The 54,544-nt window shown below is 31.3% G+C and overlaps 2 protein-coding genes across 3 annotated transcripts; both read right to left on the bottom strand.

Annotated features, from left to right (window-relative positions):
* Window positions 1-569: 569 nt before the first annotated feature.
* LOC148305582 (Golgi to ER traffic protein 4 homolog) lies at window positions 570-6,016 on the bottom strand. Its single transcript, XM_088266533.1, has 4 exons — window positions 5,897-6,016; window positions 5,534-5,816; window positions 3,799-4,106; window positions 570-2,490 (listed from the first exon to the last, which is right to left on the bottom strand). Exons 1-4 carry the CDS (start codon window positions 6,007-6,009, stop codon window positions 2,223-2,225), a joined length of 972 nt encoding a protein of 323 aa, XP_088122659.1. The 5' UTR covers window positions 6,010-6,016; the 3' UTR covers window positions 570-2,222.
* A 1,218-nt stretch (window positions 6,017-7,234) lies between these two features.
* Window positions 7,235-43,744, bottom strand: T48 (FU domain-containing protein T48). Of its 2 annotated transcripts, none has more exons than XM_088266422.1 (7): window positions 43,507-43,744; window positions 25,754-26,032; window positions 13,677-13,798; window positions 12,784-12,939; window positions 11,749-11,846; window positions 9,950-10,051; window positions 7,235-9,056 (listed from the first exon to the last, which is right to left on the bottom strand). In XM_088266422.1, the coding sequence occupies exons 2-7, from the start codon at window positions 25,839-25,841 to the stop codon at window positions 8,675-8,677; spliced, it is 948 nt and encodes a 315-aa protein (XP_088122548.1). In that variant the 5' UTR covers window positions 25,842-26,032; window positions 43,507-43,744; the 3' UTR covers window positions 7,235-8,674. The 2 variants fall into 2 exon arrangements, with proteins under 2 accessions (XP_088122548.1, XP_088122547.1); XM_088266421.1 differs by having other exon boundaries at window positions 43,435-43,723.
* Between the last annotated feature and the right edge of the window lie 10,800 nt (window positions 43,745-54,544).

Below are 54,544 nucleotides of genomic sequence, written 5' to 3'. Positions count from 1 at the left end.
AAATAGAGTATACCACGACTAGACTAACCTAAGGAGACCATAAATAATTTTCATTTGACAATGTTGCCGAATACTCACAATTTCACAATAGGAAAAATATGCAATACCAAACTCGTTTTGTGTACATAAAATTTTATTATTGTTAATTTATAATAATTTTTACATTTACTAATCCAATATATATTATTATATTACAGGTGTTAATAATCACATATATTAAACACTAGAAGTAAAAAATTATACAAATTCAAATACAACTATTCAAAGAAAAGTGATACATATTATTAAATGCAAAAAGTATTTTAACTGAATATTTACTATTGTTGATGTCTCTATAACTGACTTTTACTGTTGTACATGTAAATTGAAGATTAACACATAGAGATTCGTTAGTTGGATTATTTGAATCATACAATGAAGGACGCTTCATGGTTGGAAGTTCCAATGTACTTTTTATCATTCAGATCCTTGAGTACGTATATACATACTCAAGGATTCAAACCTTTTTTAGTTTAGAATCTTTGAGTACATATTTGTGGGATCTAAAGCAAGCAAGCCAATTAAAACTCTTTTTGGAATAATGTCCTTTATTAAGTACAATATAAATTAACTTTCACGACGGAATGTTCAGAGTGATATATGTATATAACATGCATGTAGTTCGAAGATGTCTGTTAATGGGTGAATGAGCTAATCGGTTAAATTAACAAGTCAAAGTGTACAGAACATTTTTAATTTTACTATATCAACGGTAAAATGAAGGTTATCATTAACCACTCGCCAGTTTATCCCGAGCGTGACTCGGGCAAGGAGTTTGTGTTGCATCGATAAGTCCGAGTGCTACTCGGGCAAATCCTATTCCAACTTGGTGGTATTGATTTGCCCGAGCCAAATATATTTATGTATTTGTTTTTATTGAAATCATCACCAAACAATTTGAATACTGCTTAGGTTAGTCAGAGCAGTATTTGGGTAGTCTTGTTTCGAGTTGTTTGGTGATGATTTCCTGCACCGATGAATTTTGTCGCCAAAATTTGACTGTTAAGTGGTTAAGTGATGTAGCGTTCGTTTGCACTTCTATTGTGACATCTCGATTCATTTGATGATTTTTAAAAGACAAATTAAAAATGTAATAACCTGTAGAGATTGTCAATGACATTATCTATTAAGATTGTTTCATTTGTTAAAAAGAAAATTTGATGACGTTGATGTCTTGCAAAATTTTGTCAAATGGAGGTGTCACAATAATAGCACAGATGCTTTTTAAAACAGGTTCCTAGACATTATTATTTTCAAAATACAGATCAAACTAGGAGCATTGAAATTGACATACAAGCCACATGTGGATAACAAGAACTTCCTTGAAACTTTACAAATAAATTATATTTTTGGTAATATTTTCTTGAAACTCTATAACAATTTGAGTGCGTAATTTACATTATTAGTTTTCAATTGTTTTGTAAGAATGAGAGCGTAAATGTTAATGTGAAATTCTAAAACGAAGATTAATTAAGATTTTATTTAATTTTAGAGTTCCAACCCAAGAAATAAATTAAGTCACAAAAAGCGCGACAGTACCAAAGTAACTTAGTATTAAAACAATGTTTATTTTCAAAAGTGTGAGGAGATTTAGAGGTTGGATGTTTTCCTATAAAATGTTGAAATGTGCAAAAGTGTGTATTTTTTTCCCATTAAATTGGAGTAAAGTAAAAAATACCATTGCATAACGGGTGCATTGAAAGGGTTCCATAATTTGATTAATTAATTCGGCAGACACTTTGTGGTAAAATCTATCCATTTTTAATTTAAGTTTTACTTAGTAAATACCATTATTTCTTAAAATCTATTGTAACACATTTTTCGAAGCATTCAGCATCATTTTCATGCGTACGGTGTTTAAAAATGATGCTGAATGCATGAAAACACGTGTTACAATAGATTTTAAGAATTAGTGGTATTTGCTTAGTAAAATTTGAATTAAAAATGTGTTCCATAATGAATCCGCACCATCCGAATGCTTTTGACAAAAAGTGATATACTCGATATAAACAAAACCTCCAGTATACATTTGCACCGCATTGACATTTTGGTGTGATGCGGTTAAGAACAACATTTAAACGACAGAAGTGTGATTTTCAATTTCAGTTCACAACATTCCGTCTACATCTGTGCTTAATTCATTTTTGTGATTTCCACATAAATACGCCCAAACATCCCTTAGTTCATTCCAGTTCTGCTTGGTGCAGAGATCTCGGACCAGATCTCGCATTGGAGCACTCCTCGTCTGATGAACTCTCTACCATGTTCATGTTGCCTATAAACGAATCCAGAATGCTCCCCATAAGGCCGTTCATCTGACGCTTGTGTTTGATGGGTATTCCAAAGTAGATAACTCCGATCGTTTGCAAGTACTCCATGTACGCCGGATCCCGTGCGTTGATATGCTTTTTATATTCGCCTACGGTTTCCAAATATTTCTCTGGTAATTTTCTGTAATACAAAAATTAACTATTTTATTTTGCGTTTCACAATACATAATCATAACACAAGTTTATTATGTATAATTTATGTTTTACATCATAAATAGTGGTATTTACCGAGTAAAACATAAATTAAAAATGGATAGATTTTACCACAAAGTACTGGCAAATCAAAAAAAAATAATCTCTTGCAGTCCCACTTTTGAGATTGGTAAAATATCTTTGTGTTTCATTTTCAATTTGAACAGAATAAATAACTGATTTCTGTAAAAACAGACACATTTAAAAATAATTTCGCAATACAATCCTTATTTGCACAACTGTGTAAAATAAATATGTATAGTGCATTCCTTCCACATGAACTGCACCATTTTATGGATATTGTATAAATTCACTTCTTCAAATGAATTATAAAAAAAATTAAGCATTCAAAGAATAATTTGTACCATGGATATAACGATTCACAAAAGCAATATGAAAATATCAATGGCAGACTATCTGAGCATAATGAGGGTCGGGGTTGATGAAAAAACTGCCTGACAACAATGTGTTAAAATAGTCAAAACAACAATAATTTGAATTAGGTTTTTATAACTTTTTTAAAGTAATCAGTGAAAACTAAAATTTTATTTTAACATATTTCCGACGGGTGTTTTTTACGCCTGCAGACCGCTGGCGACGGGATTATTTGATTATTATGTTCACATAGTTAAGACCTCGGTTAGTACATAATATTCTCATAAAAACATAATTCCCTCATTACTGACATTGAAATGAGGACTGAGATGCGCAGAAGGTAAAAATACACTTCCCGTCCTTAAGCATAAATCGACCTAACGGGTAGAAATACCTTTCTTATTTTAAGTGTGTTAATTTGAATTGATAAAAAAGATGTTTAAAAATACAAATGTTTCCATCCCTTCAATTTTGAATTAACCAACTTTTACGCAATCTACATTAGAATGATCACCATGCCATATCCACACGAAAACAACGCTATGAAGTGGATTAGTAGTCGATGCTAAGTAATATACCTTCCCTATCCTTACTATCCTACCTGCAGACAAGCATCTAAAATAGACGCTTTGAGGGTTATTCTTTTAAAACAAAATTAATAAAATGAAAAAGTAGTTCAGGCGAATTGTAAATAATTTCATTGATTCGGCAGTTACTTTGAGGTAAAATCTATCCATTTTTAATTGCATGCATTCCGCATCATTTTCGAACACCGTCACACGTGTCACAGTAGATTTGAAGAAATAGATATTTTATAGGTAAAACTATAATTAAAAATGAATTGTAAGTAGTTTAGACTTACAATTCTATGCATTGGAAAATGAAGTACACAAAGTTCAGCAGCGGCTGGTCGTACGGCAGCTCTGTCTTCCTGATAGCGGGGTGGTTGGCCGTATAGTAGCGGAAGGTGTCCATGGCGAGCTCCTTGCGGCGCAGGGTGAGGGCGTGCAGCACGGCCTGCACCAGGAAGATGTCCACCTCCGACTTGTAGCCGCGCTCCGTGTGCATCTCCACCAGCATGGCTCCCAGGGCCTCGCCGTCCGAGGAGCGGAGGAAGTGCCGACGGGCCGATATCGTATTCTTCTGCTCCCAATATATTTTGGCCACTTGCTAAAAAGAACTAAGTACTTTAGAAACATCGACTAACTTCTGAGGGCTTTTGTTTTACTACAGACGGAGGTCGATGTACTAGGCCAGGGATGGTGAACAAGGGACCCACGTGAGAAATCATCTTACATGCTTGAACATACAGATAAAATTCTTTTTATTTAAAGCTTTTATTTAACAAAAAATAATAAGCGGCTAAAAGATATATGATGTATTGACTCGGCATTAACTTTGTGGAATGACATGTTAATATTTATTTTTTAAATTAAGCACTTGTATAATATTACTTAACCCATTGCAACACAATGCCGGCGAAACGCCAGCCAAGGTCAATTCGTCACTGATTCACAAAGCTGTCGATTTGCCGGTTTGTCTTTGAAGTGATTTATTTGACTGAACGACAATAACTTTCACAACTCTGAACTGAATACACTCTTCCAAAACTACCTGCGGATGAGCCATAATGATCTAGCTTATGAACCACAGTAAAATTATGCTTTTATATTTTACCATTTTTATTTTGTGCGTAATTTAGTCTTAATGTTATTGTAATAAAAAAATGTGTCAAATTTAAATAGCGTGTTTTATAAACAAATCATATCATCTTTATTAGTGGTGCAATGGGTTAATGAGTTTTCATTACGCACGACTAGTTTCGAAACCTACAGATGTTTTCAAAACTATTCATTGTGTAATGAAATACAACTCATTAAGTGATATTAGACAAGTGTTTATTTTTTTTTAAATTATTAAAATATAAGCTAACGCTTTTAACTATGTTTGGATTGACATATATACGTCCGAGGAGCTATTTTCCTCATTGAATCCTCGGCCTACCTCAAACAAAAACTATTGATAACTACCATTCTGGGTCCAATGAACCCGTATGCTAAATATGGTACTTTCTTTGCTTGCAAACCTCGTGTATGTTATATATTGTTATCTCCATATAATTTACAAATTATATTGAAAGTTTTAATAGTTAATAAATCTAACACTAACTTCAGAACGGGTCCTTTGAACCTGCTTGGTAGAAAGAGGGTACGAAATTGACTAGTGAAGAAATGACTGCTGCACATGTAAATACCACCAACTATTTATATGTATATATATACACATAAATAGTCAGTGGTATTAAATGGACCCGTGACATGGATATTTTTTTTAAAAGTCAAATTTGACCCATTTGCGAAAAAGGTTCGCAATCCCTGGAGTAGATCTCAACCAAAAACCTATATTTTTGTAAATTCACTAGCAATTAATAGCATGTAAAATGCGAGTTACAGTCGCCACGAAAATGTTGCGAATACCAGAAACCGGGAATATCAAAGAAGGAAGGGACGATTCATAAAATATAGTACAATATGGCAATTTAGTACTTGGATAGAAACGTTTTGTAAGGACAGAAGATATAAAAATAAATAACTTACCGCGTGCAACAGAGGATGTCCACATGAACCTTTTCCTACCGACCATTTCGTCGCATTGGCTACGAAGGTCTCCCTTTCTGGCATCGATGGATTCATAAGAGAAAACAGCTTAGTTATTTTTCCAATCCATTCTTCAGTCACTTCTAATTTTGACTTTACCAGCACATCTATCAGTTGAATGGCCAAGTCAGAACCGCTCTCCATTTGATTCTTCTCCAATAAAAGTCTAGCTCCATTTTCTAATAAATCTATCAATTCAGTAAATTTATTTTGAGCTATTAATCTGAAAAAAATAAGGTTACGAATGACGACTATGTTTTTTTTTTAGCTACGATAATACGATAAAAAAAAGTATTTATTTACCTGAAGTATAAAGTCTTATAAAGTTGATGAGCTTCATAATATTGTTCGGAAGATATAGCGAGTTTTAATTTTTCTTGTATTTTGCTAATACCTCGCTCCTTGCCCGCCGCCATGTTTACTGACCTGACAAACACTGCAAAGACTAATTGACTGAATTTGACGTTAGTGATGTGAAGGACAAATGCGATCATAGATTTATCGATGTTCTGGAAACATCGATACCTCATCTACATTTAGTGATGTGAAACGATAATATCAATCTCACAAGATCAATACTTCGATTAAAAAATCAAAAACGCTTGAATTTATTTAAATTATAAACTCTCAACTGAAGATTGATATTAACTTTGACAAAATATCGACATGTCGCAAAAAACATTTGAAAACAACATCCATATTTAAAAAGAATATGTACTCACTCTCTCCCTCCGTCTGTAAATAGAAATAAGGTCCGTTTTCAATGAATTGATTTTACGCATGCACGCACACACACCTATATGGACTCTGTTTAAATCGCTTAAATATAAAAATCGATCTAAATGCGTTGGGATACTCACATCCCTATCGGACATTTGTGGGTTTTGTGGCTACATGTTTACTCATATTCAGCCAGCTAAAAGTGTTTCTAATCACTTCATTTAGCTAAAAAATTCAGGGCCTTTTACTTGCTTCGAATACTTTATTTATACAGACATCATTTTACTTAATTTAGTTTAATTTTCTTATTGCTTGATAAAGTAAAGGTTACTTTTAAATATTTGTGCCGTTTTAAGCCGCATGCTCACTACGATATGAAGAACTTCTCTTTTGCAAGTAATAGATAGATAGTTCTCACTCCAATCCTCAATGGAGTGAAGTACAGAATTAAGTTATGCAAGCATATATTTGGTAGTCTGTAGTTGCCAGCATAACATTCTCATTTAAGATGTAATTTTTATATTTTTTTTATACATTGGAACATCTCATAGCATGTAATTTGCAAATGTAATGTAATGTAATTTAACAAAAAAATGTCAAAAAGTTGCTTCCTTATAGGTGGGGACTGACCAGAATCATTTCGTCGTAACGTAACACGTTATGATGCGAGCATTCGTACAGCAAGCCGAGCTGCTTGCTGCTCATTCTGAGTACTCCATCCGAAGTCGGATGCTCACTGCGAATGTTACTTTACGACAAAATGCTCTGGTCAGTCCCCACCTTAACGAGTGACATTTAGCATGAGTTACAGAAAAGATCCTTTTCATATATATACTTGTGAGCCGGGACTCTGCGCCAGTCAAAACAATTTTTTTTAAATGGAATCAAGCTGACTGAAAATAATAATATAAAAATAAAACATTTTTTTTTACATAAACAGTTTTTATTCTCCCATTAAATTTACAGGTGTGAAATATTTAAAAAAAATACACATTAATAAAAATAAAAATTACATTGACTAGATTAAATTATTTGGTGTTCTGTGCACAGTATCATGAAACTATAATCTAAGAGGAAGTGTGTTAGTGGGTGATTTATTACTATTATTTTACTAACAAAACCATAGGATGGCCTATTCTTAATACATCAGGTTTATGAATTTATCATAAATTGAAAACTAATTAGAATGTTTGAAATTTAACATCATTTTGGTAAATACCACTAATTATTATACTTAATAAAGTTAACAATAGTTATATGTATTTCGATCCATTTAATATCGTATTACAGTGTTTAATAATGATGTTGGGTGCATCAAAGCATGTATCACAATCTAATATAATAATCAGCGATATTTACCAAGTAAATTTTATAATTGATAGATATTATCACAAAGTGACTGCGGAACCAATAAATGAAACTAATTATTATACTTTGAAAAAACTTTAAACTAAATTGTGGTATTTATTTTTATGTATTGTGCTTGTTAAATTTTAATAAAAAAATATTTCTAGACATCGGATATTATAATTTATATATTTCTTACAAATATTTGCCGACAATGAAACTATCTACAAAAAACATTTAAAAAATATATTACAACCACTCATCACTTAATGACTGCTTACATTTAGAATATTTTTAAAACCCCCTGTATGAATGACAGTAAAATGTCTTAAAAAACTTCCATCATCTCTAGGTAAAATGATGTAATATGATGTGCAGAGCTACAATTGAACTATTGTGTACTGATATTAAGGAGTATGACATAAGTAAAGAGTTCATTTATCAACCAATTTACTTTATATCTAGTTTGGTGGAATGTAGAATGGACTTTAAGGTGTAATTATGAATACTTTATGCATATCAATAAATAATGTGTTAACTTATTAATTCTCTGTACATCATCAATATAGATAATGTGTATAATACGCCATCAGGCATTCCTGACCATTGTGTTACAAATAAAAAATAAAGTTAGCAACTAGTTGCTAATAATGACTTTTACAAGTTAAATCAAATTTCTCTACACTACATGTTCATGGGTTTGGAATGCCTTAGTCACTAAGCACGAGGTCTGTCTATATTATAAAACATCTCTCAGAGATAAGTTTTTTATTATTATTATCTTTATCTTATTGTAAATTATAACTCTGACAAACTTATGTGTAGATTATAACTCTGACAAACTTATGTGTAGAACAGTCAAAAGTGGGCGATCTTTTCAATACTTTCATCTAAATTCTTATATATTTAAAAACTAAATAAAAAATAGCATCAATAACATCCTCGCCAATTCTACAGATAAGTTTGTAGAAGTGCATCTTCTTATTTGCATACATTGAAAGGTAAAAGTAGACATTATAAAACAGTAACAATCTCATCTTGTGGTCTGTAACCGATGAGGAAGAAATCTTCATCAGGCCACAGACTAGCTCTTCGATTTTCTTGTCTGTTTTGCCAAGCGTTGGCGTGTTGGATGCTCGGCCTGTCCTGTGTAGACTCTTGGGGTAATTCCCACTGCTGACTCCAGTCTGGTTTGAAAGAAAAGTCCCCAAACGCCGGGCTGTCTTGAGTTTGTATCGAAAGCTCGTAAGCCGGAGGTTTCAACGTTGACATGGGGGTGGATTGAGTGGGGTCTATAGAAGATTGGGGCTTCTGCGTTGGGGTCTGCAGGAATTGTATCAGCTGGGCAACTTGTGGTTGGGGTGGAGGAATAACTAGACTGCGTCGCTCCAAAAGTCTGAAATTAATATAAAATTATAATTAATTTTTACTATCCGTTTCCTTTTATTGGGACATCAGACAAAACCCAGGAATTTGTACATGACTATAATTTATAAATACTAATTTGATTATTTCTTTAAATATTTTTTATAAATATTTCTACTGAATAAAAAAAAAATACGAATTTCAATCATAGATCGTCACATCATAGAATTTCAATTGAAGAAATAACATATGTTGTCACTTCTTATATATATATACAACTTTAAGTAATGTGGTTATCAATCATGGGTAATATGATGTATTAAGTGATCAGCTTGAACCAGCTTATGACAAGATGTAAGCCATCTTAAATACCCAGACTTCTTTATTCCTATCTCAATAAGTCGCAACTTAATTTTCTCTAAACTCAGGTAACATTTTACGTAATTGATTTTTTCTTAAAACACCGTTTTTTTATTAAAAAAATTAGTTTTTCTTTAAACAATTATTTAGTTTAGAAAAAAGAGTTATTGAAAGGTAAGGCGTTAAAAAGTTAATAAATAAAAAAAACTCCATATATATTCTAAAAAATATCAATATACATTCTTAAAGTAAAATAAACATAATAATATAACAATAAAACCCTTATCCGCACCCCAATGGTGCATAGGGCACTGCGTCATATAAACGCAGTGTTATCTTGATCGTTTACACATGAAAGAAAGGTGATCAGCCCTCCGCTTCAGGTACCAGTCCAGGGTAATATTGAATAAATATAACAGTGAAAAAATCACTTACATTTATTTTACCCCCCCTTGGGAATTGAACCCGGACCTACAGAACGGTAGCAGAGCGTGCTGACCATAACACTACGGAGGCGGACACAATAGAATAAAATGTACATAATAGAATATGAAATATACATACAATTCGGCTAGAGTAGCCAATCGCGGCCAGTCGGGTGGTATCACAGGAACATCTCTTCTATTCAGCAGCATCAGGATCTTGGCAAGGTCACTGAGGGAACGCCTGAAATCAGTTTAGATTTATTATCCACAGTTCTTAAACCGAGTACTTAATAAGACAGTGCAAACTGAAACCGTTGCATGTACAGATACGAAATTAAATAAAATTAATCTAACTAACCAACAGAGTACCTGTCCTTCGAACTAATTATGCGCGGAGTTCACCTATGTTTCGAATGGCTAGTGAGTACAACTCATGTTTTAGGCAAGTTGACATTTTCAACTATGGAAAATCTGTGTTGAAAAGTCAAATGGTGAGCATATTGTCCTCTCAGGACCTTTAAAAATTATGCTTCTCAGCATTGTATGTATGTCCCTACTAGAATCAACAATACACACACACACATATTCATTCATTTGCTAGATCTACACTAAATATTTTGTACTAATCTTTATGTTTCTGTGGTTAACTATAATTGGCTTGTTTAATGTATATCTTTTGATTGTTTTGTTTTACATATGTTGCTGTTGTTAACCGAAATAAAAATAATGAAAAAAATAAAAAAATGTAATAAAAAAATAAAAACTAACCATTATGTCGCTTCCTCGCAGGGGTAGGCAGAGAGAATAGAATACACTATAGCACTCTGACTTCGCAAACATTCTTCACTTCTTTTGTATTACATGCAACCGGCTCCTTGACTTCTGACCTGACCACTTTCATGTACCTGATATACTTAATCATGCCAAAATTTCCTCGGTCTTAATCTGCTTTTATTTCCAACTATATCCGTCCCATAAATTAGTTTTACCATTCTTTCCTCATTCATTCGTTCCACATGTCCAAACCACCTCAATTCTGCTCTGGGCAATTGTAAGGTGCCATGTTTCACAGCCCTATAAGGAAATAGGAGCAATGTATGGGCATTATATATTGTATTTGTATGTATTTATTTTATTAAACATATTTACATGGTAATTGATATTTTTAAGGATAAAATTAACACATCAAGTAAAAACTATGAAGGCAGTGGAAACAGACAAATTGTGAGATTCTATTTCGAGTTATGTATGTATTTATGGTGAATGTTTAAAACTTGTATTGATACAACATAAATTTATGTAGGGGAAACAAATATGTAACACAATTTAGAAGAACGAAGAGGTGTTTGGGATTTGTTGATATCGCAGTCATACAGGAGAAAGTGACCAAGTGCATTTTTTACAAAAACGTGATCATTAACAATTTGATATCTTGCTAGCTTAATATTACCCTGAAAAAAATCCCAAAGGATTTTAAACTTGGAAGTATAATATGTTGACTTGTTAAAAATGACTAACTGCATTGATGTTTATTTTCTTGCCAAGCAAAAGTGACTTAAATGGCCCTCCTGAACATTTTATGTTTTGTTAGTTGGTTACTTTCTCCTATACGACTACGATATATGAATTTAAGAAACTTTTATTTAAAAAACTCTGTAATAAGAAAAATCTGCGATGTCAAAGATATTGTGCGATGGGGAAGAGTAAGACGACATTTCTGGAGAGATCATGTGGGAATAGCAAGTTCGGATTGAGTAGTGAGGATAGCAGCAGATGAATGCATAAGAAATAACAAACTCCCAGGAGGATGGGTGATCTAACGATGGAAAGATAGCTGGTCATCCACCTCCCAGGAGCGGACTCCGAGAACAATAGGACACAGTCCTAGCTGAAGAAGAACAGAAGAGACGAGATAAATGAATTTTTTTATGTATTTACCCGCAAAATACAGCAGCCTCGGTATTTCCTGCTCGATGCATTTCTCTTACGTATCGTCTCACATCATTTAGGGTGGCCAAAAATGTGTAAGCATAAGGCTGAAATGTAAAAAATAACACGTTAAAATACAATTTTCAATATCCAGTAGGGAAACATTCATTACTAAAGGATGAGTTGGAATGCTTTCCGTGGAGATAGACTAATATCAGACAAACAGTGATTGAGGCACTTTTATGATAAATTTTGTCATTCAATCATTTGATTATGTAATGATAAATCAAGTTATAAGCAAATAATTTATATTTGAAGCACTAACTTTGTGATTTTCCCTTTTATAATTAACCTGTCCGGGAGCATGGACGTAAATGAACGCCAGTGCGAATTTTCCATAAAGGAATATCGACGTTAATGAACGTCGAAGTCCGTCTGCCCGTTAGTATAATGTAACTTATATAGCAATGACATCTGTGGATATTTGTGTGTAATTTTGTCATAACTGAAAAATATTTCGAATAGGTGTTTTTTTAATTAAATTATTTAAACATAATTTCTATCTTCATAATATATCGATTTAATGAAAAAAAAAATTTTTTCTGTAAAATAACTCACTCCCCAGAGAAAGTCGGACATCAATTTTTGTACTCCCGGAAAGGTTAAAATATAACTTTGTTTAAAAATCACTGTAACTATTTTATTATAACTTAATTATAATGTCTACCGGTTTTGAAGCTAACCGCTTCTTTATCAAGACTGATACTGACTTACAAGTTATTAGCAATGGCAAAATTACAAGTTATTAGCAATGGTGAAAAAAGGCAATATCAAAGTACTTATTGAAAACCTCCTCAAGATAACACTGCGTTTATATGATGCAGTGCTATGAGGAAATACACAGTGCTATGTATAAGGAAATACATCTATGCACCATCGGGTGAAGGAGGAGGGTTTGAAGAATGATATACTGAATAAGGTTATTTTTCATAGGTTTTAAACGATTGTTCTAATTAATAGAAGCCCAAGTAAGGATTATCTTACCCTGAATCTATCCAACTCTTTGTGAAAGTTTCTCAATGCCTTTGGACTCTGCTTGGGAAGACTGTCCTTCCGCTTGTGCCGCATCCTGACACACAACAACCCTCCTACTGCAAACATGATGCAGAGCAGGACTCCGGCAGCACAGCCTACAGTTATCTGAAAGGGAAAAATCATATCTAAAGATATTGATTATTAAACTTATTGAAATAAGTCCGTTTTCATTAGTCATTATTGAAACAAGAAAACTGGATTTACATTTTGAACACTGTATAGATATTGTCAGCTATGCATTTTGCGGCGATCCATTCATCATCGGATTTCAATCGCACATCAAAGTGGCAAAAATCAATCTATCTTTGTCATATGGCGTAGCGTGATTTTATTATTTTTGTTAAAAATTTATCATTGCTCTAGTTGAAGCGGCCTTTCTGTGACGTCGCCAGGTTGGCAATTCTCATGATATCCATTTTCACGACTGCCAGGTTGCAATTCTAAAAATACCGGATGGTACGCTGAATGCATTTGTGAAGAAATTTGTGTGTGTACCAGGCACATACAGGATACTAATGACATAAGAAAGAGCAAAGGGTGAAATATATTAATGCTTTATAATAGGATACGGTATAAAAAGTAGGAAGAAAAAAAGCAACAAAATTTAGGGCACTCGGAGTAAGAAATGATACATTTCCAAAAGTTTTGTAGATATCACACAAAAGTATCTTTATAATATGAACTTCCCACGGACGGAGGTGAGGCTTAAACTGCGGGTGATATGCGAATGTAAAGTATTCTTATCCACCAAGGTATGGCGGCTGGTATGCCGATGGGCTAAACATCGAAATTGATGTTTTGTTTTTTTTTTGGAATCAGGTGTAAGGAAAAGGTTTATTTACCTCATTTATTCTCCTGGGGGGCTGACATGGGCTGCCCTTGCCGCTGTACGTGGGGCAGAGGGACAAGCACCTCCCGCGCCCCACCGCGCCCACCTCACACCTCCGGCACTCCGAGACGCAAACTGAAGAAGAAGAAGAAGGAAACGCTTTTTAAATTTTGTTATTTATTTATTCAATTAAACGTATTTACATTTTTAGGGATAAAATTAACACATGAAGTAAAAACTGTGAAGGCAGTGGAAACAGACATTGTGAGATTCTATTGTAACTTTGTTGATACAGTATATTTATGTAGGGGAAACAAAAATGTAACACAGTTTAGAAGAATGAAGAAGTGTTTGGGATTCAACTCAATCATTATTTCAATTATGTCAATATACATATATCGCTCACTCCTTTCAAGAATGTCATAAATCAAAAATCGTCAATTTTCAGTTGTGCATGTTTTCGGAATGCCCAGAAAATATACTTTATCCCAGCAAAAGAGGCATATTTTTTACTTAATATTTACCCGCTACACGGCAGAAAATGTTGTTTTTGCATTTTGAAGAAAAGATATTGTTTAATTATTTTTTTTAAATAAACTAAATATTTTTCAAATGCAGAAAAAACCTTCAGGTTTTATCTAAAAAGATCTGTTGCACAGTAAAAAGTTCAATAAGTGGCTTGATATTAATTTTTAATACATTTGTTATATTTTTAAACTTTAAAAACGTTCTCCTGGAAAATCAAGTTTTTTTATTTATGACGTTGTTGAAAGGAGTGAGCGATATATACCCAACACAGAACGGTGGAAGTCCAAGAAGAAGGCCTTTGTTCAATACCGGACCCAAGAAGAAGGTTGAAGTAAGTAAGTAGTCAATTTACCAATGTGCGGATCACATTGATACATTTTTAAGCCTAATTTACACAAGACTATTACTATATTTTTTTTGTTAAAACATGATTGCATAAAGGTATTTCTTCTTTCTGGCAACACTACACCCAAGTGGTGCATAAGGCACTGCGTCAAATCGATTGATATTGGATCGGTAATCGCAACTTAATTTTCTTTAAACCTAGGTAACATTTAACGTAATTGATTTTTTTCTTAAAAGACCATTTTCGTATTGAAAAAATAAGTTTTTCTTAGAAATAATAATAATAATAATAATCCCTTACCGCACCCCAATGGTGCATAAGGCACTGCTTCATATAAACGCAGTGTTATCTCGATCGATTACACATGAAGGAAAGGTGATCAGCCTTCCACTTCAGGTACCAGTCCAGTGTAATATTGAATAAATATTAGAGTGAAAAAATCACTTATATTTATTAAACCCCCCTGGGAATCGAACCCGGGACCTCCAGAACGGTAGCCGAGCATGCTGACCATTACACTACGGAGGCGGACGCCGGAGGCGGACTGACCATTACACTAGAAATAAATATATGGTTTAAAAAAACAGTTATTGAAAGGTCACGATTTAAAAAATATTTTTTAAATATGTATTCTTAAAAACAAAATAAAATCCAATATATATTTTAAATAAAAATCGGACGTCAAGTGACGACTTTTTACTCTTTTATCGCGGTGAATAGTATTTTCTTATATGTCGGTTTTAAATGATAAAATCACCGTAAAATGTAAAGCGCCCTTGAGGTGATTTTCACGAAAACGGCGGGATATAAATTGTACAAAAATAAATAAATGATTTAAACAGAAAAAAAGCAAATAAAAAAAGGTAGGGCGAGGAATCGCCGTAACAAAAATCATTTTTGCCTGCCAGTGCCAGATCGAGATAAATATTATAAGTAAGACATTCATTTACAGCAAGGGTGGCCAACCCGCGGCCCGCGGTCATTTATGACGAATTAAAAAATATATATGGGGTCATTCAGAATATATTTTATTTCATATTTTAAAAAAACAGTTTTTGTAATTACATGAAATGCATATATTTTGATGAAAAGAAACTCAAATCTCGCACTGAGTGTCCGTCCATTGATAAATTGGTGTAATTTCAAATAAAATTGGTAATATTGTTTGATTTATGAGTCTAATTAATAATTTTGACTGTTAAAATTTATAAAAATGTTCATTACTATACAGATACATTTCTTGTTGGTTCAATGTGCGTTTTCTTACATCTGGTTGTAGTAATGTGTTTTTTTTTTCATAATTACCCTAATCGTACTTTCTGATTACCACCGCATTCAAATTATTTCATTCATTCAAACCCTTATCCGCACCCAATGGTGCATAGGGCACTGCATCATATAAACGCAGTGTTATCTTGATCGTTAACACATGAAGGAAAGGTGATTAGCCCTCCGCTTTAGGTACCAGTCCAGGATAATATTGAATAAATATTAGAGTGAAAAAAAAATCACCTCAATTTATTTGACCCCCCTGGGAATTGAACCCGGGGCCTCCAGAACAGTAGCCAAGCATGCTGACCATTACACTACGGAGGCGGACTTCAAATTATTTATAATACTAAAAAATCAATAAGTGTGAAATTCATTGAATTTTTTTTAAATATTAGTCTGTGTGCGGCTCTTAGGAAAATTTGAGGTCATGGATGCGGCCCGGGGTGCATTTTGGGTTGGCCAGACCTGATTTACAGGTTAGGTCCTTTCTCTTGTGTGGTCTGTTTCAAGGCATGTTTATGAAAAAAAAATACCGTCTGTTTTCGTTTTAAAAGTCACTGACCATTTTCACCGGAACTCTGACATTCAAAATTTTTTACACACCTCTCCTAATGTGTTGTTAACAAAGCAGATTTTAGATAAACATTTTCTTGTGTGGATCAGCCATTGTGTTTACACATACACATCACCTTTATTCCGCCAAATTCCAACAAAAGATTAACCGAAATGACTTATCCCGCATATGTCTTACAATAGGTTAGGAGAAAACAAAACAGTTATTATAGAAGCGCTGAACATTTGCGGTTTTAGTATTGTCGGAGCGGCCATTGTAAATATTTCAAACAAAATGATAAATGAGGCTGTTCTCCGGGCTTGTGACAGATAGAAAACTGTCTTTTGGTGAGACAGGGTCGGTGTAAGATACAAGATCGTATAAGATGATCCGTGAAGTGCGGTTGAAGATGAATTTCAATTGTATTTCCTAAGCTGTCCCTAAATCCATCGTCATTTACAAGAGGTACTCTAGTCTCTCGATGTACCAAGTTGCACGAAGAAAAAAATCTTATGTCATGTGTATGTACATATAAATCTCTTAAATATGTATATTTATGTATAACTGGCTCTGCGGCCACGCGTATGGGTCAGTCTGGTTAAATGGAAAAGAAATAAAACAGAAATCACGCATTTCTAATACGTTTAATTTCACAATCTTTATGAAGCGATGAAAATATTAAAAATCTTTACTATAATGCAATAAAAAAAATCGATTGCATTGTGGAAATTCTAAGAGACAACACTCTGTCAAGAGGCACGCTGTCCGTCACGAGCAATTTTCTGTATTGCGTATGTTGCTGTAACGTTTAACCGATGGGCTGCCATTTGCTGTAAAAAAATATTTTAAAATAAACATTTTTACCTGTCACAGGTAAAAACACATGTATAAAAACACGTGCGTATCTAAATACGCGTTGTGTAAAAATTTCAATGCAATCGATGAATTACTCTAGGGGATTTAAGATTTCGAGCTAACGGGTGATTTTCTGGATCGATTTTTTTTTATTTTATTCAAAATTAAACACTTGAATAATCCACTTAATTGAGTTTTATTTTATTTACGACTAGTTTCAAAACGACAATTGTTTTCATCTTCAGGTACAAATTAAAACTAATTAGTTAATCAGTTTTAATTTGTACCTGAAGATGAAAACAATTGTCGTTTTCGAAACTAGTCGTAAATAAAATAAAACTCGATTAAGTGGATTATTCAAATGTTTAATTTTTAATAAAATAATCATGTCATTCCACAAAGCTAATGCCGAATCAATAAATAATATGATTTTTTTATATTAAACGACTCTGTACATTTCAAGTAGTACAGCTAAAATCCCAATTGAATCAATACCTAGAATTATTTATGTACTTAGTGTATCTATTTACCGTTTTACTTTCATTGAAAAGGTAAAAAAAAACTTGAGTCAAGTACCTACCTAATTTAATACGTTGATATTTGGAACGTAGTATTGATATTAATAGTAAACATCTCGAGAGCTAACAGCTAGACGTTGCTTTTGTGACGCACAATTTTAATTAGGTACAATCATTCCGGCGTGGGTTATCAAATCATCTTCAACAATTTCCAACAATTAAAAGGAACATCTGCAAGTGGGGTCTCCAGGGCCGACTCTCAAGATCATTTCAATTTTATTTATAATTCTTCGGTATTTTAAATATTTTAATAGCCATTTGAGAAATCGTCCTCCACAGAAAAGATTGGCAAATAAAAAATTGACCAATAGGATAATAACCTTACAAAATAATGGCTCTATTTTAATTTGTTTTCTAAACAATTATAATACACACACACGTGTGTTATTATAACTTTGATATAACGCTTTCGAATGCGTATTTTTTACGTTTTCTGAAATTTTGTTTAATTTAGAATAAAAAAAAAATAAAAAATAGAGATAACATTTCTAATTTTATATTTTTGCCGCTGTCTATCAAAAAAATCTGTCTTCAGTCGCTGTCTACACAAATCTTCACTAAAAAAATATTTATTAAAAATTATAAATACATTATTTCTTTATTAAAATAAAACATTCAACAAATTATTTTTAGAATGACGTATATATCGAGTCGTGAAGTAGAGTTTTTAGTGGTAATACACAATGTGAACGATGAATGATAAGGAGAGTAATGCTATTATTTACAAAAATAAAAATGTATATACATATGAATGTTATTAACAAATATCTTGTGAAATTCTGTTACAGTATACTCTCCGGTAATACAGTTTTGCTAAAAAATAAAAAAGGTTGGAACACCAAAAATGCATTCACGCTATGGAAGGTGCAGTCTCCGTTTCCGATGCGGCCCTGGCAATTCATTAAGCCCTTAACTAGAATAAATTAACGGAAATGTGCAGTACCTAATAATAATGATAAAAATTGCCTCAGTATGTATTTTTACAAACATGTATTTTTGTGGTTATTAAACTCTTGTGTTTATATTTTTAGGCATAAAATACAAGTTTAACTCACATGAATGCAAACTCAATTATATTTCCTACTTTATAAAAGTAATTTAAATTTGATTCCCCCCAGAAATCTGAACCTGAAGAAAATTTTCTATACATAACTTTAAAAATTAAAATTAAAATTATGAGAACTATTGTTTAAAACAAAGAACAGCCATATTTCACCACATTCTTTCGTTTTATGAGACATTCCCATCAAAACACACATTTTGTTTAGTCTACACCACATTCCCTTCAATTTACAATATTCTCCTCTCCTTACATAAAAAAATATATGTTAGGTATTTCCGGGATATACTCGTATCAATTAACTTATCACTCGTGTCCATCAAGCATTGGTAAAAGATTTCGTAATATTAATGTAAGGATATATATGAGAATATAGAACAAACCATATGTTATATTTTACCAATACGAACATCCTGAATTTTCCAATCACCTCACAGACATATTTTATTTATTGTTTCGGCATTAACTTTGTGGTAAGACATGTTACAATGATTAAAGAAAACGCTTGTTTTTTACCACTTGAGTTTTATTAAAGACTACATGTTTCAGAAGTTAAACTTCCATCATTCAGGTCTGTATAATAACATTACACATTATTATACCTCACAGCCAAATTACGTTTTTGATGTACATATATCATATCGACGGCCCCTACGTAAAGTACTCTATCTGCAAACCTGTTACTTTACAGGAGAGAGCGAAGATTTTATCAAGGTTTTTTTATTAATTAACAGTTTTATCTGAAATTCTAAACTAGTATATAATACATTAAAAAAACACGATAAAATAATGTATTAAATCTTTTTAAAACTTTATGCATTTTCAAAATTAAGTAGTTAGCGTTTTAGGAGTTCAGTGCATTTCGAAAATTCGATGTAGATAGCGCCTTATACGCCTGGAAACTAGGCGTAATTTAATTTAAACACATTTTTTTGTTTATTTATATTTGTAAATAACGGTCTGTTGATAACGTACACCAAATATCTCAAAATTGATAAAAATGTAGTTAGAGCACTTTACGTAGGGCACGTCGATATAATGTACCTACATGGTGGTAGTGTACACGGGTAAAAATATTACAAAAAACTAATAATAAAGTTTTAAACATATGGATTTTTTTAATATTCGAAATGCTATCAAAATGATGTTCCTTCAATTAACAACCAAATGATATACTATGCACCGGAATTTTTCGGTAAATTGAGAGAATTATCAGTGCGACTAAATCCCAGAGAAATCATTTCTGCTGTTTTGGTAAGAAGAGATTAAATTAGATTGGGTTGGAAAGGTGAATAAATAAGTAAAACAGGTAGACATTATATCCGCCCATGGTCCGACGATTGCGCTGATTATGGCTTAAAATAAGAGAAAATACATATTTTAAATTGACTTCAAAATTTGTAATTGGTAAATATTTTTCGAAGAAAAATAATCTACGTATAAGTATATCGTAATAAAAATTAATTTAAATCTTACCCCAACAACCTATGTATGTATGAGAAAAAATGAACAAAGTATATTTTCGTTCGTTTTTATCCTTATTGTACTATTTACATGGAAACTCTAAATGATATAAAAATTATAATACATCTTACATTATATATTTTTTTAGATTTGGGATTTATAAATAATGATATCTACAAACAACTTGGTGTTGAGCAAAATCGATCAAATTCATTTCAGAATTATTTTTTCTATCCGAATTTACATGGAGAATTCGATTTGGTTTGTCGATTTGGTTATGTGACAATATTTACAATATGGATGTTTTGTGTTTGCGATACATTTTTTTAAAAGGAATAACCCACAAAGCCTCTACTCTACAGGGTTGTCTGCAGGTAGGATAGTAAGGATGAGGAAAGCAAATATAAAAAAAAATTCATCGCTAACACCCAGACCAATTACAAATAAATCTTTCTTGAATTTATTTTGTAATTGACGGGAATCGAACCCGCGACGCTAGCTTCGCAGTCGAGCGTCTACCCGACTACCCAACTACCTGTCATAAAAACAGATTTTTTTTTCACTTTCTGAATTGAAGGAAAAAGTCAACAAACCAATTTGAGTTACAATTTTTAAAATAAGGTTGATTTTCAGCCACTTTAAAATATATATGTTACCATTCATTGAATTTGTACGTTTTCTCCTATTGCAGTGAGTAATATAAAGTCTAACCGCCTGGGAAATCAGGCAAAGAAAGACAATTCTTCGTTTTTGTACGTAGTTACAAGTATGCATACCTATACATTATAGATTCTAATGTAGGTATCAGGAAATATAAACGTTTCGTATGTATTATACTCCTGTAAAATTTAAATATATTCGATAGGGTAATTTGTGTGTGATTTATATGAATAAAAAAAATGAGTAAGTATGAGTATTCATTTTCCAGATCAAAACTTGGATTACCGACTTTTTACCGTCTTTTTTTTAATTATTTTTTTTTTGTCAAAAATTATAAGCAAAATATGCTTTCATTGATTATTACTGCGCTTAAGAATATACCGACATTTTATTGTTTGTTTGCAAAGAGTAGACTTATAAAATAAATTTTATATATTGTAAAAATATAATCTAAAATCTGGCGGTGCCAAAAGTCTGCGTAATCGGAGGGCATGTATGACTAGATGTATGGATGTGAAGGAGGCGAGGAGTGTATGTCAGGACAGAAAAGTGTGGCGTTCCATCCTCTCTGCCTACCCCTGCGGGGAAAAGGCGTGATGGTAGTAGTAGTAGTAGTAGTAAAAATATACATACAAAAAGACATTACAATGGACAAAAATAATAATTCAAAAAACATTTTTTTTTATTCAACAATTTTTACAATTAATAAAGAGAAAGGTATGAAAAACACAACACAATATTAAGAAGAAAAATATCATACATACAACTAAAGGAAATCGAACCAGAACCCCCAGCACCACAGCACCAGTAAACCGTAAGATAAGCTGTCTGAATACCGAGCTTCAGTATTTTTAAAAGTCATAGGACAAATCACGAGTTGTATGTATAGAGAACACGAATTCAAGAATACTACTTTACCGATATACGTAGTACATGCACCCTTTCTATTAGTTTCAGAACTTAGAACCACCAGACGTAAGTAATACGCTAAAGCAGACGTAAGTAATTTGTTGGTATAGCCATCTTCCTACTCTGGTCGTGTGTTATATCACTAAGCTTGGTCAGAGCATAACATAATCCTTCGCTGACTGACCACATCCGTGTTATAAGTTACCAAGACTTTCCATCGTAAATTATACGATTTTAAACTAAGTTACTACTTAAATGTAGGTTTGTTCGTGAACTGCTGATGTTGCCGTACTACAATACGAGTATGTCATTTAGTACTTACATCGGTATTAAATTATATAAAATATTATATAGTTTTTCATTTGCAATGTTGCCTTTCGTGAACTTCAATAAATTAACCCATTATCTTCATTTTTAAATGATCGATATCTAAAAATTTTATAGTAAAAAAGTGGTTATTTCATTTGATTTTTTGATTTACCAAGCTACTCTAATATTTTTTGTTTTGTTGATTGAAATCTCATTTACTTTATTTGTGAATATTATAAAATGTTGGATTGGTAACTTAAGGCCGAGATCTCGAACGCTCAAATCACAACGCGTTCGGCAATGCTTAGGGCTGGACGTCCTTCCGCGCTCAAAAAATATTGGAATTTGATTTTTTTAGAATACTATATATGATGAAAAACAATTTTAGATATTTTTTTAACTCTTTACCATTCAATAATTCTTTTCTTTTCAAAGCCATATATTTATTTCGAAGAAAAACTTATTTTTTCAGTACAAAAAGGTGTTTTATGAAAAAAATATCGTCAAATGTTACCTAGGTTTGAAGAAAAGTTGCGTTTTACCGTATATTGGGCCTCAATGCATTAGTCAAACCCTGGAGTAAATAGCAAACAGTATTTTGCGTGTAATATAAACGAAACACTATATATATTTTTACTTTCACTACCAATATGATATAAGGAGCGTACATGCTTTGTGTATCTACCAATTTAATGTTATTTTTGTTTGTTTTATTCTGTAACATACTAATCGTAGTGAACAATAGAAAATACAATAGGTGCTTACCCTTGTACCAAATCCGGAAGTAGGAGTATATTAAGTACTCGGTATTATACACACCTTTAAATTACTACTAGCCTAAAATAACACAGATGGAAGGCCGGTGAAAAGGTCCATTCTTATTATTTTTTGACATCTCATCAAAGATGAAGAAGAATATGGAAGTTATTAAAATAACAAAAAAATAGTCAAGAAGCGTATGATATTAATTTTTCGTATAGGTATCGCGTGTCTGTGACATAAAAAAGATATTATTTTACCGTATATTGTTCAGGAATCCCAAACATGTAAATAAATATTTTATTTATTGTTTCGGCATTAACTTTGTGGTAAGACATGTTACAATGATTAAAGAAAACACTTGTTATTATACAGACCTGAATGATGGAAGTTTAACTTCTGAAACATGTAGTCTATAATAAAACTCAAGTGGTAAAAAACAAGTGTTTTCTTTAATCAATGTAAATAAATAGTAACTTAATAAAAACCAACGGAAAAATTTGAAAAAAAATGAACCGCAGATTAACATCAAAGTTTTTTTAAACACATGTTCATTGTATTTGGAAATTTCGTAAAACAAAACGATTTGGGTTACGTTCGTTTCGTTTTTAAATATGTGGGCCCTAGGCGCAGGTAATTTGTTAAGGAAAATTAAGATTTTAAATGGATGACGGTAGAATACAGAATTTGAGGATAGTTTTTTTTTATAAACTATTTATTGCAAATTTAAATGTTAACAGCATTGTGAATTTAAGCATATGGCAGAAAAGATTTCGAAATAAATCTTTATTTTACAATCACCAAAAGTATTAAATAGAAATTCAATACTGTGGAAACATTTTTTTCAATAAATTTTTTAAATACTTTGCGAAACAATGTAATCAACGTGATAATATCACTTCCTTATACTTTCGATACGTTTTACATAATATCATTACGGAATTAATAATTGTTAGATACAAATTATAATACGTAATTACATTGTTCTTCATTTGTCTACCCATAAAAATATAATCGATTGTTCCATACACCTTTTGAATATAATTTTTGTGTGTTACTTATTTGGCGGACGGCACTGACTAATCAAAGAAAAATATTATCAAAGAATTTTAAAGTTTTTTTTTAAAGAAAAAAAAACCCTAATAAGTGTAGTAATCAATAAACTAAAATTGAGGACTATTTTTTTTAATAAACGCTTTTAATAAACCACTCAATGAGTTTTATTTTATTACACACGACTTGTTTCGAAAACTAACAGATGTTTTCATCTACAGGTGAAAATTAAAACTAACGAGCAAACAATATTAAGGGTTCATAGGGATAATAAATATAGGGAGGGGGGGGGTTAGGAACGCGATTTTTTGTAAAAGGAAACATAGATAATAATGGTGACGTATTTTGAAACAACATATTATTAATTAACGTTTCATCATAATTAAATATTTTATTTATTTTAAGTGATTAATTTTTTTTAATAATCAAAATTTCATTCCACAAAGTTAATGCCGAATCAATTATTGATAAAATTGAAGACGATGAATTCTATCAATAAATCTAATTGCAGATTGGCGTTATTTGTCTTTTCAAAGAAATTCTTCATATGATGAAATTTAAAAACTGGGATCGTATGTTTTCAATAGTTTAATATTATGAATAATAAATTCACTTACCTAAGCTTTTATATTCGGCCATATAAAGAAATTCTCTCGAGACATTCACGCTTAGTTGCGTTGAAATATGTTTTTATTTTCCAGAAGGACCACAAAAAATTTATAATTTTTTTTAAAAATAGGTATATTGAAATAAATAAATAAATATTTAGAACACTCTTGTAAAATAGACTAATATGTAGAAAAAATCGTATGAGGTTTATTTTTTTCCATTTTAGGCTGGAATCTTGTGCTGAAATAAACGTTTTATTCATATTTTTTATTCACTAAAACCAAATATTCTTTAAATTAGTTTCTCTAACTTTAACATTCTGGTAAAAGGGTCGACACCGCATTAAAAATGGCAAAATTATTATAATAAATAGTTCAGAAGTAATGTCTAAATTATCTACACTACGTGGTTCAACGTATGAAATCCCTGACCAGAACTTTTCAGTCTACCTACCTACGTACGAGGCTATATGTGGTACTTAGCATCGTAAATTTAAATTAATAGGATACAAAATTCATTCACCAGCCGACCGCCGTAGAGGAAACACGTCTTTCCAAGCCCGATTTTTGAAAGAATATACATATATTGGATATTTTTTGGTTTTTAGAATACATATACAGAAAACATATTTTAATTTTTTAATCTCCTGACCTTGTTAATAACTCTTCTTTTCAAAAGAAAAAATTATTTCGATGAAAAACGTTTTCAATGCAAGAACGGTATTTTAATATATTTTTTAAATCAATTACTTAAAATGTTACTTGGATTTAGAGAAAATTAAGTTGCGACTTAAGGAATCATATCATCAACCCCTTATCCGCACCCCAATGATGCACAGAGCACTGCATCACATAAACAGAGTGTTATCTTGATCGTTAATACATGAAGGAAAGGTGATCAGCCCTCCACTTCAGGTACTAGTCCAGGATAATATTAAATAAATATTATAGAGAAAAAATCACTTATATTTATTTAACCCCCCCCCCCCCTGGGAATTGAGCCCGGGACCTCCAGAACGGTAGCCGAGCGTGCTGACCTTTGCACTACGGAGGCGGACAAAATATTATTATAAATAAAATTAGACTTGATGAATACAGGGCCTTAATAATAAAAAAAATATTTGTACTAAGCTTACCTTTAGAAAGCGCAGTGGAATTATGAGTCGAGTCGGCTCCGATAACACTGATCACCAACACTAATACAGTCGCTACAGTAGGGCCCATAACATAACGTCCCAGTCGTACATGTATGCGACATGTACACACAATTCCACATATGTGTCACTTATGCACTTGTAAATAGTGTCTTATGTCGTTTCGGCGGAACTTTATATCACTGACAGCTTTTCGTCCTCGAAAAGTTCATATAAATTTATTTATCGAAATGTATTCACTTCCTTCGCTTTATCTGCAATCTGAAAAAAAAAGAAAATGATTTAAGGATTTAGAATTTATAAAGGATTGCCACGTTGATGTGTTTCAATGGCGAAAACAGCTTAAAAAATACATGAATGCAAAGATGATAAAAATATTTCCATAACCTTCCTACAGATATAAAAAATAAAATGTTATTAAAATGCTGCAAAATAAATTAATGCCTTTTATACATGTTAATTCGAAAAAGCACACACGCACAAAATAAATTAAAATAAAAAACCTTTTGTATTATTCATAAATATAAATAATAAACAATCACTGTAAGTCCCTCTCTAAGCAGAACGGCTTAGTCTTTTTTTTGGCGAGGAACAGTTTAACTAGTATTACGATGTCAAAAGTAGAAATATCTAGCAAATGAATTAAATTATAATATTTCATTGTTAATAATAAAAATATTTACATACTCGTATACATACATATTGTATAATCGCCAGATCAAATTTAAGGCCCGGAATTCGTTAAGTCCCATTCATCCACCGGAGACCACCGAAGAGGTCACATGTCTCTTCACGCTCGATTTTTTTAAAACAATGTATTTTGGATATTTTTTTTATTTTTAAGTACATATATAGAAAATAAATATTTTTTTACACCTTATCTTTTAATAACTCTTTTTCAATTATTTCGAAGAAAAACTTATTTTTCACTATCAACACAAGTAGCTTTGTTAAGAAAGGTGTGTTGAGATGGTTAGGACATGTAGAACGAATGAGTGAGGAAAGAACGTTTAAACAAATTTATGAGGCGAATGTTATTGGAAAAAGGAGCAGAGGAGGACCGAGAAAAACTTAGCACGATCAAGTATGCCAAATACTTGAAAATGGTCAGGTTAGGGGTAGAAACAATCGGCGGGTATGTATGAGGAGACGCATGAACGTGGAAGAGGCGAAGAATGTTTGCAAGGACAGAGTGGTGTGGCGTTCTATTCTCCCTGCCTACCCCTGCGCGGAAGCGGCGTGATGTTTAGTTAGTAAGTAAACTTATTTTTTTCACTGAAAAAACGGTGTTCTAAGGAAAGAAAATTACGTGAATTGTTACCTGGATTTAGAGAAAATTATGTTGCGACTTAACGAATGCTGGGCCTTAAGTCGATCACGGTAAATCATAATGTATGTACATCGTAGTTATACAGGAGAAAGTGACCAAGTGCATTGTTTTACAAAGACTTGACATCATTGACTATTTGATATCTTACTAGCTTAATATTGCCCTGAAAAAATTCCAAAGGATTTTAAACTTGGAAGCATAATATATTGACTAGTTAAAAATGACTAACTGCATTGGTGTTTATTTTCTTGCCAAACAAAAGTGACTTAAATGGTATTCATGAGCATTTTACGTTTTGGTAGTTGGTCACTTTCTTCTGTGCGACTACGATATCTGTGGGGCGACTGGGTGTGGGTACCAGTAATTGGTCTAATCGGCATTGGTACCCCCAGAGCGCAAATTCTCGAGTCAAATGAGTTTATTATGAAATAAGTTGACCCGTGGCTGACGAAAACGTGACTCAAGCGACTGTCTCATTCAATACAAACCGGTATCCTCGTACAAATTATTTTCAAATTAACCATTGCTGCGTTACGTTTTAATACCTTCGACTGAATGAGGACGTCTGACCGTCGACTTTGATATCAAAATGCATTAAGAGCTATTCAAAATGTAATGGTTTATTTAAAAATGGGTGAAAAAAATAAATTTTTATTTTATTTTTGACATCTCATCAAAGATGAAGAAGAATATGGAAGTCTGGGCATTTACGGGGCTGACGACCGTCATAGGCTGGTTTAAGTGATCACTTTACACACGTGTAACATTCACCAATTCTACCCATTATTGACAACCACACTACTCAAATTCTTGGAAGTTCTATATATATATATATATATATATATGAACCAATTTTGAAACATTGTTCTCGAATCACTAAAACTTCACTAGAGACATCTATTAGTGAGATGAAAAGAAGCTTTTTATTGAGCAAATTAAGTAAAATTGAGAATGTTTTAAGTAGAATTAAGAAAAATTAGAATTCAGAATAAGTAGAATTGGTGAATGTTACACGTGTTTAAAGTGATCACTTAAACCAGCCTATGGCGGTCGTCAGCCCCGTAAATGCCCAGACCTCCATATTCTTCTTCATCTTTGATGAGATGTCAAAAAATAACATGAAAAACTCCTGTAATTGGAGATAATCCAGATGTGAACAAGTATTTGGACACACTCAAAATGTTGTAATATTGATTTTGTTTACAGTTGTTTTATAGGCATCAGTTGGCATCAGTTGACCTCACAAATACATTTGAAGGTATTGTACATCCGCGTAGGCCTAAAGAGCGGAAACATTTCACAACGCGTCGTAAGATTTACACTCCGTAAGCAAGCGATAATATTCTACTATCGGGTCAATTTTAACGCAGACACTTGTACAAATAAGAAAAAAATATGCAATATACGTACAATAAAATAACAATAATATAGTTTTTTTCACATTTTATTTGACCAGTGATGATGTCGGTAACGACAAACCCGGTCTCTATGTGGAAAAAACTACTATACTTTGTTATTTTATTTTACAAAATGCAGTTCCACCAAGAAATCTCAGTTCAAAACATAAATTTAATAAAATATGCAAGCTTATATGTCAATGTCCGAAAACGTAAAAATGGGAAATTAATAAATAATTATTACATAAAATGACAAACTTTTTATGAACAGCTGTAATATGATAAAAAAAAAACATAAAATTACTATCTCTCGGTTATAAAATATGTATATTCGTGCTTTACATAAATTTAAGTTTATTTAACGTCCTATTTATTCCTGGATTTGGATACATTCCTGGATTGATGGAATAGAACACAATTATTGTTTTTTTTATAATATAATATGAAATCTTTATCAATTCAATAAAATAACTTATCCAATAATTGAGATTTTTTTTTACATCAGCACTGACACAACTTGTGCGATTAAAAAAAAACACTGCAAGAAACGATTTAAAAAAAAATCCTTGTATTAATCGTGTTGTAATTTATTTTGTTTTTCACCAAAATGACAAAAAGAAGAAATTTAAAAAAAAGGAATTCTGTACTTTGTCTATGCTACCCTTCATTTGATAGAAAAGACAATTTGACAGTTTTATTTTGTTAAATTGCCATAAGTAGGTAAATACCCACATTAGATTTTTTTTTCAAAACTAGATGATTTTTTTTTCAAAATTGTCAAAATTTCAAAATTTCTTGGTAAAATTTCCGAAAATTGAGCACACAATCACAGTTCGAAGACACGTGTGATAATAAAGATAGGTTTAAATAACTGTTTTTCGTAATTTTAACAATAATCGTTAGTCACTTTTCAAGAACCAACCGTATAGTATAATGATCTATGTGAGCTCCATGCTTTAAAAATGCTGGATCACGATTTGCAATTCAGATTGTGCGGTTATTGTGAACGAAGTATAGATGAGTCTTATGAAGGCCTTGATTAGTATTCAGTGGCATACCTAATAAAGAACGTTCACTAAAGTCCTGTTAGGTGTTCTACAACTGCTAGAAATATCATACATGAGTACTTGGAAAATACGCGCGAATTATTCGTTCGCCATACAAAATATAAGTATTTTATTCTAATTACAAATCTAAACCAATGCCTTCTAAATCAATTCATGTTCAAAAATTTGCAACATTTAGTTTTTATAGCAATAATGTTATTTTATAAATAATAGAGGTTTTTTGTGTTATGGCTGTTATCACTCGTATCTACCGTTAATTTCATCTGATCAATGTAAGCTAAGCGTTCGGAAGAGGTATTTTTTTATTGTTGTTGATTTTTTAAATTACTATTAGGCTAACACCATATATAGTTCACCTTCGTAATGTAATGGTCAGCATGCTCGGCTACCGTACTGGAGGTCCCGGATTCGATTCCCAGGGGAGGAGAATATAAATATAAGTGATTTTTTCACTCTAATATATATTCAATATTACCTGAAGCGGAGGGCTGATCACTTCATTCCTTCATGTGTTAACGATGAAGATAATACAGCGTTTATATGATGCAGTGCCCTATGCACCATCAGGTGCGGATGAGGGTTTAAAAAAATACGGTAACACCAAAAAATATGTTTTTCATAAAAATTAAAAAATTAAAACTGTAAACCAGAGATTGAGAAAGACGTCACCTCACTCACGATTTTTCAAATATTTCACAACATTGTGTAAGTAACAGCCAGTCCGCACACGTAATTTTCCGCCGGGGTTTCCAATTGGAGTTTTCCTCTTTCAAAATTCCGGATGCATAAAACCCATGAAAACTCTCAATTTGGAATATTTAGCTAGGAAAAAATTACCGTGTGCTTGTACAAAGTTTTTGGATTTCACGGGATTTCCTTTTGCATTCGGGATTGCGAGGAAAACGTCAGTCGAAAACGCCGACGGAAAACTCGCGTGTGCGGGCAGGCTAAATGTTATGATTATTTGATGTCGTAACAATGTTACTAACTTTCCAAAATGTTATTCGTTGCTTTATTATAATGAAGTATTTGGCAACTAAAATTCTACCCATCAATCAAAATGATTCGATCGAAAGTAGCATTAAAATATTTCCAATGGGAAGTTATTACATTATTTTTATTTATCTATGTAAATGATATTCAGAACGGTCGGATTCTTTTGTTCGGCTGAGAACTATTTTGAATACCCGGATCATTAAATGAAGTACCTCTCTACAGGGTTACTCACATCAATCACTAAACGATATGCTTCATTTTCATCACTCATCAATATCTTGCAACAAGTAGGTGTAAAATAATCGACGGAAACATAATGAAATTGTTACAGTTTAATTACTATATTGAAGTCATATGGACGGAGACTGGAAAAAATAAGAAAAAATATATTTATCTACTTAAGATTTTGATAAAAGGACTATAGTAAGATATTCATACCATAAATTTACTATTTCAGTGAAGCTTAAAGTGTACTACAATGATTTCATTAAGAAGCGTTTTTGCAGTTAAATTACATCCTAATGATTTTTTTTTTATTAAATATCTAAAATTCCAAAGCATACCCAAACGAAATCGTTATTTTTAACGAGGCGTCAAACGTAAATAATTCAAAATTCAGACAACTTTATGAATTTTCAATTTTCTCTATACTTTTGTTTATTCAAGAAACCTCAGTTTGATAGTATGTGGCTTCTGTTAAATCGTTGTTTGTTTGTCTTTTTTCGATTTCTGACCGATACTATCAGATGAAGACAGGTGACAAATATCGTTTTAACCTATTTTTCGTTATGTTAAGATGTTTTATTATTTATTGATTCGGCATTAACTGTGGAATGACACATTAATTAATAAAAAAATAATAGTTATTGTCATCGACAGGTGATCATTAAAACATGTTTATCTGCATGTTTCAATGATCACCTGTCCATGAAAACAACTGTAGTTTTCGAAACTACTCGTTTTTAATGAAATAAATCTCAAGTGGTATTTTACAAGTGTGAAATTTTAAAAATAATATTAAGATGTCAGCGTTAGAAAAGATCCAAAATCTTTAATGATAAAATAATTAAACTTTTTTTTATTAGACCACATTCGTGAATTTCGTTGTAAATCTTAGTTCAACATTATTTTCCAAAAAAACTGTACAAATAAACTTCATGTCTGGTAATTTAATTTAGTAGTTAATGTAGTTTTGTATAGAGAATAATACGAAACTGTATAAAGGAATAATGCCACGCGAATTAATATCCTGTTCACCCTGTAGTCGCTTTATTATAATATCATCAGAAGAGTAAATTGTCAGAAACTTTCACGTTACAGTTTCCTAGCGATTTGAAATAATAACCGTGAAATTACTAGCGCTATCAAGTCTGGGTACTGTGGCTAGGAGCTAGTGACTTGCGGCTAGAAGTTCTCTCGGGCTAGTTTTGATCTGTCGCACAAATTATGTATGACAAAAAGGAACGTGAGATAAAAATAGACACAATAAAAAATAATAATTGAAATATAATGGAAGAGAAAGATGAAATGTTTTGTGTGACATGTTACTACGTTGTCATTTTTCTACTACTATTATTTGGGGTCACTACTGAATCTATTATTATACGACTATAAATGTATGAATTGTGTCGGCTTGTGGTCCCGTGGTTAGTATCGCGGACTCTTAAGTCAGATCATCTCGGTTCGAACCCACTCTAACACAATTTGAAACCTATTTCTAATAATGAGCCGCTTGAGCTCACAGAAATAGTATGAAATTGAAATATTTTTGTAAATAATAAAAAATACAAATATTTCTCTATTTAAAAAAATAAAAAATAAATATATATATATATATATATATATATATATATATATATATATATATATATATATATATATATATATATATATATATATATATATATATATATATAAATATATATTTATGTATATATATATATATATATATATATATATATATATATATATATATATATATATATATATATATATATATATATATATATATATATATATATATATATATATATATATATATATATATATATATATATATATATATATATATATATATATATATATATATATATATTTATATATATATCTAATTATTTTTGTGATTTCTTAACACAGATGAAGAAGAATATGGATGTCTGGGCATTTATAGTGCAGACGACCGTCATAGGCTGGTTTATGTGACCACTTTATACACGTGTAACAATCACCAATTCTGCCCATAATTGACAACCACCACTCAAATTCTTGAAACTTCTAGATATATTGATCAACCTTGAAACACATATTCTTCCATATTCTTCTTTATCTATGTTGAGATGTCAAAAATAATGTAAAAAACATTCTGTATTGGAGATAATCCAGATTTGTGAACAAGTGTTTGGAAACACTCAAAATTATTGAAGATTTTAATTTCAGTACATTTTTGTTCAAAACAGGTGTCTACACACTGTTGATTGATAAATATTTATTGAATTCATTGTAATAGCTCATAATTACTAGTATTAATTTATATTTTTCATTATTGTCGTTTAAACAAACACGTAAAAATATATTAAAGACGAATTTTGAATACATCGAGAAAAGGTCCAAATAAGCAGATTTAAAAAGAAGAAGAAAAATATGATTTGTAATGAATGAGGGATTGAGGATCTGGTTCATCTCTTTGTTATGGAATTTTCGTTCCAAGGTTGAACTTTTAACGGGATTACCGAATATTACCTGAATTCTCATTAAAATTTATCAACTAAAAGTCCATTAAAAAACATTAAACGGACCATCACCCCTTGATCCTAGCTTGGTATTACTAAGGTATTATCTACGTAGTAAACATACATTTAACTTCTTTTCGGCAAAATTCACGCCCGGACAATAAAGCATTTATAACACCATTTTATATAAGTTCTCTATAAAAAAATGATCACCATCAAACAATATTATTTTATGGAGGTTTTGAAAATTAATATTTTCATTTTATACATATCGTCACTAGATTTTGTTATTTTCAGTGTAAATAATATTAAAACAACACAGTATTCGGTCAGGCAAAAGTTGATCTATATAATAACTTTTTTTACAAGTTAATTCTTTTTAAAAAATGCTGAAATAAGCAAACCTGTGTTGCTCATAATGTAAAAACACTTTAAAAATGTATATTGGTATATTATCAAATTGTAGAAGAAAAACACTTGTTTTTTTACCACCTGATTTTTTTTTATTATGACGACTAGTTTTGGAAGTGAATGACAAAGTGAATGTCGAAACAATAAATAAAATAGGTATATTATGTATGTGTCCGCCTCCGTAGTGTAATAGTCAGCACGGTCGGCTACCATTCTGGAGGTCCCGGGTTCGATTCCCAGGGGGAGTCAAATAAATATAAGTGATTTTTTCCACTCTAATATTTACTCAATATTACCCTGGACTGGTACCTAAAGCGGAGGGCTGATCACCTTTCCTTCGTGTGTTAACGAACAATATAACACTGTGTTTATATAATGCAGTGCCCTATGCACCATTGGGGTGTGGATAAGGGTTTGAATTGAAATATTATGTATTATTATTTTACATAACATTTTAATAAATAAATATTAATCCTAGGATAATTACTTGGGAGATATTTCTCCGTAGTTTATGGTCTGTTGGGATTATCCGGCTTACGTTGACATACATTCATGTATGCACGAAATTAGCATCCGGTTTTAAATGTATTATATACGAGTTTATTCTTTAAAAAACATTGCAACATTAATGTAATTAAGTGACTTCTTCAACCATTAAACTTTATCGCCGAATCCGATCAAAATAATTTCCATATGTGTAGAATAATTAGGAATTTTATTTTTATAGAAAGTGGTAAAATAAAATAATTTAAGACAATTCATTTATTATATGGCAAGTATTTAAATTTATGAATAATCTAAACTAAATTTATAAATAATCTAAACTAAGGAAAAAACAACTAAATAAATTAAAGTAAAGAGGGATGGAAGTAGACTGAATGCAGTCGAAATGCTATCCCCAAGATGACTGTGCGAAAAAACAATGTATAATAGATGTTCGAATGGTGGAATAAGGAAAGAATGCAAGGTTGAGTTAAACACTATCGAAAAAATTAAGAAAGGTGTATCGAGATTGTTTGGGCATGTGAATCAAATAAGTGAAGAAAGAACAGTAAAACAAATTTATGAGGCGAACATAGTGAGAAATAGAAACAGAGGAAGACCGAGGAAAACTTGGCATGAACAAGTATTTCAAATAATTGAAATACGCGATCATTAAGTAGTCGGCGAAGAGACGAAAATTGTTTGCAAAGGCAGATTGGTGCGGCGTTCTATTCTCTCTGCCTACCCCCGCGGAAGGCAGCGCGAAGGTTAGTTAGTAAGTCAAATGAGGAATAATTCTACATTAATTTTAAATTTCAATATCTCATAAAGTTATCGAACCTTTTTTACTCTCAACACACCAGTCCGTGATCTGTTATTGAAATTATAATTTTGAAATTTTGATGTTCGGGGAACAATAAAATTATCAATATAAATTACAAAAAAATTATTAATAAAAAAGCAATAAAATGCAATATAGAAAAAATGTACAGTAAAACCTCGATATAATGGACAAATTGGAGGGAGGGGTGTCCGTTAAAGTCCGTTATAAAAAAATAGGTTTAAGATACAATAATTAACTTTTTTTATAAAAAATACGAATATTTACATATAAATAAATAATACAAAAAACAAATAATATTCCATTTATTATCTTTGGACACTCGTCATGAAGTGACGTTGCTGTTTGATATCGACGCACTTGGTAATCCTGCTTTAAAAAGGAATTACGTATTTTTTGCACTTTTGAAGTTTGCTGTCTTTTTTCAATATAATGAACATTATAAAATTAAGAAAATGTGAATGATTGAACTTTATCTGTCGAATAATCAATAAATTTTATTAGACCGTCGAAATGTGATCTTACCACTTAAAACATAATTTTTGGCAGTGTTGTTGTTGGTCTGGCTAGGTGCAGTCTACGAACAGGACGGCACTATGTCTTAAATTCTAGTGCTACACGTATGACGCGATTATCATGGCCACTAAAAATCGTTTACATACGGCGATACTTGAATTTAAGCATGTATAATATTAGAAAAGGATAATTTTACCGTTTTACTCGACTGGTGGTGTTGGGCGGGAAGGGTAATTTTACCTTTTCACTCGACTCATCGTAAAATGCGTGTAGGTTATTTTACGCATGACTTTTGCGGCATCTTTTGATCTCATATCGATGTATACAGTATGGTTAAATGTTATCATTTCTTTTTAAAGATGTTTATCTCTATTATGAGCGCGAATCCGCCCACAGATACTGTAGTGTGTTTTAACAGGACGTTTCAATTTTTTTTTTCATTGGACAGATATTTTTGTCCGTTATATCGAGGCTTTTCTGTATTATCAATAATATCACGTTATCAAAAGCATTGTAAAAATGTTAACACTAGAACGCGTCAACCGCGTACAAACGGAAGCAGGTGGATCTCTTAAAATACACGTATATTTTAAAAGAACATCACCTGCTGAGGTATTTCAACTTTCTCTAATAAAAATGCATAAGCTATGCATTCCAATGTGATGTCGTCATGGGCTACCGAGAGCCCGACGGATTATCATCCTCATAATTATACGTACGTAGGTACCCATTTTATACGAGCACACGTGACTATGGAATTACCAATTAACAGCAAGATTATACTGACTATTTGACTGGCCAATTGACTGACTTATGGACGAAATGCCTTGTAAAGGCCTACCTGGAACTGATAAACCTAGAAACGTAAAATTTGGAGGGTACATTTTATTTCAACTGCGTAAGTACCCAGTAGGTAAAGATTTTTAAAAAAATCCCTTCTAAGTGGCTAAAAAATTGCGTTTTATTTATTATTCAAATGTACTTTATCGTGTAGGAATTAATTTATATTCGATTTTACATTAAAAATGGGTAGTGTAGAAATTTAAGAACTCATATGGCTTTATTCTAAATGTAGTTAACGATAAATATTTAACATGTTGGAAAACATTATAAAAAAAACGTTAAACAGCTGTCACACGTCCTTTCTGTGTGATATTTTTTTTTATCTTCATCTTTTTGGTCCGCTTCCGTAGTTTAATATTCACCACGTTCGGCTATCGTTCTGGAGGTCCCGGGTTCGATTCCCAGGGGAGTCAAATAAAAGTAAGTGATTTTTTTACGCTAATATTTATTCAATATTACCGTGGACTGGTACCTAAAAAGAGGGGTAATCACCTTTCATTCATATGTAAACGCTCAAGATAACACTGCGTTTATATGATGCAGTGCTTTTTGCACCATAAGGGTGCGGATAAGGGTAAGATGAAGAATGAAGATTTTTAAAAATCTATTAGAATACGGTTAGAATACGGAAAATTTTAGCAAAGGTATCGCATGTTTTGAACATTTTTCATCTAAAAAACCCTCAAAGAAGTGTTTTATTAAAATCTGATGTAGGTAAATAACAGCAATTTGATAAAAGACTATCAAACTGATGTTTCTTGATGAAACGAAAGTTTAGAAAAAACGGAGAGTTTAAGGACTTGCACGAATTCTACTTGTTGTCTTTCATTAAATGCAACGAATACAGTTGCATTTGTTCTGATTTTTAATTTGGGATGGTAAATTACTAGAAAATTATAATGCGATATTGATGAGGGTAGGATACAGGAAGTAAGGAACTTCATAAGATTCTTATTGTTCAAGAGATTATCTTAAAAAAGAAACTATTAATAGAACTATTTGTCAGTAATAAATTTATGAAGTTCCAAGCTGACCAATACCTGTAATGAAGGACATACAAAATATCTTTAATCCAAATTAGTGACGTCATTTAGTAGCCGTTATAACAAGTTTTTTTTCATGTTACTTACATATAAACAGTTTCAAAATATTTTATCATCATTGATGTTATGATGATGTAATTTTTATATAAAAATAATTTGTTCATCGATTCTTATAGTCTTACCACATGTTTTTAATGGTTTTAAATGCATTTTCAGTGTGTAAAAACAGTACGATTTTAAATTATTGATACGGTTTATAAATGAAAAATTGGAAAATTAAATGAAAATGTTTTATATATATTTATCTTAAAAATTGTGTAATCTTTATATTTCACATGTTTAATATACACTACTCCCTTAGCTTTGTTTTCAGATTTTAGTAAACGTTAGTTAAGATAATGAATAAATAAATAAATATGTACGAGGATAAAATCGTATGTAAACTCCGTTTCATACGACAATTCAATTACAGCGAAAAAATATTACTACTCTTATATTTAAAAAAAATGTAAGTAATATTAGTATGTAGCCACCTGCCGAGATTTTTATCTACCGGTTTCGAGACGTACCCGTCTCTTCGTCAGGATAATCACTACAATAGCATGCAAACAAAATTAACCGCATAAAATGTATTATTGTAATTAGGTCGACCCGTGGACCAACATGCACTAAGGATTGCAGAACAACATGCACTAATATATACTTTCGATAACATTTATAATTTAAAAAATATAGAATTTTTAAAGAACACATTATTTAGATTAATCAAGAAAATGGAAAGAATGTACTTTAAAACAACTTGACAATCGCTATATGATAATTAATAATAATAATAATAATAATAATAATAATAAACCCTTATCCGCACCCCAATGATGCATAGGGCACTGCATCATATAAACGCAGTGTTATCTTGATCGTTTACACATGAAGGAAAGGTGATCAGGCCTCCGCTTCAGGTTCCAGTCCATGGTAGTATTGAATAAATATTACAGTGAATAAATCACTTATATTTATTTTACCCCCCCTTGGGAATCGAACCCGGGACCTCCAGAACGGTAGCTGAGTGTGCTGACCATTACACTACGGAGGCGGACTGATATGATAATTAAAAATATATAAAATATTTACATTGCTTTTTCAATTAGATTTCAATTGTATTTTGAACTTGTATTTTTCTCGTTGATTGAAAAATATTTGAAGAGATAATAACTTTTGATTGGTAATGATTTCGAAAAGATTTTTAAATAACGAGGTGTAAATAATACAAAAACCTTTGAAATAATTTTCCTTCAATTATCATACAATCCGGTGGCACTTTGTGCTACAATGGATTCCGTTAAAAGCTTGTTATTGAACCGGTAGCACTTATATGACGTAACATGCGGGTAAGTAGTTAAATTGGTCAATTAAATTATCACTTATGACAGAAGACACGTCATAAGTGATAATTGAATATTATCAATTGCTTGAAGTAGGTTAGTATTGTATTCTTTAAAAAAATGCTGAATTGATTACTACTCGTCAAAACAATGATGTCTTGGGATTTATTTGAAAAAAATACTACTAAAAATACTCGTCCACAAATCTGGGTTTCTCCACTTATTTTTACAATTTGACATCTCAAAATAGATGATAAAATTATCCAGTGTGTTAAAATAATTCGAGGTTTGTTTTCTGCATACAAAGGATCTTGTAAGCAAAGGGTCTCTGCTAAATAAAAACTTTTTTCAATCTAACACAGATGGCTGTTGTGGACTTATAATATGTACTGTGTTATGAGATTAATCAATATACATATCTAGGAGATTCAAATTTTTTAGTAATGTGGTTGTCAATCATCGGTAGAATGGTAAAGAGACCCTTTAACCAACCTATGACAGATCAGTAAATATCAAAACATCCAAATTCTTCTTCATCTATGTTGACATGTTAAAATATTTATAACAAAAGTTTTATAAGCGTAAGTTATCGTTGGATAACCATCGTTTAGTCAATTTAGTAAATTTTATTAGATGGAGCAACAAATTCTGTAACCAATTTGTTCCTATTGTCTTACATAAACAATGGAAAATAGCTTGTTCTTACACTGCTTTATGAAACGTTGATATCTCACTAAATAAAATTATATGTGTCGAATAATTAACGGTTCGGAAACATGCACATCAGAAAATGCAGTATTGCAGTGTCATATGCGTAGATAATATTGCAATCGGTGAACACTCGCTGACAATGTTCACGTCCCAATTTTTATAATAATAAAAATATTCGAGGATATTTAATGAATTTAGTCGCATACATATTTATTAATGTGATCATATGAGCCAGCCAAATGCCAGGTCATTAGCCTTTATATTTGGCTGGCTAAAATGTGATTAAAATGCTCAAACTTGCATCTTCTTTCGTCTAAAAACGATAGATGTTTCATCTTAAGTTGAAAAAAAAGAAAAAAAAGAAAAATAAAAAATACAAAATGAAAATAACTCCTGTAATTGGAGATAATCCAGATTAAGTTGAAACATCTATAATATTTTTTTAGTATTTTATTAAAATTAAACACTTGAATAATCCACTTTATCGAGTTTTATTTTTATTTACGACTAGTTTCGAAAACGACAATTGTTTTCATCTTCTGGCACAAATTATTCAAGTGTTTAATTTTAATAAAATAATCATGTCATTCCACAAAGTTAATGCCGAATCAATAAATAATATTTTTTTAGTATGTTATATTTTTATTGTTTCATGGAAATGTACTATATATATATATATATATATATATATATATATATATATATATATATATATATATATATATATATATATATATATATATATATATATATATATATATATATATATATATATATATATATATATATATATATATATATATATATATATATATATATATATATATATATATATATATATATATATATATATATATATATATATATATGCCCTTTACTTTATTTATTTATTGTAAAACATATTACATACATACTCACATATATAATATTTCCGTTGAGTAACTTCCATTACTCGTTTTAGGAGTAAGGGTAACAATATTGAAACACAACTAAAAAAGGTTAAAAAAAGGTAGAAGAATTAAACAAAAATAACCGGACAATATGAAAATATAAAAACGATGAACGTGTATAGTAAATAGACATAGAAATGAAAATAGGGTAAGAAGCATGTTTAAAGGAAACAAATGAGAAAATATAACTAATCACTAACACAAATGTCTTTCCATAGAGTATTTTTTCAGTTCATTAATTTTGGGTCCCAGACTTAGTTTTATTTTATATACGAGTATATCAGGCAGCTGGTTGATTTAAGTATAGGCAATATATTGCAAGGACCTTACTCCAATCTTGATACTTTTCTTTTTTTTAAATTTAAAGTTTTCCACACGCACATGTAATAAAGCAATGATTTCCGCACGGAGACTTGAACATATTAATACATATGTGAATATAACAGTTTGCTAACACCGACTATTATCTGTTAGTTCAATCATTTCGAAAATAATCAAATAATTTCTTTATCCATAGTCTTTATTTCGCATTAAAAAACGAATACTGTGATGAAATAAGTCCAATGCTACGGATTTAATTCATTATCCGATAAGATCAATACCGGTTTTGAATTCCATTGCGTAATTTTTCAATACCGTTTGACCAATATTTACCAGAATTAACAGTTATCGATAATTTATGAAACCGTTTTCGATTAAATGGCTACTCGATTATAATGTACTATTTCCGAACTCCACTGACCGATCATTATGAACAATGCAATATTTCTGCTTCACGCGGATATTAGTACCGTTTTGGTGAACGGTTCACAGCTGTGCGGAGCATCTTTGATAACCTATTTATTATTGTATTGATTTTTCCAAGAACTAACTGTCAAAAAGGCATATTTTCCATTCAAAGTAGGTTAAAAAATGAAGACATGAATATCGGAAACAAATCAAAATATGTACTTGTGTGCGACTTATCATGACATATGGGATCGAATGCAGAGCGCACACCGCAGTACCAAAAAAACGCGTTTAGAGTGTTAGAAATGAAGACTCTACGGAGCATATCTGGCAAGAGTCTACGAGATAGAGTAAGGAACACCAGGATAAGAGAAATATGCGAGATCGAAGATGTCATTAGGTGGGGAAGGCAACAAAAAAGACAATGGTATGCGCATTTGAGGAGGATGGAACCATCCAGACTCCCCCACATTGCATTGCAGGGCCAACCTCCAAAAAGGTAGACGACTCCTGAGCAGACCACAAAAGAGATGAGTTGACAGCTGGGAATCGACATCGCAGAAGGATAATCTCCTTTAAAAACAGGCCACAAGGCGTACACCAAGAAGAAGGTTAAAAAATATTCGCAGAATATAAAGACTTAAAAATTATTTCAATATCATCACTCTATGTTTGAAGAGTTCTGCGCGTGCCTCTCCCAATTACTGATTACATACTTGTTTTTACTGCGCTTTAGTGATCGCACGAAGAAAACATTAAAAAAAAACAGCATAAACCTATCCATAATTTTGTATGTACTTTGATTATCTACGAATCATTAAAAAAAATACTAATAACTCAAATTAAACTTTATTAGCGAAACGGGCTTTAAAACACCATTAAAATAAATAAACAGAACAATAAGATAATTTCTCTTTTTATTTAACACTAGCTGTTAACCCGGTTACGCATTGCTATGGCTCAGTCTGGTTAAATGGAAAAGAGAGAAAAGGGCAAACACGCATTTCTTATATGTTCAATTTCACAACGCTTGTAAAGAGATAAAAATGCTAAAAATCTATGAACAACTCAGCAATAAAAAAAACATTGTAAATGCTTTTTTTTGTAAAAAAGTGACAGCAGCCGTCAAGAAGCACGCCATCCGCCTTGAGCAATGTTTGCTGTATAGCGTGTGTTACTTTTTCGTTAAACAGATGGCGCTGACATTGCTGACATTTTTTTATAACAAAATATATATTATGCATATCTAGGAGTTCATTTAAAAGGGTACTTGTATTGTATTCTTCTTCTTCTTCTTTTTTAATGGCTGTTCACCCATCTCGGGTGTTATAGCCAGTGTCGAGTTATTTTTTATTTACACTTTTTACATTTGACTTACAAGTGTAAGTATTCCTGTTAGTGGGGTTAGTTTTATTAGTAATGTTAGTTTGTTTAGTGAGTTATCATACACCTTTATAAATTTATACAATTAATTTTAAGATATTTACAAATTATTTTATAAACAAGTTTGTTAGGGGAGGTACTTTTTATGAAAGTGATGAAGTTTATAAATTATAACTATTTTACAAGTAACTTTTATTATCATTTATATCTATATGTTCAAATAGCACGACTTTATGAACAACAACAATAACGGTGTAAAACAAAAAGTGTATAAATGCGATATGTTTTGTTTTTTATTATTATTACTTAATAAGAAAATATTTAGCGCCTTGTCATATTTTGGTTCTGTATATAAACAAATTTTATACGGTTCAAGTGCTACAAGTCATTAAAATCATAAAACCAGGTAAATTCAATACGGATCAAATCTTAAATATCTGAAAAGAGGAATGGATTGAGATTTTTTCTTACACTAAAGAAAATTAATGTTTTTTTACGAGAATAAAACTGTTATGTTCCCACTTTTATACATATTTAAAACATTTGAAAATCATATCTATTTTTTTTAAAGGAATAACCCGCAAAGCCTCTATTTTAAAGGCTTGTCTGCAGGTAGGAATCTAAGGATAGGAAAAGTAAATGTGAAAAATACATCACACATACCCAGACCAATTGAAAATAAATATTTCTTGAATTCATTTTGCAAATGATGATTCAACAGAAATGTTGAATATATCCATTATATCGTTACATTCTTTGAACATAAACTTGACCTTAATTCTCCAAAAACATCGAGATTGTATCATAGTATAGACCTGCGCCTATTTTCATAATAAACAACTGATTTCATACCTAAGTATCGCATTCGCCTTTTTTCTTTACTAGCCTCGAGATGTTGACATTTAAAAAATAACTAATAACAACCTTAAACTTCACTAGATCCCAAATTTGAAAGCACTGTCAAAACACAACCATAGATTACGACAACTCGTAGACCGTGAACTTTGCGTCCGTTCTTGTGAACATCTTGGCGCAGAAGAAAACAAAAGAACGTTGCACAATACAAATTTTGTTTTGGAAGCGATTCGAAAAGAGTGAGCACGTTCGGAGCCGCGCTCCGAGCACTGTCGACGGTGGACTGACTGCACTTACACTTCTCACTAGCGACTGGGTTAGCAGTTTAGCAGAACAGAGTACAGAGGCGTTGCGTTGCTTGAATAGCAACTTTACTGTCATTAGAGCCACTATTGCGCACCGTCTATACTAAACATTTATTGTTTATTTATTTTAATTTTAAATAATATGGTCTATTTTTTTTTAAATCGGAAGTATTAACAAATGGACTAAAGGCTTTAAAAAAAGGGTGTTTCCGACAAATATTATTGTTTGGAAAATATTCATGGTTCAAAGTTCCTTGAAATCTTTGTAAATAGATTAACATTTTCACATGATTCGTCGTATATTATTTTTACACTAAAATCATTTTTCATAATTTGATACTTTTTTATCTTCCTTTTCACCCTGCATTGTTCTTTATCAATGTTCAATCTGACAACGAGAGAATCATTATGAAAGCATATTTGGCAGAAGTTAATGGGATAACAGAGTAAGGATATTAAAAAAAAAGACTAGGCACGACCAAATCCATCAGAGACTGAAATCTAGACGTATTTAAAAAGTAACATAGGGTATGTATGACTGGATTTTGAGGAAACAAGGAAATCGAGTCATGCCAGAAAATGCTGGCGTTCCATCCTCTCTGCCAACTCTTGCATGGAAACTTTAACAGTATACACAATTGGAACAACATTTTGATGTTAAAAAATCTATGCAGTTATAATTGACCTACAAAAAAGGATGAAGTTTTAAAAAACTAATTATAAGACTTATTTAAATTATCTACAAGACTATTTTTTTAATTTTCTGCTGGAAATTTATAATACAATATTCGTAGATTAATAAAACACAACTAAATACAACAACAAAAAACCTTCTTTTATTTCACGTCCATAAAGGTAATGATGGTTTTAATATAATAATAATAATATAATAAAACCCTTATCCGAACCCCAATGGTGCATAGGGCACTGTGTCATATAAACGTAGTGTTATCTTGATCGTTTACACATGATGGAAGGGTGATCAGCCCTCCGCTTCAGGTAATATTGAATAAATATAAATAGGTTTTAATATGCACATATTTTTTTCATGGTATTGAATCATTTAAGGCACTTGGTTGAGGATAGACAGAGCATAAACGAAAGTTACTACTATGGGCACTGTTTGGCGGGAACGAGTTGTCACGCTCACTGAAGTTCCGTTATTTCTTAGGAAATCGTATGTAGAATATTGTGACCAGATATCGACGCACACTTATCACTGTGCGAGTGTAATGTTGTCAGGTAGGTATATGAGAAACATGAACAATAATATCACACTGATTGGGTAGGTACCTAGATACTTATGGTAACAGAACCCATAACCGAGGTAATTTTGTTAACTATGTGTACTACAAAAATATTTCCGTACGTACTTACGTATAAACAATCAACAATTATATCTAATAAACACAATAAACTCCTAACAAATGTTTTCAGGAATGCAAAAAAAACAAAAAAAGCATATAATCCCTGAAACGTATTTTGCTAATATTTTTGACATCTCTATATGGATTAATAAGAATATGGAAGTCTGGGCATTTACCGGGCTCATGACCTGTTATAGGCTGGTTAGGTGATCACTTTACACATGAAGCAACATTCATTATTATATCCATGATTTAAAACCACAAACCTCGATAGATTAAGATAATTTATAAAGCGTCATTTTCGTAAAATACCACCTCAAGTGCGCTTCACTGCGAATAATAATAATAATAATAAAATTGGATAACTTATATAGCGTCATTTTCGTAAAATACCACCTCAAGTGCGCTTCACTGCGAATGAAATGGGGAAAGGAAAGTAGTGGAAATTATTTAGCAAACAAATGTTTTTTATCATTAACTCTCTCTATTTCTAACTACTGGTGGAAGAGCATTCCAAGCCATCGGACCCGCAATAGCAAAGGCACGCTCATAAATTAAGTGCGCTGGTTGCGAGCTGGTAAGATCACTTCTATCTGCGACTTCTGAAACCTGAGACCAATTCCGCTGGAATACACAGCTTATTTAGATACTCTGGAGCCATATTATATATTGATTTATACATGAGTAGGCAAAATTTATATTCAACCCTTTCAGGAAAGTGTAATCAATCAGTGCAATTTGCGAAGTAGTGGGGCGATGTGACTGAATTTATAAATTCTAAAAATTAGTCTAAGTAAAGGTGTATTTTGTAAAGAAAAATATACATTTACAGTTACAAAGGCAAAGTTGTAAAGAATGAAAATCACATTATTTGTGAAAGTACAAGAAAATGCTTTTTTAAAACTCATTACCGCCTTTTAAAGGTTTTTTCGTAATGAGTTTTTCTTGTAGACCCGCGGCACCTATTACGTCGTTGTAATATGGAAAATAAAGTCGGCACAGTCTACACACAACCGCGAAAAATAATTATTTTTTACAATCACTTTTTTCTTACTCTTTTACAAAACCAATGACGCTTGTACAGCATTAGTTTTGAGGAGTGTAACATTTTATTTTAATTATTTTAAGTACTGCCCTTTGGGTGGGAGTTTAGTTAAAAGTTCATAATTAGAGTATGTTAAAATTAATTCAATTAATACACATTTTATTTATTTTTATTTATTAAAAATGATACTTTTAAAAATAATGGTTATTGATCTCTTACGTCATTTAATTAATTTAAAAAAGAAAACAATATAAAATAAGCAAAAAAAATAATAATAAAGATAATATGCATTTATCGTTTCTTTTTTAAAAAGTTATTATGATTTTTTTATGGCTGTAAATTATTATTTTTATTTGCTAGCTCTACCTGGTAACGCATTTAATTATTTTTTTTTATTTGAACGTATTGTAACGCATTTTTTTGGCTCAGTCTGGTTAAATAGAAAACAAAGAAAGAAGAAAGCACACATTTCTAATATTTTTGTGAAGTAATGGAAGTATTAAAAATCCATGGAACTACAACGCAATCGAAAACACCGAAATTGAAAGCGCTGTCAAAAAGCACGCTGTCTGCCATGAGGAATGTTATGTTTTGCGTGAGTTGCTGTCACGTTCAACAGATGTCGCTGCCACTGAATTCTAAAAAAACGAATATTTAAAAAAAACTATTTTTCACGTGAATAACCTTAGATTTTACGAACATTAACATTTTCATTTATATAGATGTATTTTAAATTTGGTTTGATTTTTAAAAAAAACATTGCAAATGCAAAAACACAATTCGCACATCTTACCAAGTATTGTACACTGTAAATTCCAAACAAAGTAATAATGGACAAATTCCTGTATTTGGATTCTGTCACATATTGTGTTTTCTGAGATGGTTTTTAAGACGTTTTTGAGTTTTTGATAGCGAAATATATACATAGGTACACTCCTTGGTATTCAAACTGTTCAACATAATCTTTAGTTTTTTTTTCTTCTTCGAAACTTCGCAAAAAAGGTAAAAATTGTAAATACATATTTCCTATATAAGAAAACTTAAAATGTAACTTTGTTTTAAAATCACTATAAATATTTTACTATAACTTTATTATAATGTCTACCGGTTTCGAAGCTAACCGCTTCTTTATCAAGACTGATAAATACTAATCAGTATTGATAAAGAAGCGGTTAGCTTCGAAACCGGTAGACATTATAATAAAGTTACAGTAAAATACTTAAAGTGATTTTAAAACAAAGTCATATTTTAAGTATAAAATAGAAAATCACAAAGTCAATCAAATATAAAAAATAAAAATAAAAAATATTTCTATTTACATTTTGTGATGATTTTTTAAACAGGTTATTATAAAAAGTAACATTCTGCGTTTAACGCGATGTCAGCTCCTTGGCTGTATTGTTTTATCCCTTTTGCCCAAGAGCCCTTAACAAGTTGGTGGCAGTTGACCACAGAGGCACAGGTCAGCGCTAACTTGGCGACCGATTAACCATTTGACATAGTGACCCTGGCCTGTTGACAGCGCTGTGCCCAGTGGACAAATGGGAGTTGAATTTGCTGGACTTAATTAATCTCAGTTAGAGATATTTCTTAAGGTTTAAATCGATTAAATTGAGACCGATTGTTTGAAATACATGTACAATGCATTGAATTAGATTATTATTTGACATATCAACAAAGATGGAGAAGAATATGGAAGTCTGGGCACATGCAGGGCTTACGACCGTAATAAGCTGGTTTAAGTGATCACTTTACACACGTGTAACATTCACCAATTCTACCCATGTTTGAGAACCACACTACTTAAATTCATGGAAGTTCTGTTTATATGAACCAACTTTGAAACATTATTCTCGAATCACCAGAACTTCACTAGAGACATTTATTGGTGAGTTGAATTTCTTTTTCATCTTTGATGAGATATCAAAAAATAATTATGAAAATAACTCCTGTAATTGGAGATAATACAGATTTTGTTAACAAGTATTCGTGGACACACTCAAAATGTTGCAAATAAAATACAAATTAGAAGACTAAAATAATCAGTTTACAACGTTTTGAGTGTGTCCAAATACTTGTTCACAAAATCTGGATTATCTCCAATTACAGGAGTTATTTTCATATTATTTTTGGACATCTCATCAAAGATGAAGAAGAATATGGAAGTCTGGGCATTTACGGGGCTGACGAAAGTCATAGGCTGGTTTAAGTGATCACTTTACACACGTGTAACATTCACCAATTCTACCCATTATTGACAACCACACGACTCAAATTCTTGGAAGTTCTATATATATGAACCAATTTAGAAACCTTGTTCTTGAATCACTAGAACTTCACTAGAGACATCTATTGGTGAGATGTAAGCCCCGTAAATGCCCAGACTTCCATATTCTTCTTCATCTTTGATGAGATGTCAAAAAATAATATGAAAATAATCAGTGTTTGATTAAACATTTAATTTACAAATGTGATCTACTTCCCCATTGGAATCATCCAGGTACAAATACAAAATTAATAAAATACTCATACATGCACATGTAATAAAAACTTATTTTTTGACATCTCATCAAAGATGAAGAAGAATATGGAAGTCTGGGCATTTACGGGGCTTACGACCGTCATAGGCTGGTTTGAGTGATCACTTTACACACGTGTAACATTCACCAATTCTACCCATTATTGACAACCACACTACTCAAATTTACATCTCACCAATAGATGTCTCTAGTGAAGTTTTAGTGATTCATGAACAAGGTTTCTAAATTGGTTCATATATATAGAACTTCCAAGAATTTGAGTAGTGTGGTTGTCAATAATGGGTAGAATTGGTGAATGTTACACGTGTGTAAAGTGATCACTCAAACCAGCCTATGACGGTCGTAAGCCCCGTAAATGCCCAGACTTCCATATTCTTCTTCATCTTTGATGAGATGTCAAAAAATAATATGAAAATAACTCCTGTAATTGGAGATAATCCAGATTTTGTGAACAAGTATTTGGACACACTCAAAATGTTGTTAATAAAAACTTAATAAAATTAACTATGCAAACGTTAAGACAGCGCTGTACCGTCAAGAACAGACAAATCAACTGGGATTAGTCCCATCGCATTAAGGTGCTGTCAGTCATATACAATGACAATATACTCATGTTCACGAAGGAAGGAAATTATAAACAAGTCTACCTATTACGTAGGACTTCAAAAGTCAATTAATTTTACAATTACTGTACCTTCATTTAAAAAATAATTTGGGCAGCCTATATCCACGTTTGTTCAATATTCGACGCAAAAATGAATTACTCGTGCATTGTAATAAAAATCATATTTTTTAAAGTAACTAGCAATTTGTTATTCAATCATAAATTTCTAATTAACAAGAGCCATATAAGAATTTAATATTCCTCTCAAAATATTTTTATTTTGAAACAAATCGTCGCAGATGGCGTTCAAATTATATTTTCATATCACCGCGTCATATATAAATTGTATTTTATTTTATATGAAAACAGATGTCATTACTCTGCCATTCCGCGCTCCATTTCAGAAATATTTATTTTTTTCCTGAAAAATTCTCCTGTAAAAAGGTTGGAGTGACGCGACACGCAGTGTGCCGTGTTTCAAATTCACAAAGCGGGAAATCTCACTTCGCGTAATTTTGCGCAACAAAAAATAACCAAAAAACTGTGAGTGTTGTCGCACGTTACGCAACAACCGGCGACGTTTGTCGTCCGACGTCTACCGAATAATGACGTAAATGAAAGGTATTATTAACGCCAAAGTTCAGATAATAAAGAGATACGTGTTTGTACTGTATATACGTTTAGGCCTAAGGGTCGGTAGCATACTAACTAGTAATAAATGACAACAGTATGGTAGATAATTGTAACGTTTTAAATTTAAGTTTTACTTATGAAATACCATGAGAAAGTATTTACTAAGTAAAACTTAAATAAAAATGGATAGACTTTACCACAATGTGACTGCCGAATCAATCAATGAAATTTCAAGATTATTTTCTGATGAAATTTCAAGATGAAATTTCAAGATTATTATAAAATAAAATGTTATTTTATTATTTTTATAATAAAATAACATTTATACAGTTTTATTCACTTTTTTTTTCATTTGACTAGTGATCGGGATTTCATCGTTATAGACATTATCAGACTGGTAGATACATGTGTTTAATACACAATAAGACAGGAGTTGTAAACCATGTTTTTATATAAATTTTCTCTCAAAATGAATTTAAATTTAATTAATTTTAGTTGGGCATTATATTGAAAAAATATTACAGATATGGTAAGGGTTTTTAGTAAGTTTAATATAAATTTTATAAAATAATTGGATTTTTACTGGTATATATAATATCTTGGGGAATCTGGAACCGTCGAGTGACAATTCCTTCTACCATACATTTGCTTTTGTTCCTTACAACAAGCGTTTTGATACCGGTTGTCAGTTCAGTACTATCAGAAAAGTAATAAGAAGAATTTTATTGAAGTTATGAAGAATAATTCAAGATATCAAGTTATCCGAATATAATTTAAGTATAAGTTCCGATCGAACATCGACGTTCTGGTAGCTATCAAAAACTAAGCAGCTATCAATCGCACGGAACTGTGTACTTAGCCCCATATAGCTCGTATGCTGCGGATTGCATGACGTCAGATTGCGAATTCAATGGGATAATAAAAATGATGATACGTCCGTCATTCTTTATTTCCGATACCATTAAGATATTCTATTCGAACACAATGTAAAGACTGGAGACAAATATGTTACATAAATCCAACGTCAATAATTTTTTATCGTTAAAAGTTATTCATGTAACCAGCTTCATTTATCGGTTTATTACCCATTAAATTACCGTCATTTAAGTGTTCCTCCTTAGATGTGAATTTGTATTTTTAAAAGGTTTTTAATTCATTGATAACTAAGGGTTTTGACGCCACAATAAAATGCTATAAATTTTTTATCAACTTATTATTTTTTGACATCTCATCAAAGATGAAGAAGAATATGGAAGTATGGGCATTTACGGGGCAGACGACCGTCATAGGCTGGTTTAAGTGATTACTGTATATTCTTCTTCATCTTTGATGAGATGTCAAAAATCAATATGAAAAATAATTCCTATAATTGGAGATAATTCAGATTTGTGGACAAGTATTTGGACACATTAAAAATGTTTTTGATCGGCAACGTTTTGAGAGACTGGGTATAAAATTTCAATTTCTAATATTTCATTTCATAAGTGGGTAAAACTTATTTAAAAAACTACAAGTTCATAGAGAAGAAAATTGTTTTCATAAAATAAATATATGCATGTTTATGTAAATAAAAAACCTTTTGTTATTTACTTTAAATTTAAAATTTAAAATTATTATGTGATAAAAAAACATTATTATAAACTCACCTTACTTACTGTAATTTTTACAAAATTTTGAGTGTGTCCAAATACTTGTTCACAAACCTGGATTATCTCCAATTATAGGAGTTATTTTTCATTTTGTTAAACCAGACTATGACGGTCGTGAGCCCCGTAAATATAGACTTCTGTATTTTTCTTCATCTATGTTAAGATGTCAAAAAACAGTTTTTGTTATTGTTGTTATTTTCAATGAATAAATAATTTTATAAAAAATGAAAATAAAATATGGTATTTTCTTGGTGGGTTATTCAAAATCTCGTAGTAGGTAATTCAATTACCTGCGGGTAGTAAGTAGGTTGCCGACCACTGATCTACATTAAAGGATTTATCTCTGCCTTTTTTGCCCTCTGATTTTTAGAAAAATAAGTAGAAATAAGTCTGAATCATTCTAAAGAAGATATCGCTCACTCCTTTCAACAACGTCATATATCAAAAATCATCAATTTTCAGTTGTGCATGTTTTCGGAAAGCCCAGAAAATGTACTAAATCCCAGCAAAAGCGGCATATTTTTAACTTAATATTCACCCGCTACAGGGCAGAAAGTGTTGTTTTTGCATTTTAAAGAAAAGGTATTGTTCAACTATTTTTTTTTAATAAATAAAATATTTTTCAAATGGCGAAAAAATATTCAGGTTTTACCCAAAAAGATCTTTTGCACAGTAAAAAGTTCAATAAGTGGCTTGATATTTATTTTTGACATTGTATACTATATTTTTAAACTTTAAAAACCATCTGCTGAAAAATCAAGTTTTTTTTATATATGACGTTGTTGAATTGAGTGAGTGATATGTGAAACACAGTAACTCGTGTTATCAGCTTTAAAGGGATAAAATTAATAAATATCAAAATCATTTATGTTTATTTATTTCCTAATAATGTTTATGCTATTGATAGAACGATAAATTAAATTTATATTTGCAAAATCAAAATCTACCGTTATAACCAATAATACCTGAATGAGATAGGCGGAAAGACTTAAGGAAAGCAGGAAGCAGGAAATGAACGAGGTCATTAAGCGGATATATTGGATTAAATTTGGATTCCTTCCTGCTCAAACGGAATAGAATAATCTTACGGTGGAAAATATTTCAAATGGTAAAAGGATTTCCTTTCAGGGGTCGGAAAAGTCCTAATGTAGTAGTAAGATGACATCTCGTCGAACTTTACAGTTTTATAATTCGTTCTTTTAGGAAAAGATTCCAAAAAATACCGCAAAAGATTTATTGGACTCATCTTATATTTAAAAAAAAATACAATAAATGTAGACTTTAAACTAAGCTTATTAAATATAATATATGTAAAAAAAAACAATATGTCTTTAAATATAAACCGTAAAAAAAACATAAAAAATATTTTTATTTTAGGATATGAGAATCAAAATTCTTCTTTCCGCGAACCCTTATTCTCACCCAATGGTGCATAGGACACCGCATTTTATTGACGTAGTGTTATCTTGATCATTTCTTACACGTAGGCTAGGGATTAATCCTGCGCTTCAGGTACCAGTCAGGGAAATATTAAATAAATATAAGGTAAAAATTCACTAACCACGCTCTTGGGAATGTTGATGCCAGAATTATATTATTATTAAGGTTCTATAGTCTTTCAATAAATTTAGATGGTAGTTAATAGCTTTTAATAAATGTCATAGAAAATTCTAAGCTGGAGTATTCACAGATAAAGCGTGTAGGGATTTATGATATATGTAGGAGTTCCAAATTTTTTAGTAGTGTGGTTGTCAATAATGAGCAGAACGATGTATGATACACGTGTATAAAGTGATCACTTCACCAGCCTATGACGAGTTATAAGCCCTGTAAATATCCAGACTTCCAACATCATATTACATTTTTTTTAATTTCTAATTTTTCAACATCATATTACAATTATTTGTATTTTTGAAACACTGATTTCCGATGAACAGTCGGCATACGTAACGATTAAACTCTAAATCAGTAATTATTAATTTTAATTGATTTTCAAGAGTATTTGCAAAAAATGACTGGTAAAATGCGTTCGTTAAAAATAAAATATATTTAATAATAATAACTTAACTAAAATGGCACTAATCGTCCTTGTACAAAATAGGCAAATAATAATATTAATTAAAAACCTTTTTGTGATAGATATTCAAAATTAATACGAAAGATTAATAAATTGTATTGATTTTCTCACAAGTAGTTACCACATAAATTAATCATAATAATATATGGTCTTACGTTGCTGGCATTTGCCACCCCTAAGGGTGAGTAATAGGTTAGGTTTTTTACTGAGTGCCTGGCGTCGGCGTCGGCGTCATGGGTTCTGTAACCAAAGTCAACTACCATAACAATAAACCATTTTTTGTCCCATGTGGATATAATACATACGTTACAATCGAAAAGTCCCAATTGCGAAACTCAAAATACTAAATAATATTTCAAGAAACTATTCACATTACCTATTTATTTTCAGTATGAACCTTTGAGTAATTTTTTAAATAATTTATTATACTCTTTGAATGACAATGATTACACTTATAAAAATATAATAATGAGGTACATTGGCAGTCGTATTGCTGTGTATATTATTCTTGCCATTGATTAAAAGGAGTGAACAGATTGTGCTAGTATTTTACATATAAATGAAAAATAAAATAAAATGACAATTTTAGGAAGTTATATTATGAATGTTTAAATAATTATTACAGTGGAGAAACAATTCTTTCAACTGATTGAAACTGGCGGGCAAAAAGTGCTTTTATATATAAAAGAAAAAGAAAATGTTAGGATTTGCAGTATAGTAGATCAAATTAGTATAATATTTATTATTTATGATAGTATGAAGTGATGAAAAGTAATTTTTATTAACCCCTATGTAATCGCTAACCTAATTACGCAGTCTAATTATGACGTAACCATTTCTTCATACGATTTATATAACGACTTGTTTTCGTAAGTTTTTGATTTCGC

The sequence above is a fragment of the Brachycentrus maculatus genome, unplaced genomic scaffold (assembly GCF_059751285.1).
Source record: "Brachycentrus maculatus isolate JH-2025_06_01 unplaced genomic scaffold, ASM5975128v1 h1tg000269l, whole genome shotgun sequence".
Lineage (NCBI taxonomy): Eukaryota > Metazoa > Arthropoda > Insecta > Trichoptera > Brachycentridae > Brachycentrus > Brachycentrus maculatus.
This window is presented reverse-complemented; position numbering and strand designations above follow the sequence as displayed.

Bases quoted from the DNA above. Each gene is read 5' to 3' on its own strand.
- LOC148305582 (XM_088266533.1), bottom strand. From the start codon at position 6,009: ATGGCGGCGGGCAAGGAGCGAGGTATTAGCAAAATACAAGAAAAATTA. The intron at 5,817-5,896 runs GTAAATAAATAC...TATTTTTTTCAG, and splicing joins TATAAGACTTTATACTTCAG to ATTAATAGCTCAAAATAAAT. The intron at 2,491-3,798 runs GTAAGTCTAAAC...TTTGTATTACAG, and splicing joins ATTTTCCAATGCATAGAATT to AAAATTACCAGAGAAATATT.
- T48 (XM_088266422.1), bottom strand. From the start codon at position 25,841: ATGGGCCCTACTGTAGCGACTGTATTAGTGTTGGTGATCAGTGTTATC. The intron at 11,847-12,783 runs GTAAGATAATCC...TTTACATTTCAG, and splicing joins AAGAGTTGGATAGATTCAGG to CCTTATGCTTACACATTTTT. The intron at 10,052-11,748 runs GTAAATACATAA...AACTGATTTCAG, and splicing joins GAGGCTGCTGTATTTTGCGG to GCGTTCCCTCAGTGACCTTG.